Source organism: Lycorma delicatula, chromosome 4, assembly GCF_047948215.1.
Source record: "Lycorma delicatula isolate Av1 chromosome 4, ASM4794821v1, whole genome shotgun sequence".
Classification (NCBI taxonomy): domain Eukaryota; kingdom Metazoa; phylum Arthropoda; class Insecta; order Hemiptera; family Fulgoridae; genus Lycorma; species Lycorma delicatula.
Window position 1 is genome coordinate 61,273,234 of NC_134458.1, and position 58,395 is coordinate 61,331,628.

The 58,395-nt window shown below is 31.1% G+C and overlaps 1 protein-coding gene across 2 annotated transcripts; it reads right to left on the reverse strand.

Moving 5' to 3' along the window:
* Positions 1–10,772: 10,772 nt before the first annotated feature.
* LOC142323455 (serine/arginine-rich splicing factor 1A-like) lies at positions 10,773–37,918 on the reverse strand. 2 transcript variants are annotated; one of them, XM_075363093.1, is made up of 5 exons: positions 37,671–37,918; positions 32,262–32,449; positions 24,447–24,619; positions 18,046–18,227; positions 10,773–12,032 (listed from the first exon to the last, which is right to left on the reverse strand). In XM_075363093.1, the coding sequence occupies exons 1-4, from the start codon at positions 37,832–37,834 to the stop codon at positions 18,057–18,059; spliced, it is 696 nt and encodes a 231-aa protein (XP_075219208.1). In that variant the 5' UTR covers positions 37,835–37,918; the 3' UTR covers positions 10,773–12,032; positions 18,046–18,056. The 2 variants fall into 2 exon arrangements, with proteins under 2 accessions (XP_075219208.1, XP_075219207.1); XM_075363092.1 differs by lacking the exon at positions 10,773–12,032 and adding an exon at positions 12,675–13,290.
* Positions 37,919–58,395: the final 20,477 nt, after the last annotated feature.

Sequence of the window (58,395 nt, forward strand, 5' to 3'; positions counted from 1 at the left end):
CAAAAACCAACAAACAAAACAATACTGCATAACATAAATGTTAAATAGGCATTTACAAATAAATTATACACACTTACCTTAACACTTTCATGCAAACAGATGTTTTTTTTTAAATACTTGATAATATTTTCATTTTATACATGACAATATTTCAAAATAATTTAATTAATTAATCTATTACAAAGTGAAAATAAGCTTTAATTAATTCTCAGAACTTGACTTAGATCATTTTGAACAAATATTTTAAATATTATGTACACGCTTGATAAACGTCATTAAAAATACAGATCTATTCATAAGAGATTATCATAATAAAACAAGCCCTCTCATTTAACACAATCAGAGCATCATAGCACTAAAATTTATGATTACTTCAGTTAACGTAGGGATATATATACATACATACATACATACACACACACACACACACACACACAACACATACATATAAATATTTTGTTTTCATAATCTTGGCTGATGTTAAAAAATAAATAAGCCTATAAAAAAAAATCCATAAATTTTAAAGATTTAGTTTTGTATGCAATACAGACAAATGTAAAAAAAAAAATTAAGTTCATTGTCATAACAAGATTTTTTCTTTTATAAATACAACTGGTCGTTTTATATAAAAATACTAACTAGAAATTATTATTTTGATCAGTATAAGAACACTGCTTCTGCATGCAATAACATTTTCAGTGAACACTGGTTAAGCTACATCAAGGATTAAGTGTTAACTAACACATTAAAAAAATAATTTTTAATGAAAAGAATGAATAATGAATCATTTTTGTAGTTTTGAAATCTTTGACAAAAAATTGTCAGATTTATTAGGATCTTAATTTTTTGAAAATTCAGGTTTCATTTGTTTCTTATACTATGAAAATAAACTCATTGTTTAATTCACAAATGAGACTTCTACAATCACAGTAAAAGGTTAAAATAGACATATATAAACTACATTTTAATAAAAAGGACACATCTGCTGTAATAATCCTCTATCTACAGTATAGTGAATACTATGCAATATGTTAGTTTTATTTATTAACGAAAGGTTATATGTGTGAGTTTACGTTCATTTGTTCTGGACTAATCTGTGACAATTTCTCATTAGCACAGTTTAACAAATTTTTAATTTTATTACATTTTTCTCCATTATAATTTAAAAATATCTGATTGTGACGACTGGGGTACACTAGTAAAGTCTGCAAAATGTAAAAAAAGGGTGTTATAAATGTGAACAAATACAAACTTAATTTTTTTTTAAATCCAAGTTAACTGGTAAATTATACAAACAGTTCCGGAAAATTTATTCTGAAAAAGAAACAGCCATAAAGAAGACTATCACAGTTCAATCAAGAAAACAGTAAATGTTTGAAAGATTTTATCAAATGTAGTCTAAGCATGAATGAGAAACTGGTGACACTTATGTTCTTCGTGGCACATCCAGGAAATTGGTTTGTAAAAATGGATTTTTATTAGTATGTGGAATTTCAGAAAAAGATCTAAACACTTTATTGCTTTACTTAAACAGTGTAAGTCTCCTTGTAAACTAAGAGGTAAGAATACTAGTGGAAATTCCATTGCTAATAATGTTGTACATACTGTAACCATGCGCACTAAATTTCCCACAAAACGATTACAATATGGATTAAAAATTGTAAATACCTTCATTCATCATAATCAATCAAACTATGTACAAATTATTTAAATTAAGCATTCAAATATAAAATAAGTTATAAGTTTTATTGGTCTTATTTTAAAGAAGTCTATGATTTAAGACGGGTACTTGTACAACATGCAAAGAAACGAATGTAAAAATAAAAAATAGACATTTATCAGGTAATACCAAAAGGACAGCTGTAACAGAGCTGATGGCACACAGTCTTTTTAGTAAAAATGTCTACAATGCTCTAAGGAAGCACAGTGATAATGCAGTCTCCATTGTAAATAGCTTATTGCTGATGTCTATTTACTAAAAATGCCTGTCTAAGATTTGTATTATCAGTTAACAATAAAAACTTCTGGAATACACGACATAAAAACTGGTAAAATGGTGTTTTTTGCTTATCACAAAGAGGAAGGTAGGCAAAGGAAGCAAGGTATAGAACATTTCTTAAAACTTTTATTGAAAGGATCACTAATGAAGTGAGAAGATTAAGAATTTTTACGGACAATAGTTATATCCAAAATAAAAATCACACAACTGTCAGATTTATTATGCCATTGACTGAAACTGTTTTACCCTACTAGAAGGCATTCATTCTTGCCTTAGAAAAGGGACTTAAGTTTAATAAAATGTAAATTAAATAAGACTAACTGATTTGTATGCAACCGAGTATAAACAATAAAGAGTGCATTAAAATATCCAGAAAAACTGTAAGTAATAAGTCACCCATGGAAATATGAATTTTAATAACTGGAGGAATCAGTACTACAAAAAACATGTCTTAGTGTACAGTCTTATGGAAAACAAGTGAACCATTCCAAAAAAAATTTAAATATTCAGATTCCATTACATGAAAATGTGACCTATCAGATCTGAATCTTATTTGTACTGAATAAGCTGCATTCATGTGAAAAAAGGTTGATTGGAGGTATAATGTAACAGATTCTTAAGAAACAAAAAACAATCAATGGATTTACTGAAAACAAAGTCTGTGAAAGCAAAAAGCAAATTACAAACATAAGATTTATGATATTCAGAAAACCTTGCACTATAAATCTGATAAACATGTGCAATTTTGGAATAACATCTTGGAATGGTCAGTTGTGGAGATACTGAACAAGATTAAAAATTATTTATTTCTCTATTTAAATTGTATTGCACTGTTAGACAGTGATGGAGAAAGTTGTTAACACTAATAATAATTTTTTATTATTTCAATAAGAGTTGTAGTGGCAAAAAACCTCGGAGAAGGCTAAGAAACTGTTTATTATTTTATTAGTAGCTTGTAGTTTAAATTTGAAAATAAAGTGATATAATACATGGAAGTAGGCCAACTAATATAAATTGATTTTTGTTTGATTTCTGCAGAAAGGTGACAATTACACAATAAATATATTTAATTTATAATTAAGTAAAAATATTTTTGTTAATTTCATGATTACTTTCTATTTTATATACCAATCAACAATATGTGTATAAAACAATTCAACTAACAAATTAATTTAGAAGAAAGCACATTAAACAGAAAATATAAAACAGCACACAATTTTTTTATAACAAAAAGAAATTTTTTCACTGGAAAAAAGATGTGACCCGGAAAGAAAATAGAGCCATCACACAGAAAAAAAAAACTTATATTTTTAATTATATTGAAAGAGCACATTAATGAGTATAGACACTTCTGATTGAAGATGGATTTTTTTTCAGCATTATACAACAAATCTTTTAGAGATATAAGAGATGTTTTCTATAGTTTCTTTTATTAATAAATAAAATTCTACTGTGTTGGTCTACCTCAATTGTTTCATCATATTAAACCGACCAATTTATAAATTGTACGTTATTTTATTTAAATACAGTTACTATTTAAAAGCTATTGACAAAAGACTGGATAAAATAACAGAAAAGTGTTTTATGTATGTATAAAGGAAAAAAAAGAACAGTATAAGGACCTCAGAATTGACAGCATGAAACAAGCAATAATTCACAGTCCAGTTATCCTTTTTTTTCCTGTTTAGTCTCCGTGAATCACAATCGGGTATTACTTCAGAGGATGAATGAAGATGACATATGTATGAGTGTAAGTAGTCTTGTACAGTATCTGGTCGACCATTTCTAAGATGTGTCGTTAATTGAAACCAGCCACCAAAGAACACCAGTATCCGTAATATCTGAATGACTGTAGGAAATATATGTAATAGGAATGAACAAAATTTAAGGAATGTGAGACCTGACTTTACAAGAGATATACCACAGCTATTCACTCAAGTTTTTTATGCAATCTCTGGAAACAGGATCCCAGGAGTCGCCAACTACTGAGTCTAAGAATGGGGCTGTCCTACCAGTATTCAAATTCGTATAGAAGTAACTGCCTTTACTAGGATTTGAACATTGGAACTCTCAAATTCAAAATCAGCTTATTTGCAGACGCATTTACCACTAGACCAACCTGGTGGGTAGTCCAATCATCCTGGTGTCATTCAAGGTCACTGAACTTGTCCCACACTGTAGAATTTTGCACAAAAATTTAGAGTTTTAATCAAATATTACAAAAACTCTAAATAAATTATTTAACTCTGAGATTTGAATTTTATAACATGTTTTAAGAGTTGCTGGATAAAATTCTAAAATCTTGAGTAATTCAATTGTCAGATGAAGCTCATTTTCATTTATCAGACTATATCAATAAACAAAGTTATTGATAATGGACCGAACAACTCAAAATGATTCATAAATTTATCTACTTAGCAAAAAAATGACAGTAAAGTTGATGTTTCAGTGTTTGGCTTTGTTGCCTGTATTTTTGAAGAAAACAACACAACAGTAATTGTAACATCTGAATGCTATCTTTATTTAAACACTCAATAACTGTATGTGTAATGAATTACACCACTTAGGGAAGTAAACCCACAAATGTGGTTCCAACAAGAAGGCATTACTAGTCATACAGCATGAATTTCTACGCATGTATTGGGAAACTTGCTTCCAAGTTGCTTCAGTGATTTCATTCCGCCATCAAGGTCCCCTAGCTTGAGAACACCTTTTTATTTGTGGGGGTTTTTGAAGTCTGAAGTGTACTCTAAAATACTACAGGAATTGTAGGACAACTTTAAAGAAGATATTTTAGCCACTGATGTGAACATGCTACAGAAAATCATGGACAACACATGACAGTGTATAGCAACTGGTGGTGGCCATTTAACAAACATAATTTTTTAAATTCAAATTTTTTCACTATTAAAATTCAACTTTTTTATAAGCAAATTGTTTTTTTCTATCTTAAATAACCGATTCATAACCTAAAATCTAAATTAGTCAAAACCTAGTAGCAGGGTTTTAATGTACGTTTCTATTATTAATAGGATTCATTTAAAATAAAATAAATATCTGAATGACTGTAGGAAATATATGTAACAGGAATGAACAAAATTTAAGGAATGTGAGACCTGACTTTACAAGAGATATACCGCAGCTATTCACTTAAGTTTTTTATGCAATCTCTGGAAACAGGGTCCCAGGAGTCGCCAACTACCGAGTCTAAGAATGGGGCTGCCCTACCAGATTATAAAAGGCAACAGCAAGGTAACCAAGATAATTCCCATAATACCTGTTGAAACAAAAGGGAGAAGAGAAGGAAGGAGACAATCAACTTACAGGAACGATGGTTTCTGATCATGTAGTAATGGTAATTTACTGTCTTTCCCAGGACCAAATAGGAAAATTATTTAAACATACTTTTTGAATTCAATGTTTTCTAAATAATTAACTTATTATGAAAATTAAAAAGTGTTACAAATTAACTCCTATTGTGCTAGAAATTAATTTGCCTATTACTACCAGAAATCCCTGAGCTGACAAAATCATCATACTATCTCGGTGTTGATAAGTGGACATTCATTCTCTTACTTTTATCATTATGAATAGATTGGCTTCAGGAATGATATCCAATACATCATTAATTAAGTTGTAATTCTATAATTATTAATATAGATAAAAGTTACAGTACAGTTTTTACATTCTATAAAAAATATTTTTTACATAAAATAAAAAAATTAAAAATAGGAATTATTTCCTGTACAAAATTCTACAAACAGTTTGAAATCTCTTACTTAAAAATATTCAATGTTTTTAATACTCTATTTTATTGAAAAATACTTGTGGTTATCTCTTTGTTCTAATTAGTACAACACTATAAACAAACAAAGGTGATGGGATCTTGACATTTAAATAATAATAATAATAATAATGCATTAAAACTATTCAAAATTATATAAAATAACTGACACCAAAATGTCTATATGTTACATCAAGATAATTAAATAAAATTTGATGGTTAAAAGGCAAAAGCATTTTTTTTTTTTTTTTGTTGCAAAACATGCTTTTTTTACATATTTTTACTACCAATACTCCTTTCCTCTGTGTTATACCAGAAGCAAATAAACTTTATTCCTTAATAAAATACTGGACATGACAATTTTATAAAAGTCCTTAACATATAATTCTTTACACGCTGAAAGCTGACATGTGAACATATCTGCTTTTGCCACACACATTTTATCCAAAAGTAGGTAAGTCAACATATCCGTCTCAGGCAATAATACAAAATAATGAATGCTTTGCACAATATTTTTGTGTGACATACATACCTGCTAATGTCTGATTAGTTGACTAAACAGAAAGGTTAAATATTTAAGGTTATATTGACTTTCAGACAAGTGTTAATTCATGTATCATGTTAAAAAATCATTTAACACTTTTTGAAGCAGTTTGTTGCATATATTTAATTGTTTTTAATTCACCTTTAACTAGTTTTCAGTCAATTTTTTTTTTATGAAAGATTTTTGAAATATTACTACCATTTAAGTTTTGTTTATTTAGAATTGAAAATTAATGAACAAATAAGTAACAGGGAAGAATTATTCTGCAAAATGATAGTCCAATTTGGTATTCAACACGGACAAAAAAGACAATAATCTTTTATAAACTATCAATAAAATAGTAGAATTACTATTAACAGTTAGCATACTGGGATCATCTCTCAAAAAAAATCTACTTTAGGTCAGGTAACTCCACAGTTCTGTTAGCTCACCCTATGGCAGATAAATTGTAAAATGGGGCATATATCCATAAAAAGAAGACCTTATTCGATCGTCTTTCTATAATTTGGATAATGAAAAATTAAATAATGCAATTTACATTTCTTGTTTAAGTGAAAGTTATTTGAATTCTTAACAATCTACTTTTGTTTTCCTACACCTTAGGTAACATATTAATAAAAGAAGTTATGTCTAAAAAAACAATAGGCTGATCAAGAAGTTAAATTTACTTGATTATTTGCAAATTTATATATAATAAATAATTTTCTTTTAAAAATTCTTTGAACTGTTTTGACAATAATTTTGGCATTAATATCTGATAACCTGATGATGTTCAATTTATCCTCATATAAAATGTTTGACTCCTGTAGTATATATTTGACACAATTTGATAAGTAACATTTACACTAGCTCTTTTGGTTCTAGATAATGATGTCATTTCAAGTGTTCATTAAGGATTGTTGTCATACCTAGTGAACACTACTTTACCTCAACCATCGATTTGATGTGGCATCAATGTGTACAACAATTTACTATATAGACTCCACAGTAACATATTGCACAATATTGGAAAACTATGTAATACACAACAACATATTGGTGGGAGTTTCGTGCATCCTCACATGAAATCCAAATTCAAGGAGAGCATTTTTGGCAGTAATCAGTACATTTTGAAGTTTTATTTCTTTCTTCACCAGAATTGACTGGTTGAATATTGACTGGTTTCCCATAATGATGGCACTTCCTTCATAAGTTTTATTGCTTCAGGTTATAGCAGGTTACCAAAATCTACAAAACCAGGTTCTGATATGAAGAATCTTATTTGCAGATAAACTATCAAGAGAGGGAGCTCACAACAAGTTCACTGCCATTTTGAATGTCATAATGATCTTTACCGCCAAAACATTCTGCAATGTTGCATCCCTTGAAGACTAATTCTTTTCTACCATCTGACTTCATGATAATAAAAATACAGCATTCTAAAGCAGGAGCTTTAACAGGAAGTTCAATTTTTTGTGAAAAAAAGCATGAAATCATTAAGAGCTAAAACCAATTTGGGTCATAACTATATTATTTTTTTCCTGTTTAGCCTCCGGTAATCACCGTCAGGTATTACTTTAGAGGATAATATGTATGAATGTAAGTGAAGTGAAGTCTTGTACAGACTCTAGTCGACCGTTTCTGAGATGTGTGGTTAATTGATACCCAACCACCAAAGAACACTGGTATCTGCGATCTATTATTCAAATCCGTATAAAAGTATAAACCTTTACTACGATTTGAATGTTGGAACTCTCAACTTTGAAATCAGCTGCTTTTCAAAGATGCTTTCACCACTAGACCAACCCAATGGGTATTATCTATACTATTTAAACTACATTTTACTAAACTAGAGTATTTCTATTCACCATAAGGCTCTCTCCAAAAAAAAATAAAAAATACATATTCCACCAATATGGTGTTGTCTGAATTATGGAAATTATGTCCTGTAGTCATGTTAGTAATAGAGAACTAGTACGCCTATAACTTGACAATTTATGAAGCAATACTGCTACTGATCCATACTTTTCATTCATAACTATCCTTTTTTAAATGCTAGAAATTAATGGGTTCTTATTTTTCAGAACCAGTTTGAAATAAGCCTGCAGTATCAGCAGACAAGATATAATTTTTGAACTGATTACTGACAGCAGCAACAATAACGAATGAATCTTTCAGCTAGTATAATATTATAAATAATGAAACGATTGTGATAAATTTGAGGAATGTGCTCAGCTATTTCGTAACATATTTAATGGTGCAACAAACGCACTGATCTGGGTAATATAGTAATTTTAGATTATTAAGATGAAATTTCTTAGTCAAACAGTTCACAAGACAACAGCTGGTACATCTTGGCAGTAATGCTCTGTATTTAACAGTAATACTATAGATAATGCAGGACCAGATTCACTTTCTAGATTTAAGTAATGGTCCATCAATATCTGTTACATGTACTACTGATAATAATGATGATGTTTTGGTGTTAAAACGATTGAAAAAAACGAAGAAAACACATGATAATGTGATTGACAAGTCAGATTCTTTATGGAAAATACTTGAGATAAAAATGAGTGTACAAAATTAAAATGTAAATGAGAAGTTATCACAAAAAAAAGAGGTGAAGCATATGAAACAAGAACTGGTACAGTCACTGCCAAGTAACAGTGAGCTTGGAGTGGTGACAATTGCTACTAAACTTAAAAACAAAATAAAATAAAGTAAAAATAAGTCTTTTGTATTTGAAACATGATGTCACTTTCTTAATATCGTAAACACACAAAAATACATTGCTTCATAAACAACAGTTGCATTATATTTATGCTACTCAGTGATGACTAATAATGGTGTGCCAATGTTTCAGAGAACAATAGTATAGAAGTGATCATCCAAGCTCGCTGTTATGTAGAGGCTAATGTAAAATAAAGCGGATTTTATTATTTAAGTATTTAAACTGCTAAAAATAAACTGAAAGTTAAACAATTTTTTTTTAAATTATTTTAACATAGCTTGTATAAATGGCACGTATAGTAGACATGATAAAAATGCCCAATACAAAGTATGAAAGAAGATTGATATGAATCAAATTAATGCAAAACCAGATAAATTACAATACTATGTGACTGTATGGTGGATGGAAAAACCTATAATAATATATAAATCAATGTTTCATAATGTTTATTCTGCAAAAAAAATGTAAAGTTGGCATTATTGTTACCAAGAAACATTTTTCAGATACAGAATTGGTAAAAATGGCTGAGGATGAAAAGAGGTAATTAACAAAAAAAAAAAAAACAGCATCAAAAGAAAAAATACTAAAAAGCATATTAATATTTACCCAATATATAAATATCATTATGTGAAAAAGCACAACTCAAAACTACTTTTCTCAACAACTCTACACTAAAAAACTGAAATGCACTGCAGAATGATATTCTGAAGGAGCTACATCAACCTCATACAGCATGTTTAAAGATCTAGGTTATTAATTTACTCAGCTAATAGACACTTATAATAAATAATGTGATTTATTAGAGATGAAAATGAAAAGTACTGAATCAGATGAAGAAAAGGCAAAGAAGATAAAGACAAATATCTGAAAGCTGTTCCAGGATACATCCAATACAAAAAAAATTACAAATACATGTCAGTGAAAAATGAACACATGAGTCATAATTTCAATTTCTTTCTATACACTATTAAATTATTAAATACGAGGGTTTATTATAAAGATAATTATGAATGCTTAATTTGAATGTAAGAGATTAGGCAAAAAAAAAAAAAATAAACATAATGATACATATAGTACGAGGACTTCAGTCAAAGAGGTAATTACATAAATTTGTGTGTAATTACGTTTCAAAACATTACTAAAGTTAATTAAATATGTTGTTCTGTACTTGATTGTCTGGATCAAAAAAAGAACTTGTTAGTTATTACTACTGTAGTATCTCCACTTGTTAGCAAATCAAATAACATGGAAATTGCAGACCACAGATTCCTGGTTTCAGGTCATACTAGGCTTATGTGATTCAGGCCAAGCCAGAAACGAATAGTATGAAAAACAGACTGAAATTTAAATACATACCCTCACACAACTGGTGTTAATTTTTATGAGTCATTTGAGTCGACAAATCTTTCATAGTAGTCAAAATGTTTCTGTCTTGTTCATCTTTGCTTGATAAATAGTTTACAAGAAAATTTTAAATCACTGAATTACTTGGCCTTTTGCTTTTATTACGCCCAGTATACTGCATACTTTACCAAAATTTTCACAAAGCTGCTGTTTGTAACAAGAGAGAATTTAGCAATTCAAATCTAAAATGACTGGATTTAAACTTTAAAATATGTTATAGTGTTTAAAAAAATGACTGCAATTTTTACTAATATTTTAGTCATTTTTGTTGTAAAATAATATATATTTTTGTTTCAGAGTTTATATAATTTATAAATATTTTTACCGATTTAACATTTAGTATTGTAAGATGATAACTTGTAATATATAAATTGATTGTATGAAAATCATTTTGTTCATATGAAAACTCAGTATTACTGTTCATTATTATTTATTAATTATTTTTACTGTCAGAACTACATAATGATTATTTGGACAAGTCTCCTGAAAAATTACAAATATTAACACACTTAGCTTTTGTCCTGTAACCATCAAATTTCACATAAAGCACTTGCTTTGAAATGAAACAACTTATATTAAAAAAAAAAAATATGTATATTTAAGTTATATAAGACCACTAATTAGGTAAGAGGTTGAAAAACCTTATAATCTGAAATAAAATTATTCAGTTAGATATAATCATAGGTAACGGCAATAAAATGTAAACTAAATTGAAATAGACATTATACTGAATAGTAATAAAAGAAATAAAAACGACACTAAAACAGAATTCAGGAAAAAGTATAACTGTAAAAACAGTTCAAAATGATATAAAGTAAAAACATTAAATATTTAATGGGAGAAACTTCTTTACAAAAAGTAGTGTCTACCCATTTTTTCAATGAAATTTTGTTTACATTTTGGCAATAACTACTAAATTTTGTGGTCGGTTTTGTGTCAAAACATGTTCAAATACATGATTAATGATGAAAACACAGTTTAATTATACAAAATTCATTCATTCATAAAAAAAAATTTCATTTCTTTTCTTACTGCTCAAAATTCAAACAGACAGAAAGAGATGAATTTGGAGTGAATGCAATCCTTTTCCCTGATATCATTTAGCAGGAGGGCTTAAGGTTCTACTAACATAAAAATCGCTTTTTATTGTCATATCTAAAACTTATTTCATCAAATGCTATATAGAACGTCTGTCCATTTTTCTTTATGTCCATTATTTTCTATCTGTCCATTTTTCTTTATGTTTGTATCTGAAGGAAAAAATGAAAAAGGACAAGCTCTACCAAGCACAACATTTTCAAATCAATTTTTTTTTGCATTCAAATAGTATTTATACAAAAGTTATTTTTACGAATCTGATCTCAGTTAAAAATAAAACAATTACTTTCAAGCAGAAGGATAACAGACCAAGATGTATCCAGAACACATTAGTTAAATTTAAGCACTACTCTTCCTTATTTCTATATCTTGGCCTCAATTTATGATGTTTTCCATTTTCACTATTTCCTAGCTTAAAAAATATTCCAATGAAGTGACCCAAGATGTAATACAACTGTACATCTGCTTGCATGAAACTAATGATGGAAGTAATCTAAAGCACAAGAAAAAACACATCTGAATGATTACGGATTATTTTGTGGTGTTCTCTCTTACTGTAATGACTAAAAATAAACATTTAACTTTATTTTGTCTAAAATAACCCCTTTCTTTTGTGTAAATTTTTACTTTCAACTTTATGAAATTCTATTTTATTTACTTTCATGTGGAATGTAATACATAGAAAATATTTGCAACTGTCTGTAGTTTTATTTTAATCAGTTTCCTGTTTGTTTGTATATTTTAATTTTATTACTTTTCCACTGACAACAGTAACTACTATAAAAACTAAAACTGATGAACACTACAAGAAAGTAATGTTTAACACTAACAATTTATTAAAAAAAATCAGCCGGCTGATTTTATAAAAAATCACAAACTATTATGAAATAGTAATTTTACATAAAATTAGAAAACATGAAAAATTACACAGATTAATAGTAGTAAGTATATTCACTCACTACTGTTCTATAACTTAAGGGTGTATTCTAAAAAAAAGTATACATATTTTTTCTGCATATATCTCAATCACTCTGAAAAATCTTAAGTGAATTTATTATTGATATAAATGAATAATGAATACACATGACTAATTGATTACTTAAAGAAACAATGCAGCTTTATATAGTTTTTTCATTCAAATTCAAGATATTATTAAATACTAAAATATTTGCTAATACTGTAAATTTCATTATATCTTTTTTTTAATGAACTAAAATTATTATTAAGATATTTATTTTACAATTTTCTAAATTAAATTTAGATGAGTTAGAAAAAATATAAAACTGGTTAAAAAAACACACCATAACTTACATCATAAATAACATAAATCTTATATTTATACATTTCATTTTGTACCTAATTAGTAAGTTAAATAAATGAAGTAGTAAAAAATTGTTTACTTCATTATTCACATCATTTCACTCATTTTTGATGTAGTTTATATATTATTAATTATTGAAAATATGTACTTCTCTTCTGAGAAAAAACTTAATTGATTATAAGAATGTCACAAATTATGAATATTATCTGTGAATCAAATATCTATCTATTATTATATTTAATTAAAACAAAAAATGAGCAAAATACATCAGAAAATAATAACTTGATATACAGGAAATTAAATAACATAGCATTTTTAAAAAATCAGTACTACTTCACTGATATTTGCTATAAACAAAATTTAAATAAATCCATTAAAGGAAGAAACAGTGGAGATGTGTATTAATAACCAAGTGCAATCCCATTAAAACCTGAAAATAGTAAAAATAACAATAATTAAGAGGCGTACAGTAATAGATAGAAGTAATAATAACACCTACCCATAGTATACTAAATGAATGTTACAGAGAACTGAATCTTTACTTAAGTTTTTTTACAGAATTAAAGATTAATACATAAAACAAATAAAAATCTTAAGTGTGTTAAAAACATAATAAGATTTACTTTGTTATCCAGTCAATCATTATGCACAAGTTGTGGAAGTGAAATTTCTATCATCACATAACCATCCTGAAAGACTGCATACACAATTTAAACTCTACCCCTGACATAACCTTGACTACTGCACACCTTCTTTGAGCACGGTCCAGTGCTTCACTCCCAACTAACTAGAGAGCATCATTTCCAGCTTTACCCATTGTGTGTGACATAGGTAGTACTAGCATGTAGCCTCTGTTTAAGTTAACTTTCTATTCCCCGTCATATCACTATTTTTTATTCTCTTTGGAAATTTTCTTATAGACTAGATTGTCAACTAAGTTATAATTTAGTAATTATTTCTGTATCTAATTTTTTTTTTTAATTCTCTATCTGATCCAGACTAACTTACTAATTATCACTTAATCCTCCTCTCCATGATGTCAATCCATCTTCTCACCTGGATCAATCAATTCTAATTACAATCCATGTATAGAAGAGGGTGGAATAGCTTTGTACTCTTGTAGAACTCAACTGTATGCTATCTAATGGAGCACTAGTTAATGGTGCAGTACCATCAACGGGAGTGAAAAACTGCAAATTTCATCTGCAGACTGTTCCCTCACTGAACTCTCTGCAGCAAGTTTGTCATGCACTGCAATCTGTATCACTGGAAAGTGGAATCTTGTGTTTTTATAGGGAAACCCAGCACAATAGGTTGAATTTCATGGATGGGTGTACCAATACAACACACTGGACTCTGCTTCAGCTAAATAGGAGGCCAAACTGATGGCCATTACTGGTCATTATAGCAGGATGGAGAAAGTAGGCAAAAAGCCTTGTTTTAAGGTGGACTACAGTTTTTGTCTCATCAGTAGCCCTGGCATCTAAATAGGAGTCTCAAAATATATAGCTCCATAGTGGTTGGGGAGCTGAAGAAATAAACTTAAAAAGATTTTTTTTTGGATACTGCAAATTCACACACACTCGACTAAACTTGACAAGCCTGTGGGTGGGGGGGGGCAAACACCCACATTCAGAAGCCACTTTGTTAACACATCCAGTGGTGATTGTTCAGTGGATTCCTTGCAATTATACTCTTACTTAATTACTTATTTTTTTTTTTTTTTTAGTTTTAATTACACTTTAATTTATTTAGTATAGTTTTTAATACTTCCTTTTATTATACTTTTTCCAAAGTACAGGGTGTCCCATATAAAACGCAACCCAACCTTATATTGGTAGGTATTGAGATAATACAAAGGCATGTGTAAATATAAATGTAATTTTTATTATTACCATCCATTACCTTACATTTAGAGTAAATGTTGGAAGTGGCCGCCATCTTCTTGAATACAAGCTTCAATTCTTTTTACAGCGTTTCTTGCAACTTTTTTCAAAGTTTGTGGGTGGATATTTAATACAGCTTGTTCAATATTGACTTCCAATTGTTCAAGTGTTCGTGGTTTGTTGCTGTAGGCTTTTTCTTTGAGGTAACCCCATAGAAATAAATCCGCCGCAGTCAAATCTGGAGATCTTGGTGGCCACAAGCCTCGACCGATAACACGAATACCAACGAAATCAGAAGTTGAACCTGCGTAGTGCGATGTCGCACCGTCATGTTGCAGCCAGCAGTGTCTGTCTTCCTCTTCCAAGAGTGCAATGAACTGAAATAAAATATCCTGATATCGTTCTGCATTAATGGTGTACTCGAAAAAAAATAGGACCGATTATTTTCTTTCGCGATATCGCGCACCACACGCCCAACTTCTGCGGGTGTAATTGTTTTTCGTGATAAACGTGGGGATTTTCAGCACTCCAAATTCTACTGTTTTGGCTGTTTATGTAGCCATCCAAATGAAACCGTGCTTCATCTGTGAAAAATAACGAATCCATAACATTAATTCCCTCACGCAGAAATCGACGGAACCATTGATAATATTGTAGCCGTTTTTCTTTGTCAGGCTCAAGAAGTTGATGAACCCGTTTGAATGCGATAAGGTCGTAATTGTAATTGTTTGGTCGCCCGATGAACAGTTGATTTAGACAAATTAATTTCAGCAGACAAACGTCTGATCGATTTATTTGGCGAGGCGAGTAATCAGTCTTTGATTTCAGTGACTGTATCTGTATTCAACACTGACACAGATCTTTTGTGTTCCTTGTTATTAACAGAACCAGTCTCCTCTAAATTTTGCAACTAACCTTAATACTGATGTTTTGTTAGAAGCTGGTTTATCTGGGTACTTATGGCGAAACAAATCTTGCACTGCAACCACTGATTTCGTACTGAAGTACGACTCAACAATGAAAACACGTTCATCTAGCGAAAACACCATCTTGTCTCTAGCAATACACTGAACGTTATGATTGCATTGTTGTTACTATCGGTAGTGTTCTACTATGTCGCCGCAATGTTCAGATGTTGGACGAGTCCATTTCAGTAACAAGTAGGGAAGTAAGCTTGACTTTTGAAATTTCATGGATGAGTGATTGATGGGTTGCGTTTTATATGGGACACCCTGTACTTTATGAAGTGTCAATAGGGATTTTATGAAAAGTTTCAACATAACTACGGCAATGACTGCATGTGCTGTGGCTCTCCAGTTAAGGATGAAAGAAATACTGTGCATAGACTTTTCATAAAAATTACTAATGATAATTAAGCAACATGATTATTGCAGGCAAATAAAATTACAGATATTGATATTATCATAGAGCCTCATGGAACACTAGATCATTCTAAAAATGTAATTGTTGGTTGAGATCTGCTAAATAGCACAGAAAATATTGTTGAGGAACTTTCTTTTCAAGATGTAAGAACGCACAACAGGATGAAGAATCTCTTCCCTCTTCCTCACATTCTAAAATTTAGTAACCCACTGTTACCAGAAAGAGTATGAGTTGAATCCATCAGTAAGATGATATTAAGAGCACATGTTTCTTTGGCAATGAGATCCTTTAAGCATCAATGTTTTGACATTTGGCACAAAGATACTAAGGATGCAATCTGTACATGTGGAAAAACTTTACATGAAGGTAAAGCATGTAGAGAAAATTATTATGTGAACTGTGGCAGACAGCATTCAGCTAGACCCACTGTTTGGTTTAAAGATGGAAATAGCAATCCAAGAAACCAAAACGCTGAGATTAGCTATTTTGAAGCTAGGAAGATGGCTAACCCTTTAACACCAGGGAAGAAATCCTTTGTGAGAGTAGCAGCAAGCAATAATTTGAACATTTCATCAGCCCAACTTTTTAATAAATTGGTCTGCCACAGTTCATATATGAAGAATTCTATGCCTCCTCAAACGGCTATTTTTTATTACTTAAATACTGTACCACAGAGGTTAATTTGACAACATGAAAAATGTTTGCAATTTTTATTACCTGAATGAATGTAATGGTAAAATAAATTTACACCATTGTCTTCAGTCATAACTGTAACAGTAAGAAAAAGGAAAGACCGGAAACAATTGAAAGCATATTGCTTCTTCATGCCAATCAAAATATGGAAAAAATTCTTTGCTATGCAGTGCGTAACTAACTTTTTACTTAAATATTTCAGCATCTACAAAAAGAAATTTCATTCACTCTAGGGATAGAAAAGCAATATCAACTGTTACACTCCTAAACACTTATTTTCACAGTAATCAAATTTACACTAAATGCAACATAAAATTTCATGTTTTAGGTGATAAGTTTCTTCAGAACTAGATTCTAGTTTTCTGCTACAAACTTTGTAACTTGACTTTTTTTATACTAGTGTCTGTTTTGGATAGCTGTATAAATAAATTTTTCATATGTCCACTCAGTACTAAATTTTCAACCCTGTATTGGTCTTACAGCACAAAAACACAAATCACAGGAAGCCACATATGGAGAATAAGGTGCTTGATAAATCAGGTGCTGGGAAATTGCATGTTTAGTTAAAAAGTTCAGGACCAAAAGCAAACAATGGGGAGGGAATTTGTTATAACATAGTTTCTACTAGAGCAATTTTCACAGTTCTGATCTAAAACAATTAACAGAGAACGAACCTTTAGGTAATATTTATTTAGCTTTTTGATAGTTTGGAGCATATCTAAGAATCACTACTCTCTTAGTCCAGCAGGAAACCGTGTCTGAAGCTTTTATTGTTCAGTTGAGAGCAGTTTGGATATAAATTCTACAGCCACCCTACAATGTACAAATCATATATTAAAATTACATGTGGCAGCCTTTACTTAGCCATCATCAGTAATTTCTTAGACATCTGATCAACAGTCTTGTTGAAAGTAGATTCAAAATATTTTGATCTATTTAATCAAGTTGTTGAGTTAAGTTTAGTAGAATGTCAATACATTCCAAAAAAATTGCCTGTTTGAAAAATGTATACGATTATTTCATTTAAACAGCATCATTGCTGAATGGTTCACTGAACCTTGCATTTCAGTCAGGTATCAGCAAGCTTTATAAAGTTTATAAATAGGACAATAAAAAAAATATATAAAACCCAACTAATATTACTTGGACTTTTCATAAGATAGAGATAGGAAAGATATTGCCCACAAAATTGTAATATACAATAATAAAAATAATTGTCTTACTTATCAAAAGTTCATGAGCGAGATCTAGAGCGTGAATAGTCACGCTGAACTGGAGAATATGTAGGTGTTCCCCTACGACGAGGTGAGTAACTGTGACTTCGTGAATAAGAACCATTTCTATCCAGGCTGCTTCTGTAACCTCCAACATAATCTTCCTTTACCCTAATATAAGAAGTCTCACCCTGAAATCGAAGTAAAAGTACATGTACAAAATAAGAGCAATACTATAAAAAATCTACACAATCTATCAACTAAGCCAACAAGTAACACTAATATTAAAGTATTATTATCAGCACATGAGAAGAATGAAATACATATGTTGAAATGAGAACCAAATGTGGCTATAATTAATATGATTTTTGTGATATTTTTACAATATTTTCAATTCGTCACATTAATATCACAATTTGCATTTAACATTGATAACTTTGGTTAAGATAACATTGTTCAACTTTTAACTTTGGTTTAAAAACATCATGTTACAAAGTTAGAAAATAAAATGTGAAACATTCACATTATTTGTTTTAAACAGGGTATATTAAAAACTAGTGTGAATAATAGTGCAAGGAGCAATGTTCACATCATATGAAATGCAGAAAAGTACATCACATTAAAATGATTTCTGTTTAGTTCTTTTTTTTTACCTTTTAAAAGTATAATCTTTTAATATTAAGAGAGTGGGTAAATAAAATATACCAACCATCTCTTGTAACAATTGAAGTGGTCCACACACTAGTACAAGGTAATGGCTTTAAACATTACCTTTTGATTCACAGGCCTATTCATCTGGGTGGGGTACGGAAAACTTTTCTCAACATAGGATGCAGACCATCAGTATTACTGTTTTTAACAGTGTGCTTCAGGTATTGTTATAAGAGTGTAGATTTCATGATTTTCTGACAATTTTCAAAATATCTTTCCTTGCATTATTGATAGTCATATGTTATACATACAGCATTCATTTTTTACATTATATATATATTTAATAATTATTATTATTATTATCTTTTATGACTGCATAGGATCACTTTGGTCAGTCCATTATCCAAGTCTCTTCGATGGGACTGCTTGGGCCTTGTGGTTCTCCCAGTACTTTTTCATACGTTCCGATCTTTGTGCCCTTTCTAGTGTTGAAAATGTTTGTGTTGTGAGTGTGAATCGAATGTTTCTGTTCGTGAGTTTCTTCTTTAATTTTATCTTATCTGCGGTGTCTACTGGTGTAAAGTCAATTTTCTTCAGATCCTCTTGTATATTTCTGATCCATCTGCATTCTGTCTTGGTGTTACTTGAGTAAAGATTGTACTGTACTAGCTGTTTCAGAAGTAAATAGAAAGAAATAGGTAAGTACACAAAACCAAGTTATAAGACAGACTAAATATCTAGTGAAGTTTACCATAGGCAATGGTAAACTTCAATTTACAATAGACAATTTTCCAGGTCATTATTAAGAACTTAAGGTTTCTGAACCTCTGAACAAAATGAAATGACTCATTGTCCCTTTATGACACTATTGATCCTGATAGCATTCTGAAAAACTACCAAAATAAAAAAAATAAGCTAAAACTACCAATTTTCAATGAAAAAAAATCTATTAACTCTGGAGAGAGGATGATTGTATTTTCAACAGCAAATTTTTTTAAATGTTTATCTTAAATAATGTACAATACTTAGGAATTAGAAAACAAAAACTAAGAGGATTTAAAAAAATTATTATAAACCTTTTCTTCAAATTAAAAAAAAAAAAAAAGGATTTGAATCTAAGCTGTAACTGATTTTTGGATATTAAAAAGAGGAAAAAAGGTGCAGCTAAGATTTGAGCAAATGTAGTATTAAAATCATTTATTACACAAATTGAGTAAAACTGTAATACTTGCAAACATTACAAATATGTTTGTAAGGTTAATAAAATGTACAATTTATTAATCTTACAAAAAATTTGTTTTTTTAACTATAATAATTGCTTTAACCTCGACACCTAAAAGTATAAGAGGAGCAAATTAAGTAATTATTAATTGTTATGGAAAGTAACCACTTCTAAAATGTTAGTAGCATGTAGTAAATTGCACCCAGCATGAAGATCTATGGGAACCAGTTTATTGAATGTGATTCAGATAGTTGATATTTCACCTTTCTTCACACTTCAATTTCCAGAATGCCATTACCTAAGATAATGAAGATGTTGTGGACCATTTATTCATAAGAGATCAGTTTAGCACCATAACCAGGATTAAGAAACATTAGTATTGCACTTCAACAAATGACACTTTGTAAAATTGTTTTGCTGAACAAATTACAAACATGATTACTTTTAATTTGTTGATATTATTAATGAATTCACTTAAGTGGTAAAAATTTAAGGAACATATTCTTATCTTAATGTTACATTCTTACTTCGTATAGAAGAATGCATTATCAGAGGTACCTCTCCAACAGCGTTTTCTTCAAAAGAAAGAATAGAAAAAAGTTTTTTTAAATTTATATGCTTATAAATCCACGAGTCAAGAAATTAAAGTTTAAAGTTTAAATTAAACTTAAATCCACGTCACCTAGTCAAATATTTATATATATTTCAATTATATCATAAACATTGTAGTTGATGTGATAACATCTATTACTCATTCTCCACTAACATAAACAAAATGTCACATTTTATAGAATTCCAGTGAATTCAATTCATTACCTTATACTTATTTTAAAATGTATAAATGTAATACTTCTCTGATTGTTCTAAACTTGTGACTGAATGAGAATATATTGCAACTATAAGCAAACTCATTTAAATATCATTATTTTCTGTTATAGTAATATATTTCACTATTATACCTTAGTCTTTTCTTTTTGCAATTGAATTATAAATAAGGCTCTAACTAGTTAATATGAATTGTTTTTTTCTTTTCTTTTAGCTGCCTTCATTTAAAAATTCAATAGAAAATTATAGCAAAGCTATTCTAGCAAGGTGCTTTTTATTCTACTTAGTCATACATCTACTACCCTCCACAAGTTCCTTGCTATAACTGCTTGGCTAAAATTCATTAACAAATTTTACCATCACTGAATATAAAGAAATATGTATATATGAGGTCTGTTCAGAAAATAACTGAACATTTTTAATTACACACCAACGAAGATATAAAGTGACATGCAGTTGGCAGCAGTGTTCTGCATAACCTCCCCTGTAACCACATGTTCTTGGATTGTTGATATCTAGTTTAGTTTTTGTGTTATTGATATTTGAGTGCAACGTGTTTAAGTGTTAGTATTGATTTTAATAATGTATGATTTACAGGAGCAACGATACAACGTAAAATTTTATGTGAAACTGGGGAAAATTTCACAGAAATTTTTCAACTTTTAAAACAATCTTATGAAGATGATGCTCTGGGTTGTATTCAATCTTATGAATAGTTTTTACAATTTAAAAATGGTCATCAGTCAATTGAAGATGACCCTCGACCAGGAAGGTCTTTGACTTAAACTGATAACAGTCATGTTCAGAAAATCAATGATCTGGTGTGTGCAAATCCTCGATTGACTGTCAGAGAGATTGCAGAAGAGGTTAGCATCTCAACTGGATCATGCCAAAACATACTGACTGAAAAATTGAACATGCATCAAGTTGCAGAAAAGTTTTCCTTGCTTGATGACCAAATAGCAAAAAGAAAATTGCGTGGATGTTTGTCGGCAACTTCTTGAGCAAGCCGATGACAATGAAACATTCATACACAGGATCATAACAGGAGACGAAAACTGGGTTTACGACTATGACACTGAGTCATAAGTTCAATTGTCACAATGGATTGGCGAAGGATCTCCATGCCCCAAGAAAGCACGTCAGTCTCGATCCCATGTCAAGGTGATGCTCTGTTTTTTAATTTAGATGGAATTATGCAATCTGAATTCTTGCCTGAAAGTGAAACAGTGAACCGTGCATACTATCAAGTTGTTTTACAATGGTTATGTGAAAAAATCCGCAAAAAGAGACCAGACTTGTGGTGAGACAACTCATGGTTCCTTAACCACGCAATGCACCTGCACACTCAGCTCTGTCAAAGCTTTGCAATTTTTTTCTTATTTCCGAAATGAAAATCAGTGATGAAAGGATGCCATTTTGAGACTATCGATGACATTAAAGCAAATTCATCAAGGACCTTAAAGGCCATTTCAAATGAAGCTATCCAGGGCTGCTTCATGGTGGAAACACCACTGGGAAAAGTGTATGAATAAGGGAGGTACTTTGAAGGGTACACGAACCAATAATCTGTAAGTTTAAACAAATAAAGTTCAGTTATTTTCTGAACAGACCTCATACACATATATAATGACTATAAAAATTTAAGGCAGCTGATTAGTAAAAAAAAATGTAAATGTCCAGTTTAGAGCAATTATTTTTGTCTGGTCAAAATCGCCTTTTTTAGGAGGAATTATGATTTCATTTTTTTTAAATATGTTATGATAAATATTATAAAGAAATTATTTTTCTGTTGCAGAAAACTAACAGATTTAAAAGTATATACTTTATGGAAACTTTGTTTAAATGGTTCACTTTGTGTAATCACCTTAGATGAATGAAAGTCATGACTATATTTATTTTCCCTGTCATCCATCCTAGATGATTATGTTGGAAAAATGCAATGTTTACTTTGGATGACTGGTTCTGAATTATCAACCAAAATAAACTGTAACATATTTTTAAATTTTTGCTACAAACAGAAAATGTATTAAATATTAAAACTAAGAGGTGTGACCGAAAAGTTTTAAGACTGGGCTTGTAATTTCAAAATGGCAACACTTACAGGTTACTGTGATAGATCTCCTTCAAAGTAATCTCTTTCTGACTGAACAACATAGAATCCAATAGTGTTTCCACTTTTGGAAGCATTCCTAGAAATTTTCTTTCTTAAAGGTGTTAAGAACCCTTCCTATTTGGCTTGGATGTCTTCAACCGAGTCAAATCTGTTTCCTTTCAGCAAAAATGTCAATTTAGGAAACAGGCAGAAGTCAGCGGGGGCTAAATCCAGAGAACATGGGGGGGGGGGGGGTTGCAGAAGCACAGGAATTTGGCCAAAAATTCCATAAATGATAATACACCAGTAGCCGGTGCACTGTTTTGGTGGAGGACCCAATTTTAGTCTTGCCAAAATGCAGTGACCTTTTCTTTCACACATTTTCATGCAAATACTGAAGGACACTTTTATAATATTCCTGGTGGACTGTCTGCCCCCTAGGGGCAAATTTGTGATGCATGATACTTGTAGAATCAAAAAAATAAACCACCAACACTGTCTTCACATTCAACCAACTTTGTAGAGTGTTTTTGGTCATGGCGAACTTGGATCCTTCCACTGAGATGACTATGCCTTTTTCTGGGTCATAGGCATAAGCCTATGCTTGTCAGCTGTAATTACCCTATTCAATAAATCTGAACCAGTTTCAGCCCAATTTAATAGTTCTCAGGGCACTTCAAATCTGTGTTGTTTCTAACGGTCTGACAACAGCTTCACAATTAATTTTACGAACACGATATATTCTAAGCTTCAGTTAAAATTGACTAAATCAAATAGAAACTTAAATTCAGTTCATCAGCTATCCCCCCTAGTTGGAGCACATTAAATCGCAAAAGGCCGGCCAGACCAGGGGATCATCTTCAACTGATTTACAGAGATCATTGAAGCTGTTGAACCATATAAAATCATTTGAGCGGCTTGAACACGTATCTCCAAAAGCTGTATTTGAGAGTTCATAAGTCTCCAAAGCTGATTTCTCAGGTTTCAAACAAAATTTTACTACCTCATTCAGTTTTTACATCCATTTTGTGAAATCAATAATCTGCCAAGAACCAAAACACGTCTTCACTTACCAAGATGGCACTCTCTACTGAACAAAGATATTGCTGTGATCTTTTCATGGTGTTTCAAGAAAAAGCAAATTTCCCCTTCCACAACCATAGGCAAACCCTACCCTTCCTATTGAGCAGTGGTGACACCTACCTTAGAACTTTCCAATTCCACCTCGTATAAACTGACATTAAATTACGCTTTATATAGTCATTCCAAATTGATGAAAATTCTTATCTGGTAAAAAATGAGCACATTAAATGATAATCTACACATATACAAACCACTATTAATGCAGAAAAGTAAAATGTGATGTTGGACTTATTTATCAATGGGTTGTCACTTCAATACGTCATCTATATCATCATGGTAGTTATAGTGACTCAATGACTGACTTAACTATTATCTTCCACAAATACAATCAGGTAAAAGGAACAACTGTCACAAATACATGATATTGATATTGTTTAAACTACAAGGTTTAAATTCAGAACAACCCTTTTAAACTGATAAAGAAAAATAATGTATTAAAATAAAAAAAATTCATCATAAATATAAATCTCATACCTCATGAGATCTAAACCGGGAATCATCAAGTTTTTTGAATGCATATTTCATATCATCATATCGCAGGAATTCTACTACACCTGTACCATCTTTAAAAACATCTGCAAAGCAAACATCACCAGCCTCACGCATGTGATCTTTTAGATCCTGCCAACTTCCAGATGGTGGTAAACCTTAACAAACAGCATAAAAATATTCAGTGAATAAAAGCCGATCATATTATTACTACATTAAAAATGATAATCTTATCAGGAAAAGCAAATCTATAAGTGATCAAATAACACTGGTGAAATTAAAATATGGCATGTGCTTTGGAGAAGGATTTTAAAACTTAACTACAAGTCTCCAGTAAATTCCTTCTGATGTCACATAGGTCAACACTTATGCGTCCATCGGAAGCACTTAATTGATAACTGTTCTGTAACTGCATCAGAACTCTGTCTCCCAAAAGTCTATGAGGAGCGTTTTTCCATTGTAAGAATTGTACCTTGTTTTTTGGGTTTTACCAATAAACTTGCAATACATAGTCATCTACAATTTTCTAGATTCAGGGTTGGTACAAGTATCAACATTTCAGTTTTGTCACATGTTGTCCAAGAGGCTATGCATAAAATTGTCAAAGAAGCTTCATGAAAGTGAGTCACTTGTTGATCAAGCTAACTCTAAACACAGCATTCTTTGATGTCAAAGAATAGCCCTGTTTACAAGATGGAAATGGTCATTCAAGATACCAGAATACAGAGGAAGGTCAATGACTTCAAAACAAAGAAGCTGATGTTGGGAACCCACTCAGTTTACACTACTGTAAAGCAAATTACATTACCAGCTGTTGCACTTGTCTACACCACAGAGCCTTGCTATTTGACAAGCTTTTTTTTGTACAATCATTCATTGTTTGTAAGTGCTCAGAGTGTGAACTGCAGGTGATTCAGGATATGCAATCAACAGACTGTTTGGCAATAATCTAGAAAGCCATTGTTGCACCACTTTGTGAAATTCACAAAAAATTGCAAAGTATACACAGATGTGAAGATTTTGGTTATCACTGGGTACAAGACAGCTAATATGAAAGCTGAACACAGTGAAGCATCCAAATCCTCTGAAATACAGCAAGAACAATTAATTTATGAAGTCACTGTCACAAGCTATGATAGATTTTCTTCACAATAGGGGTCTTTTACAATACTTCAAGATGTTATTCATCTAAAATTTCTTTTATCTTGGTTTTTTTTTGTTTTTATAGTTGGCTACGGTTTTTACAATGTGTTAAGTTATGCTGTTTTTTTATTTTTCTCTTGTATTGTAAGACTTTATTCAGTAGTTTTACTTTTATACTTAACAATGAAGACACAAAGTTAAGTTAGACACAAACTGTTTTTATCTACTTTATACCAACTGATTTAAAACTAGATACATCATGGACTTTGTTTAAATGGTTTACTTTGTCTAAATTACCCGATATGAATGAAGTCATGGCTATATTTATTTCACCTATCATCCATCCTGAAGAATTATGTCGGTAAAATGCAATGGTTACATTCATTTTTAAATTTTAAATGGCTTAATTAAATTAAATTTTTATTTATTGATTTTGATTAGAATTTTTACATTTTAAATTTTGTTTAACTTGCTGGTTGTTGTACTATTAACAGAATGAATTGTTATTTTTAATCAGTTTCATTTATTTTTAAACGTGTTACAGATTAATAAGATGGTACTCGTGTTTTACTGAACTGTAATAATTACTTTTTCATTTTTTACTTAAAAAATAAAAAATATAAATAAACCTGACTTTAAAGGTCATTTGACAATTAATAGCTAGTTTCACAAAGTGTTGTGAGTTAGCACAAGATAAGGTAGTTCAGAAAATCATTATCAGCAGTTTCATGTATTAACAAACCATGTTAACTAGAAATGAACTTCATTTGAAGTAAATTATCTAATGCTCAAGAGTTCTGATACTTCACTAGAATGAATTTTTTTACAAACATCCAAGGTTATTCAGTAGATCATTTACCAAAACTTTCAGAACAATTTGAATTTTAGGGATGAAAAGAGATACTGTGATGGAATATGCATTGCACTGTTCTACCTAATAAATCTGATGATAGTGAATTTCATTTTATAATCAATGAGGGATTTGTAAAGCCAGTCACCTTACCTATATATCGTTTTCAAGAGTCTTGAGCAATTGCAATGGACCAATAAAATATTAGCTTTCAAATAACAAAGAAACAGTGAAAATCAAAATCTTTACAAATTACAGATAAGGTACACTGTCTTGATGGTAATGGTACCATTAGTCAGTAATTAATTTGCACTTAGTGTTTTATTGCAACTTTTTTAAGATTGCAAGTACTGTATTCAATGAGATTTTTTAGTATCTATTTATCTTAAGAAAACCAGCATGCACTACAAACTATAAATTCAAACCTCCTCTTTAGGACAGTATTACTAACATAAGTAAGTCTTTTTATAACTGGTTACAAAAAATTTGCTTCAGAACAGGTAAAAGAAGATGTGTCTTTAAAACAATAGAACACTTTGTCACTTTGAAAATTCTTAACATATGTTTAAATTTAAAAGAATTTTTCCAATATACAAGGATTTTTTCTTTCTTACATTTAGAACTTACACAATTTTCATGTAATGGTTTTCATTAGTGTATTTTTCTAGGTATTTTATACTGGTAAAACATATTACACTATACATAATCAAGTTTTCTTTTGAGGAGAGAGGTAATAAAACTGTTTTAAAGTTTTAGTTTTCTTTTTAGGGTTTAAAAATTAAATATTAATTAACAAAACTACTGTTTACAAAATATGTAAAATGGTTCTCATATGTAATTTCCTTGCCAGGATAAAAGAAATTAAGATAACTGATGTTTACTGGAGGATTTTTAACTTTTAATCATGTGTTTTTGTTTTTAAATACTTTGTGACTATATAAGTTTAGAAAAATTGTTCAATTTTGCAGTCATAAAAGATTCAACGACTTTTCAAAGAAGATTGAGTAAGCAATGATTATAGAACAATATGGATTCAGAAAGGAGGCACAAGTGATGCAATCTATCCAGCAAGAATTATTAACAAGAGGTAAATAGAATGAGGTAAAGGGACAATATGTTTTACAGAAAAAGAAAAAGCATTTGAATATATCAAATAGAATAAACAAATAAAAATACTAAAACATACAGATATTCAGACACAGTGTGTGTTAACAGAAGAGAGAAAATAAAATAAAAATTATAATAATGGATAAGGAATCATTTAACAGAGAGAAACCATTATTATGAGTAAGATGGAATTAGAATTGAAGATAGTCTATTGTGTGGATATTCTAAGTTATTCTATTGTGTGGATGAAATTCCCATTGCTGATGAATGGGATAATGAATTTTCATGGAATGACTGAATCAATGTAGTCTGCAACAATATCAAACAATGTTTCACTTTTAACTATCTTTTTAACATCAATTGCTAACCTTGACATCATTGTTAATTATTCATGACTATGACTATACTTCCACCTAAAATATAATATTACATCTTCAGTACCTAAAAGAATCGGAACAAACTTCTGTCCAGACAAGACAACTATTGTTGCGTTAAGACAGTACAATACTTTGGCCTATCAGAAAAAAATCTTGTTTCAGTTACTATTATTTTTTTTTTGAAATTATATAAATTTAAGTATCACCCCGTAGATTTATCTAAAAATAAATTATAAAATATTTCTTAACATTACTATGTTATTAATAATGTAATTTAAATAATGTCTATAAATTAGACAAATTTGAATTTATTGCATATTTCATTTAACACACACACACACACACCTGTGGTCAAGAGGTTAAGGACGCAATGTTCAATTTTGTCAAACATGAATATGAGTGCCTTATAGGAGGGACAATCAGAAAGTAAGTTACACCCCCTCTATGAAACAAACACATATTTATAAGACAATTTTTTTTTTATTGAACAAAAACTACATATTTTTATCTATTTTTCGACATAATCACCAAGTTTTTCTAAACACTTTTCACAACTTGTGACAAGTTTTTCAATTCCACTCTCATAAAAATTTTATCCAATTTCCTTTAAACATTTAAGGACCGCTTCCTTAAGTTCATCATCATTAGCGAAACGCTCCCCTCCCAGGTCTTGCTTGAGAGGACCAAACAGGTGATAGTCGCAGGGTGCTAGGTCAGAGCTGTAAGGCGGATGAGACCACACTTACCACTTGAATTTTTGCAGTAACTCCTTTGTCACATAAGACTGAATGAGGAGTAGCATTGTGAAGAAAAACAACCCCATCGCTCAATCTTCCAGGTCTTCGATCTTTAATGGCTTTATGCAATTTTTTTTCAAGCCTCACAGTAAAATTCGGCATTGATTGTTGCTCCTAGGGGCATAAATTCACTGTAAACTCCCTCAGATTTGAAAAAGACTGTCAGCATAATCTTTCGAACATGTGGAGATTTTTTCACTTTTTTTGGCTGCAGTGAATTTTTATTTCTCCATTCATGTGATGCTCATTTAGTCTCAGGAATGTAATGAAGCACCCAGTTCTCATCCCCTGTGTGTGATGATTTGTTTCAAAAACTTTCGACCAGTCCTGAAATAACATTGAAGAAAAAGCAGATGCAAAACGTTTGTTTGTGGTTATTGGTCAACAGATGTGGCACACATCATACAGTAATCAAGCTGATCGTGAATAATCAAAAATACACTACCATAACTAATGTTAAGTTCACTTGCAATCTCTCAAAATTTTAATGCGTTGATTACTCAAGATCTTTTCATTCATGTGTTCCGTGTTATCCGTCGTATTTGCAATTGAAGGACGCCCCCAGCACGCCATTCGTTACTCACATCAGCTCTTCCGTTTCTGAACGTATGGCACCATTTTGTGATCAGCAGGCATGACATTGCATTCTCACTGTATACCTCAACTTGGTGATGAATTTCACAACAATTATAAATTTTTGCCCACAAAAAACGGTCTATTGAATGCACTTCTATGCTGGACGAAACCTCTAGAGGACACACCATATTGATGATACTACACACGTACCGAATGTCATATAGAATTGATGCTGGGGGAGCGTGAAGACAACACAACCAGTGCTGTCACCAAAAGACATTAATATATCCTTTTCAGTTCAAGAACACGGCAAGGGTGTAACTGATTTTTTTTATCCACTTCTCGTAGCACTTTTCCTGCTCTTTCCAGTATTTTACAATATCTCCAGTTCTGAATATGAACAGATAGGTACTTTTAAAGTAACACCATGTACTGTTTTTATAAAGGTAAACAACACTATATTTATACATATTTGATTACTAACAGAATATTATTTTTGCACATCATGTGCGTATAGTGCCCTGTACTTCTGAGCATGATAGTATTTTTGCAAACCATGTGCATGTAGTGTTGTGTCCTGATTAATATTATTACGACTTTGATTTGGAATGTTATTGTTCTAAATAAAAAGTCACATGACAATTTTTTTAACACACATGATTAAACATGCGCTGTAAAAAGTTAAAATAGTCATAATAATATTTCCCAGTTATTAATAAGTTACTATAATCTTATTCAGTTTCTATTCGCAGATCAAATGTTTTAAGTCTTTATGCACTACAACTCTAATTTCAGCCTATACATTTTTTTTTAAATTTAATTGAATAGTAGAATGTTTTTCATTTACACAATTTTAGTTATCATTAATAACTCTTGACTTATCATATTTAAAAAAAAATAAATAAAAATAAAAATATTTTTAATGTTAAGTCAAATAGCATGTAGTTTTAAGTGAAAACATGAGTTCAAAAAGGAGGAATGTGACAACTTTCAGAGTTGAAAAAATTATGTACTGATAGATGCCAAAACATCATCAAATTTGAGCAACATATGTAGCGTGAAAAAAATGTTATAACCTAAACTTAGTCTTTAATAAAACAAGAAGGAATCTACTATATTCTACAATAATATATCACAAAAATTTAATAAAGTAACATAATATTTACAAAGTGTATTAATAATTTAGCAAAATAATAGTATTAACTTGTTATTCATTAAGTAAACAGAGTATATCATTACTTTTGCTACATCATAAAATAAAGTTTTAATGCCAAAGTTGTCTTAAGATTAGTTTAGTATTAATGCTGAACTCCAGTGTGGTCTGTTCTTCATGATGATTTATGTGCTACTTCCATCCAGATTGTGGGTAGTTACAGGCTACACATAGATTACCAGGACCCTCAGCATTATCTCTTTTTTTAGGTCACCTAGCTGGAAGGCTATGCATGGAGTGTATATGTAGCTTCAGCTTTTAGCTTAAGTTAGTTAATAAGAGAAAATGTCATAATGATAAGCACAATGGCTGACATTAAAGTTAGCCAGTGGCAAAAAAGAAAAGAAAATCGTCTAATTCAAGGTCCTAACCTAGTAAAGTTAGAAAAAATGGCTGCAGTAATTTTAATATTATTTAGGGTAATGACATTTGAAACAGACACTTTTGATGGTTTATAAAAAATGTAAATTTTATATGTATAGACAGAAACTAATATGGATTTACAGGGAATTTTTTTAAGTTGGTGTAACTGTTTTACTCAATACTGTTTATTGTCACACAACCACCTGGCAAGATGGCCACTACTCCTGTTGAGAAAGCTTTTTTGTACTTGAATAAACCAAAACACTGTCCCTACTGTACATGACATTGCAGAACAAAAATGGGTGAATGACGAACAAGGGACCACCTACAACTGGAAAAAGATATGTACCCTACATAAATCAACTAGATCAGCGAGTTTAAAATGACAAATTCCACAACCAACTGTACGGAAAATTTTGCAGAAACAGTTGAAATGACACCTTATAAATTATTATTATCGTGCAATTAATTTAGATCATAACTTACTGTCAGCTGATTGCAGATTAGCCTGTGCCATGATGTCAAGAATGAGATTCCATGAAATAATGAGAAACTTAACAAGATCTATTAACAAAGAGCACTTAACAAATCTGTTCTGGTTTCAGAAGTGGGAGTAAATCCATAAAAAATTTCATCATTTGCTATAAACTATCTAAAAATGTGACATCTGATTAATAATTATACACATGACAAATCTCATTCAGTAACAAACTAAACAATAATTGTTATTTACTATGATCATACTGATAAATTTCAGCTTCTTTTATTAAAAAAAAATATTTTGTTTTTATTTAATTTATTTAAAATGAAAAGCAAACAAGATTTCAGAAAAATATTTATAATTTTTTTGAGTTCTATATAAATTTTGGCCTAAATATTTTTAATAAGATTTACTTTAATTTGCACTACCTTAAGAGTAAGGTTTTTATGAGTTACATTGTCACAGAATAGGTAAAATATATAACTAATCACAAAAAGCAGCTGCTACTGTACTGAGTAGTAAAAAATGCCCAGTACAATGTTCTGGGCAAATATGTGAAGCAATTCTATGTTCATATATTCCACAGAATTGTTTTGTCAATGTTATAAGGGAAATAAAAATTGTTTTGTCAATGAAATTGTATAAATAAAAGGGCACATAAAAAGCATTTTCCTGTATTTGTTTAAAATGTAAACAAATCATTATGCTGTTTAAACAAAAGCATGGTTTCTTGCTGCTAACCACAAAATTATAACAACTTAACGCAGGTTCTTATTTTATTGGCTAGATTATTGGAAATTACAGCAAAACCATAATTTTAAAGTACACAGTCAAAAGCAAAGCAAAACATGATATGATTAGAAATCTAACATATGTAGTAAAAAAACACTAACCAGTTACAAGTACTCTGTATTGTGATCGCCTAGCTGGAGGACCACGTCCTCGACCTCCTGAGCTATTCCCTCCTCCATTACCTCTACCTCTAAATCCACTTGGTCCACCTCCTCGAGGAAATTCAACACGCAAGCGATATCCATCATAATCATATCCATCTCTAGCTCGGACAGCATCTTCTGCATCTCTACATGAACATAAAAATTTAATTTACTTCACAAACTTCAATTTTTGTGGCTCATTAATTCAATAGTGTATATTAAAAAGCTGAAACATAAAAATTTAAACCACTAGACAGAATAAAAAAACCAGTTAATAAAAAATTTGTATCTAACATGTTAAAAACTTTACTCACTGTAATTTGGGTGCTAATTTCAAATATGCTATTAAAATTTATTACCACATTAAAGATTTTATGTAAATTTTGTAAATTTGTAAAAATGTTTTTTATAATAAACTCATTTTGATCAACTACAGATTACAATTAAGAATAATTTCTGCAGTTAGACTGGTACAAACATGTCTGTATGACGTCATCAAACAGACATCTGCTGCTGAGCTACGGAGCCTACTACGGAGCTTAAAATCTTATTCAGCCTAGCTTCACTTGTCTATACTGCATGTTGTGTTTCAGAGTTATTAGTGTTTTGCTATATTTTCATCAATTCTTTACAATACTAAATCGATTTTTCTCATTTTTATTTGTTACAACATGGCTTCTGCAAAAGTTTGTGGATGTTCAAATCATCCAGACAATTTTTGTTATGTCTGTGATAAATTTACGCCAAAAATCTCCAAGAAAGACTATTTCTGAATTAATAAAAACTGCTTACAAATTTTATTTTGATGGTGCACTTGGGGATCATGATAAAATCTGGGTGCCTCATGTTATTTGCATACAAAGCTCAGTAACTCTAATTTGATGCCTAAAGGAGAAACGATGAGCCATACCATTTGCTGTACCAATGGTTTGGCATGAACCAATGGACCACTTCACAGACTACTACTTTGTATGACAAACATATTTGAATTTTTATTTAAAGATAGAAAGTTCATAAAATATCCAGATGTATCCTCAGCTCTCAAGCCAGTACCGCACAGAGAAGAGTTACACGTAACAATGGAAAAACCATAGACACACTGTCTCCCTTCTGCTATGTACTTTGTCAGAGAATTCTCACCTGTGCAAAAAAGTAATAGAAACATTCAATCTTGACAACTGGTTTACGTTGGTTCTTCTTGCAAGATGCTTGAAAGTTACAAATTAACAATGGTGGAAAAAATGAGGAGATAAACCAGAGATACCTGCAGTGATGCTCAAAAAAGAAAAACCTGGCTCAAAATTTTGTTTTGATGGTCCATGTTCTAGAAGAACCCAGAGATGACCCCTTTGTGTATTTTACAGTATGTTGAACAGCATTGTGATAAACTCTTATGTTATTTATGTCAATCAAGCAGTTTCAACGAATATAAAACCAATGATAAGAAATGCATTCGCAAAGGAAATCTGTGTAGACTTTACACCACATATTCAGGAAGATAAAAGCTGACAAACCTATCTCTCTTTTCTGTTTAGCCTCTGAAATCACCATAAGGTATTATTTCAGAGGATGATATGTATGAATGTAAATGAAGTGTAGTCTTCTACAGTCTCAGGTCGACCATTCCTGAGATGTGTAGTTAATTGAAACCCAACCACCAAAGAACACCAGTATCCACGATCTACTATTCAAACCCATATAAAAGTAACTGATTTTACAAGGATTTGAACCTTAGAACCCTTGACTTCAAAATCAGCTAATCTGCGATAACGAGTTAACGATTAGATCAGCCCAGTGGGCTGACAAACCTATCTAGAAATCTGAAACGCAATGTTAAAGATGTTGGTCCATCAACTTCTCAGCAGAAAATATTCAGGAAGCAAGAGATTTGTGCACTTTACCCAGCTAAAAAGAAAAGAATGACTTGATTCCAGTGTACAAAATGTAAGAATCAAATTTGCATGGAGCACCAAGGAGCATTGTGTAAGGAGTGCGACAAAAATGTCTAAAAAAAAAAAGACTAAAACTGATTAAAATATATGTAAAACTTGGTATTTTTTATAGTGCATCAAGTTATATTACATTTTTTCATGTATTTTCCCTAGAGTAGTCTGGGAGACTACGTGTTACTATTTATGTGTGGGGAAAGGGTGTTACCATTCCAGGATTAAAGTTACCAAAGTAGCAAGCTGAACTTCTGGGGTCTAGACTGCAACAGTGGAATCTTTTGGCGGAAAAAACAAATGTTACTAAGTTTAAAACAAAATAAAACTCTTTCAACTTATTTTACTATAAAAATTTCATAATGTGTTTGTACTCATGTCGATGACCTGATGAAAGAGCTTGGAATTCAGCATATTCCTGTTGGATGGCGTCTATTTATTGCCTCTACCAAAGTTAGCATGACAGCAGTTTTATTGCATAATGGTAACAAACAGCCATCCATTCCATTAGTTCATGCAGTCAACATGAAAGAAACTATGGAAACTAAGGCATTATTAATAGAAGCAATAAAATACAAAAGAACATATTTGGCAAGTTTGCAGTGATCTGAAAGTTGTTGCGTTATTTCTTGATTTACAAGCTGGGTTTACGAAATGTTTTGTTTGTTTTGGGATAGTCGTGATACAAAAGTCATTACCAATTAAAGAACTGGCCGTTCAGCACAACTTTGTAGCTGGTGAAAAAAATGTAAAACATTTATCATTAATTGAGTGGTAAAATCACACCGTCGCCACTTCACTTAAAACTTGTGACTTATGAAAATTTTTGTAAAAGCGCTAAACAATGATGGACCAAGATTTAATCATTTAAAAATAAGTTTTCCTAAATTGAGTGATAGTAAGCTCAAGGAGTGTATGTTTTAACAGTCTGCAAATCAAGAAACAGCTTATGGACTCAATGTTTGATGTTAGATTTAGTGAATATTAACTAGCTGCATGAAAGTCCTTCAAAGACTTCGTGGTTTTTTGAGCAAGAAAAAAGACGAAAACTATGGTTTTTTGGGTTAATAAGCTATTAGAAAACTACAAACATCTAGGATGTAGGATGTCATTAAAAATTCATTTCCTACACTCATCTAGACTTTTATCCAGAAAATTTGGGTTGTCAGCAATGAGTGTTTCCACCAGGATATTCTGACCATGGAGCATAGGTGCAAAGGAAGATGGAATCCTGGAATGCCGGGTGACTATTGTTGGGTTTTATTTAGAGAAACTGATCAAACATCGTACAAGCAAAAAAGTTTGTCAACATATTTTAAAAATTAAAGGCACGTCAATTCCAATGATTTAAAAATTTTTTTAAACTGTTATTTAAAAGACATTTCCAATGATTTAGACTTCTAGAAAGTGTTATTTTAAAACTGTATTACTGTATTTCAATTTATCTGTGCAAGAATAAATAAAATTTTAGTTTATTTAAACAAATTCTAAAAGAACGCACATAAATATATTTTTTTAAATATAGATTTCACAGCGATAATCCATTTATTAGTAAATAAATCATATGTATTTTTAAAAAATATAACGTATTACACAAATTCTAATAATTGTTTTTAATTCAGCAACCCAAAATTAGATAAAATCACCATGAACAGATACATGAAAAATATTTTTTTTGTTTACTAGTGTAATTAACGAATTTGCTTTACGACTCCTTAAATCTCTTGCAATTTTTATTAGAAAGTTCTCATTACTCTGATGATAATGCCACCTTTAGTGCATATTTGAGAAATATTTCTAATTACTTGTTGAAAATGTAGTTCCCTATAAGTGAACTCTTCGGCTAGAAATTGTACATCAAATAATTAAATTCAGTACTCAATCATCAAAGTAAACTAAAACTTGACAAGCTTAATTCCATTCTTCAATTTATAAATAAACTAAACCAAATTAACAAAATAAATTATTCATTATTAAAACCAAATAAATTTACTTTTTAAAATTCTTTAGTGTACTCATATATTATTGGGTTTTTTCTTTAAGCCTCTAACAATTTAAGTCAAACATAAATTCTAAAAGTCCAATATAAATTCTAAATATTAATTTAAGAAAACTACAAAGAAAAGAATTGAGGCCTTTAAAATGTGGCATATAAAAAAGAATGTTGAGTCATGATGGATGTAAAGAGATTTATTGTACAAAGGACTTTACCAACTGCAAATATCTACTATTGTTAAAGTATTTATTTGTTTCCTTTATCTACCTACAAGTGACAGCATTAGTATAAGGTCATGGTTAGACTTAGTAATAGTGTAGTTTTAGTCAGTTTAGGTTTACAGCAAATTCTTGTTTACCAATGATTTATTCTTCAGACTTCTGTAATTAAGGCTTTCATGCAAATTTTTTCTTGCGTGAATTTTATCTCTGAGAGTACATAAATGGGATACTTCATAATAAAATCTAACATTCTTTGGACGAAATGTAACATATTACAACTAATTTTAATTTTTTGGTACTTTCCAAACTGCTACACATATATATGACCAAACACAAAAAGATGTACAGATGCTACTTTAAACTTCTTATATAAATAAACAAATAATTTTTTTTTGTAAATTAAAACTTTAAAGATGTATGCTGCATTTTTTGTTTTTCCTGTTTACATGTAAATCATTATAAACCAATTAATGTGTTTAATGTAATGTTTCATGTAATTTTACTGTGAAACTGCCAGTTATTTCATTTGACTGCTTTTTATGACAAATCAAAATCTGGTGTTAAAATATGTTCTAATGTATTAACTTTGTAAACAATAATATATGAAAAGTTTGCCAACAGTAACATTTTAATTTAGCTTACTTCCTGTTAACTTATATTAAAAAAATTGTTTTGATATGTTGTAGTGAATCTATCTCAAACCTTTCAATTCTTACATTCTGCCAGATAAAATAATATACCTAAGATAACTAAAAATACCAGATCCACTGCAATTACACGAATCACTAACATGGAAAAGAAGGATCATAATTTCATTCAACTGCATTAAGGAGAAAAACTAAATATTACACACATTATATAAATGTATATTATCACACCAGTAAAATGTTAAAATGCCACTGATTTAGTTCAGAGTTTTACACACTACCTCACTAACCAAATCCAGCAAATTACAATTCAAAATTGTACGAATACCGAACTACTACCAGTACACTATTAGTTTCAGTTAGCGTGGTATAAGCTTTACGCCGCAGTCAGAACGCTGGTGCTGAAAAAAAATTGCAGTAAAGTACATATTTTGAATATCATACAATAAGATTAATCACAGATGAAGGTTAAAACATCCAAAGTAATTACAACAATTAAGGAATATAAATTAAATTAATCAAGTAAACAGATCACTAGGTTCCGTTTAGGCAGGACTTACCTCGGGTCGTCAAATTCGACAAACGCGAAAGGCGGTCCTCGCCTGTTTTTAAGATCAACAAAAATTACTTTTCCAAATTTATAAAAGAGATCCTGTATATCTTTGGTCCTGATGTCAGGAGGTAAATTACCTACATAAATACGGCATTCGTTTCTTCCTGCCATTTTTGCACAACCAATAACCACTTATTCAACGTACGAGTACAAACAACATGCAGCGTTAGTCCTCCATAGAGGATGCACGATAGATTGCAGGTTAGGCAAGCACAAAGAGAACTTTCCACAAACTGTGTTTAATTCGTTTAGTATGATAAAATGTGAAAACACTTGCAAATTACAAAAAAAAAAATGTTAAGCATATAATTTTCAGACATTAGAAGAGTTGATTAAACATAAACTACTCATTTGAAAGTAATTAATTTCTAAATAAAAAATTTAGTAATGGTATTCGTCTTGTTATCGAAAAAATCACACACACACACACACACACCCATGTATAAATAATAAATAAATAAATATATATATATAAATTACTGTACATCTATATTCATGTGCGGTTCTTTTTGGTAACTACATTTTACGAGCAGACCAAGCCACACGCAATTTAAAGAGTGGCTAAGATCTTGGCATATCAAATCTAATTTTTCCTGGGAGTAGATGTTCTAAAACATTTGTTCCTTCAATTTTGAAGCTCCTTGCATTATAAGAGTGAATTCTTAATAATCTGATTAAACTAACAGCACCGTAAATTCTCAGGTTCTTGGCTGACAGTTTTTAAATGCATTTTGAATATACCGTACTATTTAAAGAACTGTTCAACTTCCTGTCATGAGCTAAGAAGAGATCCATCCATATTGTGTTCTACAACGAGAAACCTGTTAAGTTTATCAAAGAGTTGGGTTCTGGAATTTTGGCTAGTTTCATGTTAACCGTGTGTTGTACTAGTTACTAGTTGCAAAGTACAATTCCGCGACTTCATTCACTCGGTAACTTGGTCTCCGCTCCATACTTCTTTCATGATAGTGCGGCTATCCCCTGAAAAGAATATTTAAATCTTTGTAGTGTGTTACTATGCCCTGTTTTAATTGTAAATTTACTTATTTATAGCCAATTTATTATTGTTACTGATTACATCTCGTTCATGTTTTGTTGCGCCGTTGCTTATCTTATTATTATTGTCGTATTTGGGTCATCGATTATCACATGTTATGAATTGTGGAAATCTATTATTAATTTGTTATTAATTACTCGATTCAGATTATATTACTGTTATAATCTTATAGTCATTATATCTCGTTATAGGCCTATATTGATATTGATACTTATTGTTGGAATTTTATTACTGTTATGTAATTTTGTCACCGGTACTTTTTACATTGTTATATTGAGCTGCATTATCATCCTGTTATTATTTATTGTATCTGGTCTTCCAAATAAGTAATTGCTACTGTTTTTTCCTTTAATCCATCTTGGACCTGTAAATCATATATATTGTATTTTTGTGAATTGGCATTTTCCGTTAATAAATAAATAATTAACCGTGAGATTGACTGACTATGGTATCATTACACCCCTGCTTGTCAAAAGGTTGGATCTATTCAAGGCCGGATTAAGACCTGGCTCTAAGCATTTAAAAGAATTTGGTGTCCCGTATTTATGTAATTCAAAATATAACAACATAAACCATAAAACAAATTTTTATTTTTCAAAATTAAACCAAACTTACAGTAAGATGAAAAATAATATTCATTTATGTATGTATACTTCCACTTTATTTAGATTTTAAAAGATTTCCCCTCTACCTTTTTTGACTGCAAAGTCTTTGATCAGATTATCCAAATGAATCTTATGTAACAAATCTGCTTCTGTATTTTGTAAATATAAGACATCCAATCTGCCTTGGTGAATTGTTGTCTGTCGGGATTTTTAATATACTTCAAATGAGAAAATGAAAGCTCAGCTGAGCAATTTGTGAAAAACAATACCAAAAATCTACGAAAGGCATTGTTTACATTTGGAAAGCACACTCATTACTGTCTTCTACAATTATTTTCCCTTTGTCTTTGCATTTTCTTTATCAACGACCCAGAAGCCATTTTTGTAGCGGTTCCACGCACGATCGCATAAATGTTTAAATTCGTCAAATGTCATATCCGAGGCTACATGACTGTGGTAAACATGCCTTAAATTACACTTGTCTTGCTTGAATACCAGGAGAAAGTTCTGGTTTTCTCTTACTGGATTTTACTACATGTCTGACATAAATAGAACATGTCGATATTATTACAACGTCCCATAGTGAATTAATTCGTAATATTTTTTGCTTTTCACAAACATCTTTGAAAATCAACACCGAATTTGGTTCCGTTTCTTCGGAAGGAACAACCTCTTGGTCGTTTTCCAAAGTTAATAATTTATACCTTAATTGTCGGGTAACACTTGTGAAAATTTATATTTTGGTTGATAAAACGATTTAGAAAATACATACGCAATGCTAAAACGCAAACTGCAACGATCAAATAACAAATTAAAAACCAACTAAACACCTGATATAACTAGGAAGAAACTTGCTGTCTCCGTTTCATTTTATCTTCAACACCGGTTGCGATTAAGTTACCGAAATCACACAATGAAATCTTCTTGTTGTTTGAACTTCATTTCAAATAAAAATAATTAATTAAAATTAATAATCAATTTTAAAATAATTAATTAATTTTTCATATTTTAAAATTCTGTCTTAATTTTTAATTTAAGTGAATAAAAGTTTAAATTCTTAAAACAAAAAGATTAAAGGTTTTAAATAAAATAAATAAAGACATGATAAGTTATTATATTTTATGAAGTTTGTAATGCAATTTGAGATGAATATGTAATACAGCTGATGATGCGAATAAATCACAAAAGCGCTCCTGCATATATACTGAAATAAGGTAAGTCATCCTACTTTATTTATTCTATACTTTGATTGATCTAATAAATAAAATAAAATAAATATATTTGTGTATAGTACAGAGGAGTATGATTCTTAACAGAATTGATTTAAAAAAAAAATATATATATATATGGGTCATTCATGTCAAATCAACAAGCCTTACAACTTGACCATCACCAATTTCAACAAAATTCACAGGATTAATCATATCTATAAAGTGATGCAAAAATATTTTTTTCAGATTTTTCAGTCACCAGTATTTTGTGTATCCGTAAAAAAGTGAAAAAATTGCAAAAGCAAGTTTCAGGTAATTACAATACATGAGTATAATTTTCTCAACTCCTAAAAGAGCTAGAAAGATCAATTTGGAATTGTTTAAAGCTCTTGAAATGAGCTTTCATGTAATATATCACTTGTCAAGATTTTGTGACATTAATAGTTCAAGGCAACCAGAAAATTTATTTGACCTTGAATATATCCAAAAGTGTATTTTTTAAAATTTGAAAAAAGTTTTTGCTTCCTAATGTGTTGTACATCTGGTAAACATTTCATAATGGGATTGCAGTGTGATCATGGTGAAATAAAATAATGAAATTGTACATATTAAACCACTTACTGCAATTTGGATAGCTTCCAAAGATATTTACAGAAGAATTACACAATGAACACTTTTTTCACAACTTCTGGTTAGCATTGTCCACTTCTTGCTTTGACCCGTTATAAACTCCTTTGGTTGAATTTACCCTGGGATCTATTTTTGAAATAACTTCATTCCTATGTACATTAAGAACATCCTCAATGTCTGGGTAGTGGAAGGAAGGTGAAGGTCCATGTGGATATAAGAACTTCATCTTCATTTAATTTTCCTCATTTGAGTTTAGAACACACCCCAACCACCAGTATCCATCATATCTGTAAATCGAGAACCCAACCATTTCTGTGAATTCAAGATTATGCTCGATATTTGTTGTGCTTGCTACTGTTAAATTGTTAGAAAATGAAAACACCCTCACTTACACATGATTCTTGTTCAGTGGAGTTTCTGAGTACCTGGTATAGTTCTTGCTGTCATTGTCCTACTCTTCAAAGCTTATGTTAAGACTCAGGTTTGATTTCTCATTTTTTATTTGTAAAAATAAACATTTTTTCCTTTTTTTTACGCTATAAAATTTCACTCTTTCTTTTACTCTTTATAAATTCTCACTATTTTTTGTTACTCTTATTAAATGAATTTGTCTAATGCGTTCTTGTTAGTCACTCTTGTTCCATTTTTCAAAGATTCAACATATGTTTATTACAAATGTATAATTAATTAATACAATAATGTTACATATATGAATTGCAAGTTCAAAGATTATAATAAAAATAATTTATATTATAAATGAAATAAAAACTTTTATTTATTTAAATGAACCACCGAATAATAAAATATTTAGAAAAATTAAACCTAACCAAGGTATTGAACCAAGGCAGTATATTATTCAACATTTTTGGTCCTCCGGCTGCTGATATAATCTGAAATTTTCAAGAATCTTAATGTTAAACAAATTACTACAATAAAGGGACTCACAGCAATTTGAACTACATCATTTATGTAATATCTTTTTTTATTATTACATTTAATTTACATTGTCTCATCATTTATGTAATAACATTTGATTCATTTCATATTTAATTTACTTTGTTAATAACTCACATTGTTAATTTAAGTTATAACTATAATTATGGATAGGGAACAATTAATTAAACAAAGGGTTAGTAAAGGTTGCTATAACAAGGAGTGGCACATTTACTCAACTTATGATCCTTCACAAGGTGATATTCCCACCTTGCAAATTAAAATAAAGAATCTTGAACTGTGAACCACATATGACACCATTCAATCAGAAATTGGACTGGAACATTTTGATGAGGTTTTAGCTTCGGATTGTATACAAGTTGAAGAAGACTTGTGTACTGTAGAGTCCAAATTGTAACATTTAATAAATAATAGTCAAAAATCATCTAATAAAGAATTTAGTTTAAATACAACATTTAAACACAACTACAATCCATTAATATGCCTTTATTTAGGGGTAATGTGTTAGAGTGGCAGCACTATTTTAATATATTTATTGACTTAGTACATAATAGAGATGACTTATCTAATATTCAAAAATTACACTATTTACATTCCTATTTGAAGGAATGCCTTAGCTATCATTAAAAATCTGCCAATAACAAATGAAAATTATATTAATGCTCTAGAATTATGAAAAACACAATTTGATAACAAATATATAATTGCATTTCATAATGCTGAGTGCATTTTAAGGTCAGATTCTATAAAAAGAGAATCCATAGTTACTTAAGCCAAATTTATTAATGAAATTTCCTCATATGTGAATTTGCTTGAAGCAATGCAACTTCCTGTAAATTCATATGAATTTATTGTCGTCCAATTTCTAACATCAAAACTGGATTACAATATCTCAAGATTATAGAAGTTAATTTTGTCAAAGCAAAGGTTTCCCACCTTTAAAGACTTTATAGAATTTCTTAATTCCAGAACGACAACTTCTAGAAAATATTAAAGCATTCAATTCAAACATGCAACTGAAAACACAAAATGAAACAAAAGGACAGCATCATAATAATTCAACGACAGCTTTTAACAAATGCTTTACCTTAAATTATAACAAGCAATTTAGAGGAAATAATGTCAGTTTTTATTCAAAATTTAAGTCTAAACAATATTTATCTTGTAATTCAAACCACCATTTACAACAATGTAAAGAATTATTAAATTTGTCCATCAATGACCGCAGAGATTTTTTGATGTAGAATAATTGTTGTTTTATTTGTTTAAATAATGGCCATTCTATTAATGAGTGTTACGCAAAAAATCTAAGTATGATTTTTACTAAAAAACATAATACACTCGTTCATATGGACAAAATTATTCTAATTTAGATGGCAATAAGCCTGAAGGTGATACCTATTGTTCATTTAATAATCAGTCAAATGAAAATATAGTTTTGTCAACAGCCATGTGTAACACCAATGATATGTATGGTAATCATCATTCATGTAGAATCTGATCAGATTCTGGTAGCCAGGCACATTTTTGTACATACAAATTAGCCAGAAAATTAGGACTTAAACTTATTAAAAATGATTCCCCATTTCAGGCATAAATTACTTATCATCTCAATCCAAATAGTGTTACACTTACATTACACTCTCAATATAAGAACTTTTCATTCAAAGTGCAATGTGCTGTTTTATCTGATATGTCAGACAACCTTCCATCAACCATATTTCTAATCTTAATCTTCGTCATAATATATTTCTACGAGATCCCAAGTTCCACATAGCAAATAACACTGACATACTAATTGGAGCTCAATTCTATTTAAGTCTTATCTTGCCTGGGAAATTCATTTGAAATTCAAGATATCCTATTCAGGAAACTAAATTAGGATATATATTTAGTGGCCGCCTTCCTTAAAACAGTAAGGGCAATAATAATGTCACATCTTTTCTTGCACATAAAAATCTGCAAGAAAAAATCTTTTATTACTCATAAAAATCTCTTAACTATACTTGAAAATTTTTGGAAAATTGAAGAAATTAATACTGATGCTTCAGTTAATAAAACCTCTACATATGAAAAACATTTTCAATTCAACAATATTCTAAATAATCAAGGCAAATTTGTCGTGTCTTTACCACGCAAATATAATAACATTCAACTAGATGATTCTTTGTTAATGCTAAAAATAGATTCTTGTTTTTAGAAAGAAAACTAATCAACAATGCTAACCTTAAAAGGGACTACTCCGTTTTCATTCAGGAATATTTAGAATTAAATCACATGTCATTACTCAATTTCAATGATTTGTTAATTAACAAATCGAATATGTGCTATTTACCCCACTATCCAGTATTCAAGCCTTAACTACCAAAATTCGAGTTGTCTTTGATGGTTCAGCTAAAACCACAAATGGCCAATGCCTTAATGATACTTTATTAGATGGACCTGTAGTCCAACAAGGCCTATTTTCCACATGCTTAGATTCAGAATCCATAATTATGTCAGACATAGCTAAAATGTACCATCAGGTGTTAGTTAAAAACCAAGTGATTCCAATTTACAAAGTATTCTTTGGTTTTATTTAGAAATAAAACACTTCGCATTACAAACCATAACTATGGGACCGCTTGTGCACCATATTTAGCCATTAGATAGATGTCTAATTCAAATAGCTAATGAAAATGAGAATGATTTTCCACAAGCCTCAAGACCATTCAAAATGATTTTTATGCCGATGATCTTATAACAGGTTCAGATAATTTAAATGAAATTATTCAACTGAAAATTTATATTTCTAAATCATTACAACAATATGGTTTTCCCCTACATGAATGGTTTTCCAATAATAATACCATTTCTTCTTCTGAAACAATTCTTCCATTCCTTCAAATCAAGAATAGAATTTATGTACTTTAGGAGTTCTTTGGAATAATTCTTCGGACATGCTACTTTTTCAAATTATTCATTCTAATGATTCTAAAAAACATACTAAAAGAAATATTCTGTTCATTGTAGCAGGTGTGTTTGATTTTTTTTAGGTCCTATTGTTTTCTCATATAAACATTTTAGGCAATTGTTGTGACAACTTAAAATTAATTGAGATGAAATATTACTGAACAAACATGTTGGGTAAGTAATAACTAGCACAATGGCTCAATTTATACAACCAGCTGCATTTGATTGAATCAATTAAAATAAGTCATTCCATCAAACCTAACATTGATAGTAGAATTAATTCTGTTCAAATACATGGATTCTCCAATGCCTTTATAAAAAGGCTATGGCTGTTGCATTTACATATGAATTGCATACGCCAACCATACAACTTCTTCTAATTTACTTTGTTCTAAATCAAAATTAGCATCTTAAAACAAGTTACACTACCAAGACTTGAACTTCATGGTTGTTTACTACTTAGTTAGTATTATTATTGGTAGTTACTGTCTTAAACATACATTTTGATGAGATATACACAGATTCTACAATACATTGAATTCATTACAATCATCTAATTGGAAAGTATTTATCATCAATAGAATTTCTGAAATTCAGAAAAAAACTTGGAAGTGCTAATTGGCATTATGTCAAATCCTCTGATAATCCAGTAGATGTACTGTTGAGAGGTTGTACACCAAGTAAATTACTTGACATGTCACTATGGTGGCATGGTCCTCAATGGCTTTCACAATCTTCTTTCCATTGGCCAAAAGATAATATTACTTTTAATAACTTTAATATGAATTCTGAATATTTAATAGAAAAATGCAAAAATATCGTAACATCATTTGTATTTATTGTTGTATTCAATGACACAGCATGACATTCTTCACTGTACACTTTAATTCACACATTAAGTTTCTATTTTAGATTTATTTTGTAATGCTAAATCAATTAAAAAGGAACGAATCATTAGTTCCCTAACTACAAAGGAATTAAATCATACTCCTCATGTTTTTTTTAACAATCGCAACACATGCATTTTAGTAACGAAATAAATAATTTTAAAACAATCAATCTATTTCTAATCATAGCAAACGTATATCACTTGATCCGTTTCTTGATAATTTAGGCTTACTTCATGTAGGAGGCAGATTGGAACACTGTATTACATTACCATGTTAGACATCCTCTTATTTTACATCCAAATGTAAATATTACAAAACTGATAATTAATGCTGAGCATTTGCGTCTTTTGCATTCGGGTGTTCAATTAACACATCATTCTTTACATCAGAAATATTGGTTTATAAATGGTAAGAGAATTATTTCTACTATCATTCATAAATGTGTTGTATGCTTTTAATACAATGCACAAGGCCAAGGACAACAGCTTGGTCAGTTTCCATCTTCCAGAGTTATTCCTTCCTGACCATTACCTATATGCACAGTAGACAATGGCGGTCCAGTTATTCGTCATGGCGGGCAGAGGTCCTATATAGCACTTACATAGTAAATCTTATATAGCACTTTTCATATGACTCACTACTAAAGCTATTCATTTAGAATTAGTTTCTGATCTGACTTCACATCATTTATTGCAGCATTTAAAAGATTTACATCATGTAGGGGTATTTCCATTTAGGTCTTTTCTGGTAACGGTTTCACCTTCCATTGCGCTAAAAACATACTTTATAATTTGTATCAATTTTTAAATTCAGAAAAACTAAAAGTAGACATTTCAGCATTCACAACTACACATGGAGTTAAGTGGTCATTTATTCATCCCTCCCTCTCCGCCCCATTTTGGTGGTTTATGGGAAAGCATAACGCAATCAAAAGCGTTAAATTTGATATGCATCGTGTAATTGGATAAACGATCCTTAATTTTGAGGAATTATATACAGTTATAACACAAATTGAAGACTGTCTGAATTCCCGTTCTACCTTTGCTATTTCAGCAGATCATAGAGATCCAGAACCTCTCCCATCAGGACACTTTCTGATAGGATGTTCACTCAATTCCTTACCTGAACCCAATTACCAAATAATTAAAATTAATCGCTTAAGTCATTGGTAATTACTCCAGAAATTAATAGAATCTATCTGGAGATGATGGTTTAAGGACTATTTAAATTATTTACAGCAATGCAATAAATGGCGTTTTCTATCTCGTAATCTTTGTGTTGGAGATTTAGTATTAGTTACCAATAAACTAACATTACAGATTGCAAGCCTAAGTGCTTCTCCCAGGGGAAAGTCATCATGGCCATAATGAAATTAAAAGACAAAAAGGATCCCAGGCTGGATGGTATTCCAGCGGCCGTTCTCAATGGCTTGGCGAAGGTAGTCCCCTGGATACATCAAAGAGACCAATAAGGGATTAGTTGTAGTAGCCGATGATAAAAAGAACATTCAGGCAATTAGATATTCCACTGCGGTTAAACGATTGAATGTAAAAGTAGACCTGAAGAGAATGTGTAGGTCCCACATTAGTATATGATACTGACCGTAGAGTGCAGAACACTGACTTGGATGAAATCGCCTTCCGGTGGGATTGCAGGCTGGTCTTTAAAACGGGTAGGCGTGATATCCAGAAATATCAGTTTTTGAAGTGGATTCTAGTTTCATTGAAAAATTTACGTCTGCAGGCAGACTGTTTATCGATTTTGGGACCTGCCAAATAAAAGAGTACGTTGATATCCAAAGATATTTAAAGTGCCGCAGATTCTATCACAGGGTTAAATTTTGTAAGTTTGCCTTGGTGTGTGTGCATTTTAATGAGGTGGGCTACAAGCTTGATGATTGTTTGCATAGGTTCGAGGCTCCAGCCTATGCTAACGGTAAAAGATTGCATAAGAATCATGAGCACCCAATTGTTAGTAAGGAGTGTGGCTGTTGAGCTGTACTAATTCCTTAGATGGTTAGCTTCGGTCAACTTAATGCTCAGGATGCTTATATAGTCCAGGTTGAGTTAGGTGAGGTTGTAGAGGGACAGAGCCTCGATGTTGTCCTTCTGCAGTACCCAAATGTAATTAGGGATGATCTGCCAGGCTTTCATAGCTAGAAAAAGTTTTGTGTAGGGCATACTTGTATGTCTGCTATTCTGTGCAGGAAGTCGCCTGACAGTAACTTTATAGGCAGGTTTCTGACGCACATCATGTGGTCAGGCTTGCCATTTGGGACAGAACCTTACAGTTGTTAGTTCATATTTCTAATACAGGATCCCACTGAGAAATATTTTGCGAGATGGGATAGGATCCTTTGTATTGTAGGCAATGGTCCAATCTTATTGGTGCCGATGTTAACGCGAAGTCGCTTTTCTGGCACAGTGGGATCACTGATCATGGCGGTGACTTAATTGAAAGTTTTATCATGCAGCATTATTTTGAGGTCTATAATTTTGCAGAACAGTTGGCCACTTACGTCGGAATGGTTGAAGGACGAAGGGCTTTTTCAGGTACAAATATTGACACTACCATTGGTAGGGACATCCCTGGCAGGATCCTTGATTGGTCTGTAGTCGATGACTGTTCTAGCGATCATCGATTGATAATTTTTGAAATAGTGGATGAGCTGCGCGATGGCCATGAGGGACACTTTCCTGTTTACCAGGGGCGCTTCCTGCACAGGGAGGCGGACTGGCTGAAATTCTCCTCTTTGTTGGAGTCCAGACGAGATTTTTTCTCGAGACCTTGATGGACTGCCATTAGATGTCCTGGCAGAAAATCTCACTTCTGCGGTGGTGGTGGCGGCGGCTAAAGCCGCCATTCCTAGAGGCGCTGGCTGGAAACGTATAGCTGGTTGGTGGTCTCGGAATCTGACACCAATGAAGCAGACTGTGAATCGGATCATAAGGGCTGTGCAACGAGAGGGTGATTCCAATCGGCGTGTGGCCCTAACTGCGGATTACTGCAAAAAAAAGGGCTAGGTACTTTCAAAGCATTAGTTCCTCCACACATAATCCCTGGCGTTCCTTCATTCAGGAACAAGGGAATAGTGATCCTTGGGACTTAACCACTGGGAAGGGTATACAAAGCCCTTGAGCATAACCACTGGAAAGATGTCCTTTTGTCAGTTTTGTCGACCCGCAAGGGCGTGGTAATTGATAAGGACCGTGTCCTTAATAATTTGCTGAATGATTTGCTCCCGGATGACATTATGGTGGGTAAGGTTTCATGCTACTGGCATGTCAAACTGGAAGTCACGGCTTTCGAGACCGACTTACAATCTTCTCAGATCACTGAAGTAGAGGTGCGTCAGGTGATCTGCAGTATGGCACGGCACAAGGCCCCCGGATATGATTGTATCACAGTAGAGCTTCTTGTCTGAGCGCTTCCAATAGTTCTTAGTCCTCTAACTAGAATTTATAATAGGCTGCTCTTCACCGGCCACTTTCCAGCGTGTTGGAAACGTGGAGACTTGGTACTGTTGTTCAAAGGTGGCGACAAAGATCCTATTGTTAGTTCTTCTTACCGTCCACTAACGCTCTTGGCTGTGATTAGTAAGGTTTTTGAGGTCCTATATTTTCGTATTAATGTTAGATTGGTCACTGATCATTTGCTAATGGACAATCAGTATGGTTTCCAACAGGGCAAGAGCACTGAGGATGACATACTAAAGATGATGGATGTAGCTTCCTTTAGTTCATGCAAGTATGTATTAGGAAACTTTCTGGACATATCCAGGGCATTTACTAACTTATGGTGGCCCTCTGCCCTGTTTGAGATGCAGAAGCGAAAATGTGCACGAAATGAATTAGAAGTGCTCTCAAGTTATTTCAGCCATCGGACTGTTTCCATGCGTGATGGCAGCTCGGAGGTTCGTAAGACCCTCACTAAAGGATGCCCTCAAGGCAGTGTTCTAAGTCCCCTTCTTTGGATTATAGAATTCGATTCCACGTTGAGTTTGAGGTTACCGTGTGGTTGTCGTGTCATCGCTTATGCTGACGACGCGCTGCTGCTTATTAAAGGGGATTCGCATAACGAAGTACAGTTCCGAGCTGCTCATGCTTGTGAGACACTCCGGCTGTAGAGTCTCCAACATAAGATGACTTTCAAGAAAATCACAAATGATGTTGGTTAAGGACCGATTGGCTGCTTCCCGACAAATCCGGGTTCGGATGGCTGGCCTCCCCGTTCTGTATGTTACGGCTTAAAAGTACCTGGGTGTTATCCTTGATGAGAACCTTTTGTTCAGGGAACATCTACAGTATGTAGCAAAAAAGGCCGCTGATGCTTTTTACAGAATCCGTAGTAATTCATTCCGACTGGAGGTTGAATTACTGTACCATACGTATCCTTTACAAAGGTGTCAGTGAGAATAAGAGAAGTCGAGTATCATTTGGACATTTGTCGAGCGACTAAGGGCGCACATATTAAAATTTATTAATTATGTAAAAAAATTTAGAGTTTTTATTTTATTTTTTTATTTTTCAAATTTGTTGTCTCAAACAAACTAAGTAATTCTGTTTTAAACAATGTTCAAAACCGCACCATTCTTTTATGATAACTCTGTATATAAATTACAGCATATATAGGGGACAAGAGACATTTCATATTTTAAAGAAAATGTGTTGTTTTGCAAATCAATATCTGGTCGTGCAGCAGTACAATGTCTTTTTGTTATTTATGAAGCTGCTAAAAACCGTAACAAGATGGTGCAAAATCGATAACAAGAGAGAATAGTGGATTTCTGAAAAAAATTAAAGAATGGTTGCACTGCTTCCTTCACAGACATGCTCTTACCCCAAAAATTATGCTGGAAAATCTAAATTCTTTGTAAAACTGTATAAACTGTTAATTTTACTAAAAATCAACAAGCGCAGAATATGCTGTTTGCTAAACTAGGTGATGAAACGGGTGAAAAGAAAAGTTTTCTTCCGTACAGAAATCACATTGTTATCGCGAAGGAAATTATTAAGCGGTTATTGGAATTGCAAGCAAGACGATATTTTTTCAAGATACACAAATGCCATTCTCATTGCTTTTAAAGAATAACGAGTCGGCGTACTTAGATGATGTATTTTCACATTTAAACAACTTGAATGTGAATTTACAAGGATATGATAAAAACATTTTATTAACGACAAAGTTCACGCTTTCATTAAGAAGCTTGATATCGGATTATTCACCTTCAAAGTAAAAATTCTGATATGTTTCCAATCGCTTCTGATTATATTGAGAACGTTTGGATGAATAAGAAAGACTATGCATTTGTGTGAGCTTATAGGAAATATTTCCTGAAATTCAGGAAATAATTTCCTGGAAGATAATGTTTTCTTGAAGTGATTTTGGCTTGCTCGCTGAAGTGAATACGGAAATTGAGTCGCAGAGGCGTTAAAAATATTAATCCCTTTTGCCTCTCATTACTTAAAACTAATTTGCTTTTTTGAGTGTTTCTTACACAGTCCATGAAAAACAAATGTAACTTTACATGTGTACTTATAGTTGAGAAACACCGGTCTAGGTTATTAAAATGTTTGTTCTTTGGCGGTTGGGTTTCAATTAACCGCACATCTCAGGAACGGTCGAATTGAGACTGTACAAGACTACACTTCATTTACACTCACACATATATATCATCCTCTGAAGTAATACTTAACGGTAATAACCGAAGGCTAAACAGGAAAAAGAAAAGGCTATTAAAATGAATTTTATCGTGCAAACTTCATAGAACGACATGTGACTGTAGCGGTGACTGAAATAATGGATCAGATTATGAAACCGTGAATGAGAGCTTGAATATTATCGTTAAGTTTGACAATTATGAAAACATATTTACACAAATTAATCAATACACGTTTCTTAAACAAAAAAAAAAAAAAATTGCCTAATTTAACATTTATGGAAGTAAGGAAAAGCAATAATGACAATTAGCATTATTGCATTTAAAGTAACTGCATTTTTTAAGTTGACACACTTTTAATTACTTTTGATACAAGAATGGATAAACTTATAACATAATATTAAGTACACAAATCACATTATTAATAACCTTTATGACTACTTGTAACAATAATTTTAAATAATATCAATTACTGCATTTAATACTGGTTTATAAACGTAATTAACAGGCATTGAAAAAAATATTTTGATCTGCTAAAATTAAATTACGTATAATTCAGAGAAAGTATCAAAAAAAGGTGAATGTTTATTCGCATAGTAATCTGAGTTAACATATACGTCAACATAAATCTTTTTTTTTATTTTAAGCACAATAAATAGAATTATTACATTTTACATTCAGTACAACTTTACACACTTTTATCAAAAATTAGTTTAATTTGCGATGAATTCACAAATTCAAATTTGTTCAGAGCATTACAGAATTATCATTTTAATAGTGTGTTTCATAATAATGAATAGCAGTACTTACAACCTATTAATAAAATTGCTGTATTTAATATCATATAAATTTTTATTTATATAAATGTATATTTTTAGTAATTTTAGATCCAAAAGTTTTAAATACACCTTATCGGCTATAAAAATGTGCTAATTACATTATGCAAATATAATTTTTAAATATGTAATATTTTATTACATTTACTAACAAACTAATAAAATTTATTAATACTTTCAGTCGCTGTTGATCGCCTGGTTTAATGAAATTAAGACGACTTATATTTAGATTACATTCATAAAATCTATTAGATTTAAATGTGTTGCTCATTTTATAATCGTTTTATATTAACTGGGTTAAGTTACGGTCTTAGAAAACGGTGCAGTCATTACAGTTTAATTTCGTATACTTAAAGAGTTATTGGATTTATTCGATTACAGTATTATGAATGACCGCTTTAAGTTTTGTTCTCAAGATTTCATTGCCGCTATATTTTCTAAATTTATGAGCCGCTTTTTTCTCGGTTTTTAAATGTTTATTAGCGTGAAGTACTTTTTAGTTACGATAAGGTATTTAATTTATTTGGGACAGAAGCAAGTCAATCAGAACGAATAGCGTTTGGGAATCTAGGTATTTTATCGTGGTCTGTTATACATGATCTTCAAGTATCAAGGGTGTGTTGAATAGTTTTAATTATTATGCTTCTGACAGCTGACAATTTAGGTGCCGTAAATGAATATGGTAGTTGTTTGTTTTCCATATTTTGAAAGTATATTTTTGTTTAATATTCTGATTTTGAGGTTAAGGAAAGTAATTTTTATTTACTCTAATCAGATGTAGAATTTAATGCGCGTGTATTATGTTAATGTATGTTAAAATATACTCGTATAATAGCTTACGAGGTCATCTCATAATACGATACTAAATGCCACTCTTAATGAAGAAGTGACACTGAATTGTCTTCTTGTGACCTGACCTTGTTACATCGCATAGCCGAGTTGAAGAAAAAAAATAATGCGATCGGAAATACTAAAAGATTCACAAAGGTAGAATAACTGAAAGACAAATATACGATTAATGTAAAATATACTTTCGTTTATGGTAAAATGTTACACAAGATTCTTTCACGGGAGATGTATATCGGCTGCTTCACTATTGCCCACCGTCCCGACCTACCCGATTCATTCTTGAGGGCAATTTTACTATTATATTACACGTGTAATGGTATATAAGAAAAAAGTATTGTAAAAACTGCAATATTTTTAAAAATTGGTATCTAGGAGTTTTATTTTTCCTAGAGGGAAATGAAAATTTTCCTGCTTCCCAGAATTTCCTCTTGAAATTCCATCGCCAACTATTTATATTATATCTAAAATCAATATACAAGAAAAATTATGATCCTATACGCAGGTCTGCTGATGATAAAATTGTCTGGAATCTATCTAGCGATTTCAACAGATTTTTGGTACTGAAAATGGGAAAAACAATTTTTTAAATTCCATCGTGCAAGGTTTTGTTTTACTATAGGTTTTAGCCTATTATAAAGGATCATTTTGTAAAATTGTTGTTTAAATAAACAATCTATTTTTTTTCACGTATGAAATGAGAGTTGATATTCTAAATAAAAATATAGTGGATTTATGAAGTTAAAAGCAGTGATAAATCTGGATGTTAAAAAGGGATGACCCACTAAGAGATCAGAAAAAATTGTCTGATCTCGAGTAATTTATTTTCTAAATGCATTCTACTCTCAGAGAAAAGCGTGAAAATTAATATCTGGAATGTTCTAATTAATAGCTCTCCTTGGTCGCTTCAACCGACCAAATTTTAAAATTACATTCGGTTCATGCCGTTCTCTCTTTTATGATACGCATCTAGCTTCTGGATCGTGCAAGAAACTTAATACGTCCAAGTTTACTGAACTCTCTTTAGACCCCTAAAATTGAAAATAAAATATAATTTGTTAAACTGTTCTTGTGCATATTGCACTCTGCCCTGAAGTAAAAAAGGAAGTTTTTAATGTTAAAAAATTTGCTGGTCTGTTAGTCCACAGTCCCCTTAATATATAAAAATGAAATATTCAAACTACTTATTCAAGAGTAACGAATAATAATTACTCTTCACGGGCAGGTAAGTAAGCACCTCACAGTTTACGTCTCCCTCATCTGTGCTTTAGCCCCACTACTCCCATTAACGATTGAAAATTAATTATTTTGATATTCAGACTATTCTATTTCAAATCCTGCTGTTTCCTTTAAGGAAAAAATAAAAAAAATATTATCGTTCAGAAAGTTTCAAGACCTTCTTTAGTAAATTGCTCTAGCCCCTCGACAAATACTGAAATATTGCAATATTTTTTGGGAGCTAGCCCCCGATTAACAAAAATTTCAAATGAAATTTTTAAAAATATTTTACTTTCAGTAAGCAGAGTAGAACTCATGTTCTGTGACTGAGCGGTAGCGTCTCAGCTTTTCATCTGGAGGTTTCGGGTTCGAATCCCGATCAGGCATGGCATTTTTCATACGCTACAAAATTCCATTTTCCATATCCCATACATAAGCTTCAAGCTTATGCGACATCATCAAGAAAAAAAGTAGTTATTACTAACACCCCTTAGTTAACAAAAATATCTAAACGCAATTTACTTATAGTGAACTAAAAAAACTGAAATTATTTGGATTTTCAAATCGCATTCTACATTTAATTAAAAGTAAAAAATATTCCGATAAGGTATTTTAAAATCATTCCTCAGATCTACTATCTCCTGAACTAACAAAGATCAAAATTGCCTCCTAGGTAACAGTACTTGCTACCTCACTTTTACTTAAAATAAATATTGCGATTAATGATTTGAACAAATGGTTTTTCAAAACGTGTATCGTTTAAAAGGATAAACAAGACGCATAACAGTGTCAAAAGTTTCAAGGCCCTTAGTAAGCTCAAATAGCTATAAATAAACCACTAAATTTAAATGTTTTGATTTACCTTCACGGGCAGGTAAAAATTCAAATGCGATAAATTATGTAGCGATCAAATTTTTTTTAGGGGATAAGGTATCTAAGTCCCTAAGTCTCTTTAAAAAATTTTAATTCTTAAATATTTAAATTTCATGACATTAGCGTACAGATTTTGAAGAAACATTTTTTATGAATATGAAAAAACTCAAACATTTTAACTTGAGCTCTCCTTGGCTTCTCGATCGATTATAAAAATTTACATATAAAATAAATACATGTTCTTACAATTTAATTATTCATGGCTTAGCGTTAAAAAAAATTGTTTAAATAGGCCCTTGTAAGTAGTAAATATGAATTATTTCAGTAATAAGGAAAATTCCTCATCTTATTAACATCTGTTGGGGAAAGTTACAAAAATAAAATTACACATAGCTCGTATTTGCCAAAAGAAAACTGGACTTTATTTTTGACAGAATGAAATCAGAATTGTATAACCATATTCATAAAAACAGAAAAATGCACAAATACATTATTACATATTATTGTTTTGTTAAGACAAATGTTTTGCACAAAATCTCCTTGTGCGATATTTATATATAACAATCCTTAAGTAAAGTATAAGTAAACTTGTTACCTTTAATATTCCTTTTACATAAACAAAGCATATAATAATAACCTTATTATTTAACAGAGGATTACATTATTATTTAGTAGACTATTACGGTTCAATGAAAAACAATATCTTAATACTCACTTGCACAGAATGTAATCTCACAATCGTGGATTTTATATAAGTCTACATAAATTCCGTTGAGTCTAATATTTTATCATACAATTATAGAGAAGAAAAATCACAAACATAATGTTTAAAGGATTTTTGACATACAAAAAGATTCATAAGTATTAAACATAAAGAATGTTTGCAGAGTTCACACAACAATGATTCATAGGTATTATAACTTTTATAACGAAACAAAAAATGAAATGTACATTACAAATGAAATGTTCACAAAGAGAACTTAACTAGAGAGAGAACATATCAAGAGAGTGTTTTTACATGGTGTCGTGTCGAATGCATAAAATAAAATAAATTAAAGAGATGAACATGTGTAATTAAGAAAAGAAAAGAAATAAAAAGACAATACAACAATCTCAAGATGATTTTTTTTTTCTTTCTTCTTCACAATTACAAGTTCTTATTATTATTCAGGATATAAACGCATGAAATAATACAGTTAAATCTTAATAAATAATCAATACTGAAGGCATAAATGAAAAAATCAGCTGAGCATATATAAATATGTATGTTGAATGGAATGCATAAATTTCAGTGTATGAAAAATTTCTTATTTATAATTGAAATATTCCTTACACCGAAATACTGTTAAATTTTAGACGAAAATAAGTTAAATACCAAGCTGAATTAAAACTGCTTTACGCATTGGTGTAAACAACATCATCAATACTGATTTTAATGAATTTTACTTTTGAAGGTTATACAGTAAGCAATTCTCTCGTAACAATTTTTTTAGAATTATCGAAACAAAAGATAAAAAATAAAGCCACAATAACAACACAAAAATATAATTTACATCCTTCGATTTCTTAAAACAATTGTTTTTCTGATTTACCGGCTCAGAATGTAGAAAATTTCAACGGGAAAATAAAGAATGCAACATTAGAAAATTTTTTCTTAATTTTGACCAAATCAAAACTCCAGTGCGTAATAAAACTACTGGCTAATAAGTTTTTGTGCGGGAATAATATTTACTATTCCTGTGAACAGGTGATACATGATTACACAGTTTTCATTACCTGATGAAAACTGTGTGGTGATGTTATATATACCTGCTAATGTACAATAAAGATATGCTTTTCTAGCATGGAGCACACCAAAAAAAAGCGAAAGATTTTTAACACGTCCGCTGCGTATCACGCGGCTCCCGCGTGAGTGTGGTTGTCCCCTGCAGCCGGGCCACACGGCTCCCGCGTGAGAGGGACTATTCCATTCCTTGGTCTCTCCTACCTTGCCGGCTGCAGGTATAACATCCCAACCTTACGACGCACTTAGTTAGTGTCCTACCTTTGCACTGTGAAAGTCGTAGCGAGTTTGTGTTAATTTTTTTGCATTTTTTTTGTGATCAAAGTTGGCTTTGTGTTTTCTGCTCCAGCTCTTCTTTCTTCAACAACATAAAGGTAATTTCTTCTCATAACACTTATCTAATTGTAGTTTTTATCATAATAAATACACTATGTGGCAAAAAAAAAAAATAGCATCCTTTCACACATCAAGATTTTTAATTTTAGCACATAATAAATTGCACAGCCAGATTTTTGCTTATTTTTTTTACTTTTACTTTCCTTTCAGACATGGCTGATAATGAACCATCAACTTCTAGGGGTCCTGAACCAAAAAAACGCCGATCGGCTGAACCGAAAAGGGTGTACACAGAAGAAGAAATTCAGAAAATTATCGAGGATTTGGAGGATTCTGATGATGATTTGGAATTAATCGACGATCTGGAGGAATCAGATTTTTCTGATCCGGAAGAAGAGCTAGTTGCTCCAGAACAACCACAATCACCTGCATCAATCTGCGAGGAAATTCCCGACGTTGTCGAGGAAGGTGAAGCTTCTGACTCCGATATTGCGGTTCAACAGCCTATTTCTTTACCTGGCCCTAGCAACACAACGGACAAGTGGCTTCCTAATCCCCCAGATGTGACGAAAATAAATTTTACAGGTAGACCAGGTATGAGGGGAAAGCCCAATGATCAATCCCCGTTCGGTTATTTCAACCTGTTTTTCAATGAGGATTATTGTTCTTATCTGGCTAAAGAGATAAACAATTACGCGATAATTGTTTTATTCGATAGTGATGCGGCTCGAGCAAGAATTTCCAATTGGAAAAACGTTACAACTGACGAAATAAGAACATTCGTCGGTGAACTAATGCTCATGGGATTGATTCGGGTGAATA

What these genes read in the sequence shown, in the direction of transcription:
- LOC142323455 (XM_075363093.1), bottom strand. Translation starts at nt 37,834, where the DNA reads ATGGCAGGAAGAAACGAATGCCGTATTTATGTAGGTAATTTACCTCCT. An exon ending in GTCGAATTTGACGACCCGAG is followed by an intron (nt 32,450 to 37,670) that starts GTAAGTCCTGCC and finishes ATGTTCATGTAG; the next exon opens with AGATGCAGAAGATGCTGTCC. An exon ending in ATACAGAGTACTTGTAACTG is followed by an intron (nt 24,620 to 32,261) that starts GTTAGTGTTTTT and finishes CTGTTTGTTAAG; the next exon opens with GTTTACCACCATCTGGAAGT.